Source organism: Meleagris gallopavo, chromosome 2 (assembly GCF_905368555.1).
Source record: "Meleagris gallopavo chromosome 2, MGAL_WU_HG_1.1, whole genome shotgun sequence".
In the NCBI taxonomy this organism is placed as follows: domain Eukaryota; kingdom Metazoa; phylum Chordata; class Aves; order Galliformes; family Phasianidae; genus Meleagris; species Meleagris gallopavo.
Window position 1 is genome coordinate 72769831 of NC_139405.1, and position 72089 is coordinate 72841919.

Below are 72089 nucleotides of genomic sequence, written 5' to 3' on the forward strand. Positions count from 1 at the left end.
AAGAGAGACTTTCATATAATTAGCATTCCTTAGCAAATCTTTTTGGTTAAATGAGTGTTTGAATATCTAATTAATGTTGCTCTTGAGACTCACAGGACTTTACAATTACCTTTTCAAGTGAAAATTGATCAAGGATGAATATCAAAGAAAAAATGGAAAAATATTTTAAAAACATTTATAAAAATGTGTTTATGAGTGATTGAACTTGAAAGTCATTTCCTCTCTTAGTGAAAGCATGCAATATTTCAGAAGCTACTGAAGTAATAATACTACTGTGTTAACACACTAGTGTGGAATTTTTAATTAAATGAAACTTCATTTAAAGTACTATCTAAGAGAAGAATCGTGAGTTTATCTGAGTGTTATGAGTATACTGTGGAGTAAATACACATATTTCCTCACAATGACAAAAGTAGAAAGATGTAAAACTAAGTACCAGTACCCCCAAAGCCTTGTTTCTTTTGGAACTATTAGGCAGTGTTGCTTTATGGTAGGTTGTTCGTTGCATACTTAGTGTTTTAATATTGTTCCTGTCTAAGATTCTGCAGTGTTGGAGTCTGCTGTTGGAAGACAACAAGTGTAATCCAAGGGCAATGATGATGCTCTCAGCCTCATTATCAGCGAGGGTCTTTCAGGTTGGAGAAGAGAATGCTCCAGGAAGACCTTGTTGTGGTCTTTCAGCACCAAAAGAAAGAGGAGAGGGGCTCTTTATCAGGGAGTGTACTGATAGGAAAAGGAGTAATTGTTTCAAACTACAAAACGTACTAAAAAATTTGACTTTTGGTAAACATGCATGGAATATTACTGTTTTCCATATCTTCTACTAATTATATACATATAAAAAGCCAGTCAGATTCCTACTTAATAGTAATGGTTTGGAATGGTTTATCTTCTCCTGTAGGGATTGAGGAATGTTTCCTATATAGAAATCAAATTCAAATTTTGAGATACTTGCTGTTTATTTTCCTTCTTCCATTCATGTCATGTATGTATGCACACATTTAATCAGTGAATTTGCACATACCCAAACAAAGCATACATTCCTACTGCACAATTGAAGACTAAATCTAGAAATCATTAAATTAGACCTAGTAATTTAATTAACTGGGAAGAAGGCCATGGAATCACTAGCATAACTGTACAATTCAAGCCAATGTCCTATCATTTTTCCAATACGTTTATGACATAGTACGTGTAATTATGTTTTCAACATTTTGTTTACTTGCATGTGTAGCTTTACAGCTATACTTTGTTTACATAGGTTGCTACTACAAGTGCAGACACTACAAAAAAAGTGAATAAATGTGTTATCTGGATATTAAAAAATAACCTATGACATTTCCTCACTTCTATACAAAGTAATTTTGTTTCCTTTAGAGCTGTCTAAAAATTCTGGTATTCTCCTCTGATAAAGTTTGCTTTTGTATTGTCAGTCACCTCACTCAGGTAGAAATTCCTGATCTTTAAGAGCAAAAATGTGGACAAGCAGATGTTACATAGGAATAGCAGAGGATCAGAAAATTATTATAATTTTCATAATCAGCTGTAAGATTGGCATGCATGTATGTTCTGTTGTGGACACTAGAACTTGCTAATCAGTATCTGGAAAAGAAAAATCAGTTTCTTTATCTTCTGGAAAGTTTTAAATAGTTTGAAGAATATGTTTTTTTTTCACAGATTATTCTGATCTAATGAAAATTAAAACACAGAAGGAATAGCATGAAGCTGTAACAGGGGAGGGTCAGATAGCACATCAGGGAAAGATTCTAAGGCTCTACTCCAGAAGGTGGTCAGGAACTGGAACAGGCTCCACAGGACAGTGGTCACAGCACCAAGCTTCAGGAGTTCAAGAAGTATCTGGAAGTGCTTGCTGACATTTGGTCTGATTTTCAGGTGGGAATCAATGATCTTTGTGGATCCCTTTCAATTCTGGATATTCTATGGAATAATAATAATAATAAATAAATAAATAAATAAATAGCCACTATTGGGAAAAGAAACACTCTTTTTTTCCTCAAAATTCAGATGAATTACTTTGGCCAATTACTATTATTTGGGTACACTGATTAACTTATTTCTTCAGGCTTTACTCATGTTATTAGAAACATGCAGATCTAGGGTAGCACCCCTTCTGCATGAATCTTGAGCAGGGATTGTAAAAAGAGACTTAAAAGGCACAGAGCAAAACAGAAATTTTGCATGAAAGCTCTGGGGTTTTAAAACTGTCTTTAAAATATGTTCATCAGTGGAAAAGGAGGGATTTATGGTGTTGGTAACTTAATTGCAGCTGTTAATTCACAACATTAAGGTGACTTTTACATGACATGTAGCACCTTAAGAAAGTATTACTGGATGAGTACAAATAACATAGATGTCTCTCATGAGCCAGAAAAGAAAGACTGTTTCCTGAGAGAGTGCCAGGACAGATGGCATTTGCAAACGAAACTGTGGTGATGACAGAATTTGCCCAAGCAGATGTAAGCTACTTCCAGGGAAACAAGATGATGTTGAATGAAGTGGGATCAACATCAACACCTATTAGAATGGCCTATCTGAAAACATTCTTGGATATTCATTATGTTACACGCTGACAGCTTAGAGACAACAGTGTTGTTTATGGGTTAGAAGTCATCTTTGTCCTTGGAGAGATGTCTACAAAGAAGATGTAATGGAAGAAATGTACATAGCTGGAACCAGGCTGGTAGATGTAAACCATCAACCACTACATTGCAGCAGGGGAAATACAGCTCTTACAGTTTCAATTACTACTCTTTTATTATGAGAATAAATATTTGTAGAATGGTTGTGTTACAAATTATTTCCTCTAAAACACGAGGGGAACTTCTCTTTTTCTGATAGTCTTTAGACACATTTCCTTTGGGTATATAGGAGAAACTGAGGAATGTGTGCAACTTACTCTAAGGAACCTGCTTTAGCAGGGGTTAAACAAGATAATCTCTGGAGGTCTCTCCAACCCCTACAATTCTGTGATTAAATATTTTGACTTCAGAATTTGTTTCCATTTCCCCAGTAGGTAAGATATATCAAGCATTAAACCTGACCATACGCGTCATTTACTCAACTTATCATAAAGCAACAAAGGACTGATTTAATAATAATTGACATATTTTCACACATATTTCCTTTTCAATATTGTATCAAAGAACAATACTTTGTTTTGCCTCTGTTTAATTTTTTTTTTTTTTTTTTTGCACTGTATGTGCATACAGATGCATGCTTCATTTGTAACAAAATGAGAGCATTTTTCTGTTCTGCAGATGGACTGGAGCACTTATATTGTATATCACAATTAGGCTTGGTTGTCAAGTGTATGGTAATAATCTTAAGTGCCATACGTTGTGTAACATTTTGTATAGTGCTTAATGATCTCACTATTTGTCAGAGCCTGAGAGTATTGAAGTGGCCACAAAGAGAATCACATACCATCTACACATCTACACCATTTATATGTATATTTTTTCCCCTTACAGTAGAACAAACCTGCAAACAATCCACTGTATATATCAAAACATATTTTACATTCATCCACACGCAGGATAAATGTGATGGCATGCTTCTAAGGTTAAAAGACAGATGTGATGCAAGATAGCTATGAATTTCAAGTATATTAAAAATAATTGCACATATATGAGGGGGATCTTCTGGTTGCTTAACTTGAAGGTTAATGAAGAAAAAATATTTTCCCTCCACTAGTACTCCAAGTTTTTCACAGGTCCTGTTCTACTTGTAAGTCAGTTACATTCAGTTCTTCCCAACATCTGTACTATCATGTTTCCTGTTTTCCTATCACGAACACATATAACACCCCTGAGAAATGACAAGAAACATAGGAACAATGCACAAACTGGTATACTGATATGAGTTTAGTCATACTGTTAAATTCTTAGCATGATCCTTGAAATAATACTGTACTCACCAGCCAGCGCTCTCTGAGACAATGCCCAGGCAGTTTGGTGGTTCGCTTGGCCCAAAAACTCCTACTCACAAGCAAACTGGACGCAGTCCCCATGGTTTGGGACAAAAGAGTACTTATCCATATAAAAATACACCATGACAAGACAGCTGGCAGCAGGGATAAAGAATAGTTTATAGTATATTTTCTTTATTAGTACAGACATGCCATAGATTCTAGACAATGAACATCATGCACTTCCCATGTCACTATGTCTATTTGGATTTTGCACACTTAATCTCAGCTTTGGAAGGTTAGTGTGTTATGTACATCAATCCAAAAGACAGCAAGATTTAAGCGCTACTGCAAAAGACTGTATGTATTTATTTTTAATAAGGTAAGCAGAAGATTAAAATCAAGTCTTTTTTTTTTATTAAGGCAATGCTCTGTGATAAAGTTTCTTTCATAAAAGTGTTCTGTGGGATCATAAATGATTCCATACAAATTATGTCAAACTCTGCCTAATTCCCAGAAATATTTAAGATGAACTGATGCAAGAGGCATGCTCCAGCCTGAGCATTGCATGTCATTTGTTTTGTGACATTCAAGGCTGAAGATAAATCCCTGAATGTCAGCGAGACATTCAGGATTCCGTGCAGTAGTGTCTGCAGAGAGCATTTGACCTTCACAGTAGTATTTGCTGGGGGCATTCTGGTCTCTTGAATGCTCATAGGAAGCCACAAATACCTGTGGCCTGTTTTGGCAGAACATGAAGTCTAGTGTTGAGCAATTTTAGGTTCCAACAGAGCTTGAAATGCAATTGAGCCATTTCGTTTCAGCACAAAATACCAGGTGGTATTTTGGTTTCCAGTTTTTTGCAACATCAAAAGTTGGAGATCTACCTTTACTGACTTAGTGGATTTAGGATTAAGTTTCATAAAAATAATCTGGAGAAGGTATAAACTTCCTCAAAACCCGGTTCTTAATCTGTTAAAACTTTCTAAGCATATCTATGCATGTGTTTTTCTAACAACTCTAAGTTATTATATTTATCATCACTACTTATCTAGAACTGCCAAAGCAGAAAAATTGACAATGATCTTCAGGTGCAGGCTCTTTATGATATGAAGTGAATTAGATATTCTTCTCTGCTTAGTTTTGTTTCCTTTACTTTGCATGCTTTCTGGGACAGTACAAAAAGTTTTTTTTGCTTTTGAGAACAGTGATATCTTCTTAGGCTCTGATTGTATTCTTTTTCCACATGTTGTGATATTATTTTTTCAGTAATTAAATAAATTTGTTTAATTCTTCCTCAGGAAAGTAGTGACTTTGATGAGATCTTTTTGGTTAAACAGATGCAAGGAGCGAGGAGTACGTGTTCTAAAGAGAGAAGTGGCTTGCTATTTACACATCTTGACTATACATACACATGTACATACATACGAAAGAAACTCTATCACAGAATGCCTGTACATACGTATGTATATATAAAAGCTAAAGGCCTCCTTTCTTAACAATTACACATACCTTCTAATGACTTCACTCACATTTCCCTACCATATTTATTTGTATAATAAGAAGTAGTTTGATCAATTTGTAAATTTTCTTATTAATGACATATTTTAAAGCATTCTGAACCCACAGCATAGTTCTACAGTAGAAAAATCGTAGGAGAATGCCTGCTTATACTTTTGTAGTGTTCTGTAGCATCTTATTTAAATATGTCATTAAATAGAATACAAACTGTTTGATCAATTGTTTGCTTTCCTTCTTCACTGTATGAAGAAGGCACTTTTTTTTTTTTGGCTAGAGAATGTGAATATATAACTCTGAAATGCATCATGAGCTCCCAGCAGGAAATTTATAACTCATGCTTCCTTATCTGCAAGAAGCACGCTCCCATTATGGAATAGGTCAAGCATTCTTTTTGCCTGGACCACATTAGACTGCTTTTGAGGGCTGTCCTGGGGCTTAAGAAGCTCTTGCTGAAGGACTAATAGAAGATAGTGGAAAGTTCAGAATATTAAAAAATTCAAAGCCTTGTGGACAAAACCTTCCTGCAGTGTAATCATCAACATACACCTGGAAAAATTTCACTGAATTCAGGTTTTGTTTTTTTTTTTTTAAACACCAGAATAATTATAAGCAAAAGTCAACCAAGTAAGTTAAGAGAAAAGAACAGTACAGAATAAAATGCACTTTAACATAATTGAAAGGAAAAACTTCATAATATAAAATGTCACAACAGTAAAATGGAGCAATTGTGCCACTATTTAGCTAAAATAACAAGCACATCAATCTAATTTTGTCTCAAATATGAATTCAGCCAAATATTTTTTCTGAACTGTGAAAAAAATGAACATTTTGAACCCTTAGATTTGGAAGGGAAATGAGTCAGTTTGCTCACAAAGGCACTATCTAGCACTTTCAGTACAAGTGGAAGTACTAAGAATGCATGATTTAAAGCTTGTAAAAAGATTAGCACCTCTCATTACTGCACAGCTTATAACTTAGAAGTCACAGCAGTCTTCAAAACTTGGAACATGAGATTTAAAGTATGCTGCAGGTATCTTTTCAACAAATCCGCTGATTCCAAATGTACCATTTCCTTTTTCTGCAGGTGGACAGTTTAGGTGTGATCACACATTGAAGCAAGGAATCGCCTCAGCAAAGCAACTGCGGTGCAGCAATTTGCCTTGGCAGGGCAGGCAGGGAGAATGGGCTACTCCTACCCGCTTGGGTGACCGTTAATCTGCTGCCTTCCAAACAACAAAGCTAGCCATGGTCTCCACCAGGCAGAAAGCTCTTGACAAAAAGCATGAGGATACCCAGACTGAGTGTCTGCCCAGAAATGCAGCTGTTCAGGTCTCTGGTGAGTGATCTGCTCAGTATGGTGGTAGAGCTCAAGGAGGAGGTGGAGAGATTAAGGAACATCAGGAAGGGTGTGCAGGAGATAAGCTCAGTACAGGGGAGATGAGGACTAGTTAGAGCGTATCCAGGGGAGAGCCACAAAGATGATCTCAGGGATGGAATGCTTTCCCTATGAGAACAGGCTGAGAGAGCTGAGGCTGTTCAGGTTGAAGAAGGCTCCAAGTAGACCTAGTAGTGGCCTTCCAATATTTAAAGGGGTCTGTAAGAGAGAATGACTATTTAGCAGGATCTCTTCTGATAGGAGAAAGGAAAATGGTTTCAATCCAAAAAAGGGGAAATTTAAATTGGATATGAAGTTTTTTGTCAGGTTGTTCAGAGAGGAGGTGGAAACCCCATCCATGGAGACATTCAAGGTTGGGCTGGATGGGGCCCTGAGCAGCTTGATCTAGTGGCAGGCGTCCCTGTTTATTGCATGGGAGTTGGATTGGATGACTTAAAAGGACCCCTTACAACTCAAGGATTCTATTATTCTATGATATAACTTCTAGCTTGGTTCATTGCATTTAGTAGATGTCATTTGGAGCAAACTTCCCTCCTATAAAGCATTTAACGTAATCTTTAAGGATGTGGACTAGCAAAGTTAATGGCATTTGGCTACATAACTGTTCTAAAAATGTAGAAGTATTAAGATGCTGCGCCCTGTGACAAACTTGTGTGCAAGACTGAATCATCAGCATAATAGCACACATGCCTGAGTGTTTGTTGCTTTTGCCTTGACTTGCCCTTACCTTGCCCTCATAATCAGGACAATATTAAAAATAGTTCTGTATGGAGGTATATAGGTTCAGAGTCAATAAATACAACTGTGCAAGTCCTGATTCCATTGAAAAAAATCAACTAGTTTTAGTAATTTCTGTCAAAAATCACAGTCATGAGGACAAACTGGTGATAAACACAACACACATAACTCCTACTTTATGTTGTTTCAAGGACTGTTTCCTTCAAACAAAGGAAAAAACCTTGCTTGGTTAGGGCCTTAAACAATTTTACACGTAATTCAGACTGAAATTTAAACATTTAACTCTAATTGTCTATAGGTGTGCCAGGTGTCAGAAGTTTTGTTAATGTCAGTAGAGAATTAATCCACAGAAGTAATATAGCCTGGGGAGTTAATAACTTAAATGTAGATACTATTTTACATGCTCTGATGTGTCTTGTCCTACAGTTGCATCTGGCTCAGCCTCCAGTTGCTGCTCCAGAAAGGTACATCTATAGCAGTGCAGTTCAGCCATTCTTATAAGCATATCTTGGATACCCTCTAGCATTTTAAATAGCACTAGAGAGCAATACTTAAGCAAACAAATCTCACCTTAGGTAATTAAGTACAGTTGAGATGAATTGCCCTCTAATCTCTACTAATTGCATTGACAAATCTCCACTGATTGTAATCAAAAACTAGAGTTTTTGAATACATCTGGATATCAACATGCAGATCTTCAGTGACAGTGTCTTAATTCTATAATGAATTTAATTCCTGCTGTCCATAGTGATGTCTAGTTAAAAATATCCTAACAGAGTATCAACAGCTTACTGAGTTTGATGATTAGTTAATATTTAATCTGCTTTTAATTATCTTATGGTGAAAATAATGTATTATTAGAATTGCGATCTGATTAAAAATTAGAATCAGAGCCACCTAAACTTTTCTGTTTTGGCAATACAGAGAGTAAGAAAGGAGAATTCCACCACAACTGAAGGATAACGATGGCAAGAAAGTATTTAGTGATACAGAAAAGAAATTAGGAGAAAATAAAAGAATGAAAGAATACATCATGACTGGGCAAAAATAAGGTCATAAGGTTGACAAGTTCTTTCTGGGAACCTGAAAAAAGTGGAATTGCATCAATTCTTCATGTCCTTCCATACTTTTTCCACTTCATCTTCATGAAGGACAAACTTCCTGAATACAAATTAGGCCCAATCACAATCCCATTAAAGTGAGTAGTAAAACTCCCATTAATTTTAGTGGGTCAATGGACAACCTCAAATATGTGTTATCTAACAGATTGATTTGTGGATATATTGCAGAAAAAAAGAAGGAGGGAGGGGGGGGGATTTCATGAAACCACACTAAATTAGTTTCTGCTCTACTTACGTGTTTTTTTCTTAGAAATTCAATTGTTCCCAAGCAAGGATTATTTTTTTCTTTCCTGTATAATTAATTGAATTGTGAAATTACCTGTTCTTAGAGCAGGCAAACACTGAAGGAAAGAACTCCAAGACCTGTTTTCATTAGTACGAATAACTATTTACATATTTCATTCAAAACAAATTGGACAAGCCACAGTCAGAGAAATAGATCGAGCCCATATTTTGAAGACAACCCACAAAATAAGAGAAGTCATTAAAATACTTAAATTTGAAAGAGCACAAATGTGCGCATGCACACATACACACAAAGCCAACAGCATTCAAATGGTTTAAATACAGTGGATATTTGTGAACAACTTACTGGGAGAGAGGGGAATGAACTGGGTACATTTTATGTTAAATATTATATAATTCTGTTAATGGGACACATATTTTTCCTTGGGTTTGCATAATTGGTAGTGTGCACAATCAACGAACACACAGATCTTATAATTATGAAATTAACAAGAGAGCTTGACTAAGGAGACTATTACACCAAAAAAAGAATAGAGTGCTTACCCTTGTCCCACACTCACTGTAAAACTCCAAAGGAGAAATCTCTGGAAAGAGATCCTTCCTTACTGGTAGTCAGCTCTTAAATGGGCCTAGGAGAGGTTGAGCTGGGCTACAGCACAGGTGAATTGCCTTCACCTGTGCTCCCAGGACTGACTCATTGCTCACCTTAGGTGATCAATCAGAGGTTCAGGCTGTGATTCAGCAGTTCCCATACAATAGCGTTTTGGACTGTCTACTTAAAAATGCCCCTAAAGGGGAGAAGCAGCCTAAATTTGCTAACATAGTATCCTTCTTGTAATAGGAGTCCTGTGTATCTAATATTGTAATAGTTGTCTGAAAGTGAACTGCACTTCAATGTTCTCACCATCTTTATGCAACATTTATTATTTTGCAAAAAGTAAGTTTTTTAAATCTTGTACTGGACACTTTCTAGAACCAAGTTGAATTTGTAAGGAGATGGTATAGAGGAGGGAATTCTTCAGAGTATCTAGAGGATGACAAACCTAGAAATGGGATAAAATATGACTGGAGAGGATCTGTTTCATTTACATTTGGTTATCAAATTTAGGGTAAGGGTCTATTTCTTTTTTTCTAAGAAGGAGCATATGACCTGCTTATTTCCTCAAAGACTATTTTAACTAATAGCAGAAAGATGCATAGATGAATTTGACTTTGACTTCCAACTGGAAGTTTCATACTGTTCTTTTGCAAGACTTATATTTACTAAGTGTTTTGTAGACTTTTTGTCTGTGGATGTCATTAGGTGTTTTGAGGACTCTCTTGAGCAAGCCAAACTTAATGACCCGTGAGGTCTGTTATTCATAACTGAACTTCTTTCATGTTATTTTCCTAATCTTTGGTCACACGTACCAGAATTCACCAATTGAAAATATGAGGAAGTTGCTGGTAATTCACACAGTAATATATGTTTATTTTGTCACACAGTCTGCAAGTCACCGTTTGATCTGCACATAGGATACCTGTCGTTTGAAATTTGTTTTTCCCTTATGTAGTTCAGCAATGGGATAAGACATGATAAACTTACAAAACAGAAGTACATATGTGACTGGACAAAGACCCTAACAGTACAAAAATCACAATATGTTATATAACCTGGATATTTTAATTTTTTGTTGTTGTTGTTCTTTTGTTTAGTTTTTACTTAAAACTGTTTATCAGTGATTGGAATACATACTACAATATCCTCTATTCCTGAATTTTTCAGGCATATATAAGTGCAGTCATTCTACACCCTTTACATATATTCAGACACTACTCTCCCTAGAGATTCCTGGGGGAAATATTCTTTTCTTGCTTTGCTTCAGTCAAAACCGTCGGCTATGGCATATTGATTACAGTATAAAAAAAATAAGTCTCCACAAACCTAACTGAGCAGCAAAATAAGGTAAATAACATAGGAATATTTTGCTGGTATGAGTATTTACTGCTTCATAGGAAGATCTAAGGAGAAGCAGACTAAAACCTTATGGTGAAAGCCTCAAAATTTACTTTAGATTGTTCAGATTCCCCACAGAGAAGTAAGGATAGATGTACAATAAATTAAATATTAAAGAATTTTACATAACTGCCAAAGCATTGTATGTAAACAACTGGAATAATTTAGAAAATATGTATTTTAAAAAAAATAGTATGTAGGTTCTCAGTGCTTTTAAATTTTGACTGATTTTATATACAATACGTAACAGGAATGAATATTAACTTTGTCTTTATAATAAGTGTTAGTAAATAATGTGATTAGCGTGCAAACACTTCTTCAAATGCAGTAGGACTTTTAAGATCTACAGCTAATGTCTAACCATCTTCCCTGGTCAACATAAGAAACATAAAATGCTAACATAGCATAATCTGCTTAATAATTAATAAAGATAGAAAAGAGACTTTGGTTGTGTAAATTTAAAATATTCTTTGGACTTAGCATTTATACTACATACAATCTGATCTTAAGTATCAAAGATAATAGATTAACAGACATTAATTAGCTTCTCCAAAATCCAGAGAATCTGTTAGGGATAGATATGATGTTAATTGTCATGGCAGTGGCAGGAGGAAAGTCAGCAAAGACAAAAAATCTATCTCTCTGTAGGAAAAAATTCTGACACTTGCCTGGCTACTCAGATTTAGGGGTCTTCTCCTTGCTTCATCTGAAATTATAGTTACTAACATTTGTGGAGGTTATGAAAGATTGAAATCCACTGCAAGAAGCATAGCTGAATCCCAAGGGGTTTAAGGATACTATTGTGGCAAAATTGAAAAACAGTAGAAAAGGGAAAGCATAATATCAAAAATAATCTTTAGTTAAGTCTGCAATTCCTCTGTTATTAGATTATATAAGATCTTTTCACTAAATGCTTCTGACAGTCCACCACTTATGTTTTTGGCTTGGACAGTTGCTAGGACACTCACAGTTCAGGTCTTCACTGGTATTACATTTATTTATGAAGTGAGTGGCATGTTTTGTCAGCAAGTTCTTGTGTACACTAAATCCCAGCAACAGGAAGCAGGGAGTGGTTGTAATCTAAAAACTTTCCCATATCTGTCTGTACCTCTGTGCTTAGATACTCTGCTATTGTTCAAACATAACAGAGCCAAAAAATACACTCTTAGATGAATTTCTGCTGTTTAGACAATAACACATATCACTCAAGGGAATTTCACAAGGAAGATACTAAGCAATAAGGTTATAATCTGTGTTACAAATACATAACTTTCCTCCTCTTCTTGCTTTCAGTAGAGAAGTTCAGTTCTTTATTATTGGTAAAAACAACTATTTCCTAAAATGGATTAAGGTACACAATGTATATCTAAGACAAGACTATTTGATTTATACCAACAAGGAAAAGGAAAATTAATAAACTATACATTAGAACTTATAACAAATGACTTTGCTCACTAAAGCTAACAGTTTACCCTTTCCATGAGAAAAAAGTAAAGCTGAATCACGACAGAGACAGAGAAAGTAAATCAAATGATCATCATTCTACGTGGGTTGCGGATGTGACAGATCATGTGCGAAAGCATACCATATCATAAGATTGTAAGCAGTTGATTTGTCTATTTATTTATTTATTTATAACTTCTCATATGTGAACAAAACACCAATAAGTATTTTATTTTTGTTTTTTAGGTACCTTAACTTCAGACTGGACACAAGTTCGTGAAATAGACTTTGGATGGTAGCAAATGTTGGGATAAAAATCTATTATTTCATGCTAAGGTTCAGAAAAAAATTGTAAGGAGATGGTATCCTTTCATAAGAAAATTATCTACTGCCCGGATTTGTACTTATTATGTTTGTTTTAAATTTATAAAGATAGATTATTTTGTAGTGTTTGTGCAAATATAAGGTTAATAATTTTTTTGTACAGTCATGCATATATACTGTATTTTGAGACTTATACTAAAGTCAGGTCATTCCACAAAGTTGTTTGGTATACGTGCATTAAATCCTGACTTTGAATGTTCATGTCTTCAGAAATATCAGGGAAAATATCTGAGTTCTGAACAAGTGATTTTTAAGTAGAAAGGAATGGGTTCCGGGCAGCTCTGATTCCAGAGCTTTCTCTTTCTAGTACATCGCTTTGCAGTATAAGAACAATTGTTGGCTGTGCTAAGGATATGAAGTAAATATTATGGTACATGTAGGAGAATTGGTATGAATTTTCTCAATGGAAGGGATTTTTCTTTATTTGTTTATTCCTGTGGAAATAACCACCAAAAAAAAAAAAAAAAAAAAAAAGAGCCCTGTAGTCATGATTACTTACTAAAATTTTAAAATACTACAAAAAAGATTTGTGGAATTAAAAATAAAGTTACATAGGAATTGTAAAATTTGTATTTAAGAAATTGTGCTGACTATTCTGTGTAGTTCTGCAGGCTGCCAATGTTATCTTGGCATGAAGTAGCCACTAAAATAATAAAATCACATTTCCATGAGTTTAAAGTCATTAAAAGTCTATGTGCCAAAATCAAGATAGTAAATCTTTCAACTAATCACTGATTTGTAAGATTTATAATCCTCTATCTTATAAATGCCACTTTGATTTTGGCCCAGAGGAAAAAATTAAAATAGACTTATAATTCAAGAATATTTGTTTGATAATATATATATATTTTTAAATTTATTTTATCTATTGACTTCACATTTTTTTTCCTTCTCTTTTCAGTTAGCAAGTGCCTTTATGAGTTATAACCTTTCCACTTCTAGCCGTGAGAATTATTTTACATGATTGATTGGTATAATTAGGCTGTCTAGTGGAGCAGTGGCAGTTCCTTGTGCTGCCAAGCAGGAGGGACCTCCGTGCTGAACTCTCACAGTCTGGAATAGCCAACAATGGGCCTGCCATGGAGAAGATGGGTCTGACCTTTGGGAAAGGTGGTGGACATGTCACTCAAAGAGCAGAGCAGCTGACTGTGAGCAGAAAGCAGCTGTTCATGTGCCTCTAATCACTGGACACAAACTTATATTTCATAAGGCTCAATGTAAAGGAAACTGGTGAGACAAGGAGCTTTGTGAATATGAGGGCTGCAGCAGAATGGGCTGGACTTGAGAGTTGAAAACTCATGGCTCCCCTATTATGTCCTTGCACAGAGTATCTGTAAATATGAAAGCATATTTAAAAATAATATAGCCATCCGTTATCTTCTATGCCAATTATGTTACCTTCTCCCTTCATACCCCAACATTGCAAACAGATCCTTCACATTAATTTCTATCATTTCTCTCATGAGAAATCTGGAAAGCAAAAAGTATTCTTTTTAAAAGACAGTGAGATGAGTGCTCTTTAAAAGAGAGAAAATTATAGCCAAAATGGTAATTTAGCACCACCCTCACCAATAAAATATTTGACCATATATTTAGACACATCAATCAAATATACATACAATGATTGACATGCTTTCTTATTTGGACTGCAAAAAAAAATAATTCTAAACCTACGTATAAAAACAAATAATGTTTCCTTGAGAAAAACAAACACAAACAAAATGTACTATAGCCTCTGTCACATGTGGTTTTTTGTTTGTTGTTTTGTTTCAGCAGTTCTTAATTTCACTTGTCTTACTTATTGTAATTTAAAGTTATTAAAAAGGCAAATCAGAAGAGTTTTTGTGGTTCTAAACAGCAGGTAAACACTAGCTGTAGTTCTTGATGCACTAATCCAATTAAAAATGCAATCGAGTTGGAGAATTTGAAGTTAAAACAAGAGGAGGATGAGTGGACAGGAGTCTTGAAAACAAAACTGTCTAGAAGGAAGTAGTTGGAAATATGTGGAGAATCCATATGATCTTGATAAAACTCCTTTTAAAAGTGCATGTGTTCAAAATAGGTCAGAGTTATTAGGGAGCCAGATATTAAATATTTTTGAGTGGTACAATTTTAGACCAAAAGAAAATAATGTTTCTGTGTGTATGTTTATACAGATAACAACAGTAAACTGCCCCCTTAAAAACTGCTAGAAATTTCCATATCACAGCTGCCCAGAGTGCATAACAAGGAGAATATTAGTAATGTCCAGATGCACATAAATCTACAGGGATACCTCTTGCCAAGAGCAAAATGAAAGGGATGACAGTGTCAATCACATCCAATAGACTATGTTAATTCTTTTCAAACAGTTTTTCCGCTCTCAAAAATCGTGCTCATTAATAATGTATGGTCCAATATGAAGGAGAAGGAATGTTGCCTCCAAAACTGATAGAATTCATTGTTCATCTCTATACTCATCTGAACAATAAAGCCCCATTTCTGAAGGACAATTTTTCTTTTGTCTTTAGGACTGTGCTGAAATGATTTCAAACCTATTATACTAATTGGCCCCTTTGGTTTTCAAGCATTTGCTGCAAATGTTGCACTTTAAGGGACTTCTTTCCCTCACTGCCTCCTCCTTTGTCTGAGTGGAATTTCTGGATTGTATGAGTAACTTAGCAAGATTTTCAGAATTGCTGGGTGACTGATGATGTAGAATTTTTTCTCTGTTCCTCAGCTCTGTTGTTCGAACAGCTGTCAGGAAGGTGGGCCTGTGGGTTTGCAGATATATTTTGAGACTAACAGATTGTAAACTCACACATGAGAACAGAAGAAATACTTAGAATCTGGAAAGGTTATCTATCCCTTGGAGACTAATCTCCTAATATATTATTTTTGTCAAAAGCACATCAATTCTCAATCACATTATTTTTGCTTTACAAATCATTCAGAGTCATGTTTATAACTGCTTGCTTGTAAAAGATGTCTTTTTACACCTGGGTGAATTCAAGTTTTATTTATTTTCAGTCAATTCCCTTTGTTCTATCATCTAAAATGACAGCCTGTATTTGAAACAGCGACTTGTAATGTTCCTACCCCAGAGGACAACCAGATCAGCAAGAGAGAGATCAGTGCACTTTCCTCCCTTGCTCTGATAGAAGAAACAGTCAGAACAGAGTTGACTATCAAAATACTGAGTTTTTCAGGTTGCTTGTCACAGGTTGTCCCTTCAGCTTTACACCAAGTGTAAAGGATGGTTCTTCTCAGTTCCTAGACAGATTCATCCTCTCTTTTCCACACATATATACAAACATATATGACACTAAGGATATCTCTCTACACAACAGGAAAAGGAGGAGTTCAAATTTCACGGGATCCTGATCTTTCCAGTCAATCAGTGTTAAGTTTGGACTTAGAATATTCTTTTAATATCTAATTACAGCACTGCTATAGGAAGAAAGGAAAGGAGAAGAAATGTTGGTTAAAGCTGCAGCCTGATAGCTCCCATCCTCAGTCTGCTTTCATTTTATAACACTCAGAATTGTCCTTTCGATACCCTTCTGACATCAGTGCTGTCTCACCATAGCCCATGAGAACTCATAGATCAAAACATGTTTTGACTTGGTTAAAATCTATAGCTATTGTTAAATCAGGAATTAGGTCCTGATATTTAAAGTAATGTTTTACCAATCTGCCCAACTTTTTGGCTTGTTATATACTTTTCTTTTTTTTTTTTTTTTTCCCTGAAATTTTGAAAATATTCCAAGCAGACTTTGTATCTTGAAGAAATGTATGAATTCTCAGGTCAGGAACTGTTTCTCTGTATGTATTAAATTATCCCTCATACAGTCTCTTTTATATCTTTTTAATCTTTGTTTCATTATGTAATATATGATGATTTTTTTTTGTTACATATGCCTCAAGTAACGCATTTGAATATTTGGAGATGTTAAGCCTAGAAAAAGAAATAAGTAAGGTTAAATTAAAATTAATTTTGAAGATCCCAGTTAGAAAGCAAATATAGAGCTCACCAGAAAGCAATTAGTGAAACGGGACTTTCAAACATGAGAAAATTATACAATGTCTGGTAGTTTTGGAAACTATCCAAAAACATGCTCTCCTGGCTTTTAGAACTTATCCTCAGTGCAAACTCAGAAGATGTGAAATGTTAGACAAATTAGTTCCATTATTCATTTTTTATGAATATTTACATTAAAAATCACGATGCTACTTCAAAATTTTCAATTTGAAAATGATTATGGATTGAATTGTCTGAAGCATGGATACCTTCTTTATGAACTTCAATTACATTAAAAAAAAGCACAAACAGCAGGAGGTAGATATAGTACAAGATTTACAGATTGATTAACTCTTATGCGGGGGAAAACAAAAGCACAGGAGTAAATATTTGATTCACTACAGCTATAGTGGACTGAATTAGTCTTTTCAACTGAGAGTGAAAAGAGAGAAGGCAGATCAAGAAAATGCTTGAAACCAGTTCAAGGCCATCTATTAGGGAACAACAAACACCAAGCATGCCTGAAATTTGTCTCCATTCTGGATTCCAGAAGTCTTTTTAAGGCACTGCTAGTAATTTTCTCTCATTGATTATTATTCAAAATATTGCTAACTTTCAGTTAGCACTTCATCCGAGTCTTTGGGGACTTAGAGATAGACTTCTGATATGCTTTTGGGGAATTTTTTTTCACATAGCATGATCACTGTTATGCTTTTCTTTTTGCTTTCTCCTCATAGAGTATACTGGATTTACAGGTTAAAGGTGAAGTTCTTCGTCAGCTTACAGAAGTTTTTTAGAGACAAGTGCATCAGTTCAAGGACTTGGCATAATCATACCCTTACTAAAAGAAGTTCACAACATAAGGTTGCTTCCACATTTGGTTCCTCTCCCTCACAACCTATATATATATACTAGGATAGGACTTCAGGGCCCATGTATCTCCTAGGACATTTTATCCAAATTGTTCTAGGATAATTATATTTACTGTTTTCCCACTTAGGCAAATATCTCACTTCCAAGCTATATTATCTGGCTGCAGTAAGTTCCATAGTTCAAAACTACAGTGAGTTTTGTAGATAGCTACAAAAAACAGAAAATATTTTATTTTGCAGTTCATATAGGAAAGGTAGACTGATGACCACTTCATATTTCACAGAATTTGGGAATGACAGATAGTCCATGTGTCAAGTGTATATCTAGTCCCAGGAATAAAGGAAATCTGGTAATTGCAGGAAAAATAAACAAACAAACAAACAAACAAACAAACAAAAACCAACAACACAAAACTCCAGTATTTTCTGAAAGATTTTAAAAACGATAAAGATGCTGCACATAAAGAACACATGAACATGAAGAAACAGAACTTTGAAAGCAAGTTTAGAGAATGATGGGAAAAAATTCAAGGTCTGAAAATTTCATTAGAATGTTCCTAGATATTTTTATTTTCAAATTAAAAAATATATATATTTATCAGAATGAGAATGTCATTTCAGTGAATCTCTGAAAATTGAAATGAAATAGTTTCTTATTGTCCAGTATATTCTAGTTTATTCTTTATTCTGGAATAATTTAAGCCCTAACTATCAGTGCCTTTGTAGGTATTTCTCTAAATGATCCCTGAATGTGATATTTTTTCTCAGAACAATTCATATTATTTAACCTGATAATGCCAGCTATTTAATCAGAATAGGCTCAGAAGCTTATCTTAGTAGAATCGATTTAAAAGAGATTAACCATCACTGTACCGACCACAGAGAAAGCATCGCTTCAAGTTAAATGCATATGATGGCTTTGTTAGGAAATTCATTACAGAAGATAATAATAAGAGTTTAGTATTACAGAAAACAGTTTGCAGTTTCCATCAGATTCTTGCTTGGAACTGGATATTGTAGTACAGTCAAGTCCAGTTATTTAGCTTTATTGGAAAGTCAGAAAAATGTGGACTTCTATTACAAAAAACATGGATCTTATTGCACTAAAAAATCTGTGCATACACAAAATGGAAATATTTTAGAATAAATAAAAATTAGTTTTGCTCTCAAAAAGAATCCATGTACTTAATTTAAAAGTAATGCAAATTATATTTTAATTTCTGGATCTATTTACTAAGCAGTTGCTTAGCTATCAGTTTAATGGAAGTAAAATGAAAAAGTAAAACACCAGGTAACTGTTGGACAGAAAATCTGACCCAAATGGCATCGTATAAGAAAAGCATACAAGGTTGCTGGATAAAAGTAATTTACTTGATAACATCTGGAGACATTTATGGACTCTTCCTGGGAGTGCTGATGTAAAGACATAAAATAAAGAAAGTCTATAACACTGTAGAATATAATCTCACCTATGGCTGATAAATGGGCTCCTCCTGCAATTTGAGCTGAAAAAGACTATTTTCAAATTATGTTTTCACAAGTATTTATAAAATCTTCACCACTGCTTACAACTATTTGCCACTTCTCTTGTGCTTAGAGGAGAACATTTCATATTATAGAGATGGATGATTCAATGTTTTGGAAATATGCTGGTCATGAGAGCCTATGAAAGAGCATATAATAAATGTACACTGCATTCCAATAGTTGCTTAAGGCCATGCCAAGCTGTATCAAGTGTTTTATTTCCTAAGGCATGTATACCACACCTGCAGCCCTTAGCACCAACAGTGCTATGTGCAAATCCTTCCAACATTCTTTACCAGTGCCTCTCTAGGCAATCTGTAGCTGTGGCAGACTTCCACCCCACATTCTGTGAAATAGCAGGTCATATTTACCTCCATTTGGAGTCTACATTCAAAGAGCTGAGATGGTTCATTTGCTGCAAAGTCAGAGTAGCTCACCTTCAATGAAAGACATCAAAATAAAGACAGCAGCACTCCTTTTTCTTCCCTGGCACATGGTGTGAATTTTCAAAAATCAAAGCATTTCACATAGAGTTGAGCTGCAGCTGCGATCTGTCAGCAAGATTTGTGTTCCCATACAATCTACAGCCAAACAGTAGGTGTATGACTAACTTTTCCATTCAACAACATGCATGCCACATGCCACAAATTAGCTTAGCAATCTCTGACAGTTTGTATAAATGCTTTCCATCTTCTCGAGTAACATCACACATGGCATTCATAATCTGTTAGAAGACAAACTGTGCCGGTTTTTGTCACTCTCTGAATCTCCAAACTTCTAATGAGAAACAAATGCAAGATTTGTTTGTTTGTTTGTTTGTTTGTTTGTTGAGGAGGAAGGTTATTGGAATTTATCCCACTTTGATTATTTGCACAGCAGTATTTAGCTTTATTAACACCATCCAAAATCTAGTTTGAGCTCAGCACAGTGGGAGTAGAAGAAATGTCTAGATGCTATGTGGGTAACTCAGGTATATAGTAAGTCCTTCTTGCTTGTTTTGTTACTATGCTTGCAGTGGGGATGAGAGGGAAGGTGTAGAAGGAAATAACTAAAATCAAGGAAAGTTTACTGTAGTCATAAAATAAAGGCAGAACTTCTACAAAATCTCTTCTGACTCTATTTTCATGTAGGCCTTTTCCTTTTCTACTTAGTGGAGAAGGTACTCCTCCAGAGAGCAGTAGTCATGCCCTATGGCAGACCTGCCCAGGTCCCAGGTGCATCTTCCTGAGCCAGTTAAACAGAAAGACTATGAAGGGAAGAGCTTAAGTCATACCACATCACTATGAATATAATGGGAGAGTAGGGTATATAGAGGTATGTAGAGGATGATGCAATGGATGATGTTTCTGAGAGCTGCAGGACAGCAAAAGATACAAATTTGTTGAATTTCTCTATTATTACTTTTTTTTTTTTAATTCTTATTTTTTTTATAGCAAGTTCTCCTCTTAAAAGAAAACAAATGCAAGATTTCAGGGTGAGGAAGGTATATTTTCCTTACTTTAAATATGTAAAGACTCCCACTAACTAATTCCTCATAGACCAGAAAAGAAGGAAAAATTTAAACCCAACATGTATTTGATAATATTCCTTCTAATTGGTGTCTTTTTTTTTTATTTTTTCAAAATACTTCAGTAAACTTCTGTATGTCAAATGCTTATTTTATTACTGAAAAGATTGGCCATGTGAAAGTGAAAAAAAAATCACAAAGTGACATTAACTAGCATTTGAATTGGCAGTAGTGTGTTACTAGTAAAACAAGGCAAAAAATAAATTGACTTCAGCAACATTCCTACTAGAATTAAAATACTAGAATAAGATAATACTTTGCATGTCAGCTACAGTGTAGCAGAAACTGACACTGGGGCATGCCTAAGAGTACAAAAAATATAGCATATATCACAGTAAAGTTTTGATCTTCAACATCATTGTATGTGAATCATGACAGATAAGAACAGTGCAATGTTTATTTTTCCAAATTTATTTATGCTTAGAGGCCATTATTAATACCGCATTTTTACTTTGGGTTTTTCTGTAAATCCTTTATAGGCTCCATGGCTATCCATAAAAGGAAAAGAGTTAATGCTGGGGCAGTAAATTCTTCTCCTAAGAAGACCTTGTGCCTTCCCTCACAAAGAGATGATTAACTTGAACATGGAATCATAGAGCAGCTTGGGTTGGAAGGGACCTCAAGGACCATCAAGTTCCAGCACCCCTGCCACAGGCAGAATTGCCAGCCAGTTGTCCTATCATTATCTACCCATGTAAAATGTCGATTTTCCTCATGTTTATAAACTACCTTTAGATACTGGAAGGCTGCAATGAAGTTTCCTTACAGTCTTCATTTTTCCAGGCTGAACAAACCCAGTTCCTTCAGCCCATATTCATAGAAGTGTTCCAGCCCCTGGATCATCATCATTAACCTCCTCTAGACCCTCTCCAAAAGCTTCATATCTTTCCTGTGTTGGGATCCCCAGATGTGGATACAGTACTCCAGATAGGTCTTCATGAGGGCAGAATGGAGGGTGACAATCACCTCCCTCAATCTCTTGGCCACATATCTTTCTGATGCAACCCATTGTCCTTCTGAGCTGCAAGTATACACTGCTGACTCATGGTAAGTTTTTCATCAGTTAGGATCCCTGAGTCCTTCTCAACAGGACTACTTTCAAGGACATCTCCCAGACTTCATACATAGCTAGGATTACCTCAATTCAAGTGCAAAACTTTGCATTTGCTTTGTTGAACCTCTTTAGTTTCACAAGGGCCCACCTTTCAAATTTATCAAGATCCCTCCGGATGGCATCCCTTCCTTCTGGCATATCAACTACACTACTCAGCGTGGTGTCATCAGCAAACTTGCTGAGGGTGTACTCAATCCCATCATCTATGTTACTGATGAAGATGTTGAAGAGCACTGGTCCCAAGACTGACCCCAGGCGGACACTGCTCGTTACCAGCCCGCAATTGCACATGGAGCCATTGATCACAACCCAATGTCTGCAACTTTCCAACCAACTCCTTATTCATCTAATAGTCCACCCTTCACATCCATATCTTTTCAATTTAGAGGTAAGGATGTGGTAGGGAAGCATGTTAAAGGTCTAGGAGAAATCCAGGCAGATGATATCAGTTGCCTTCCCTTTGTCCACTGTCATCACTCTATCATAGGAGACCACCAAATTGATCAGGCATTACCTTCCTGTGGTGAAGCCATGCTGGCTGTCTCAGGTCAGCCACTCATCCTTCATGTGCCTTAACATGTCTTCCAGACGGATCTATTCCATGATATTCCCAGGCACAGAGGTGAGGCTCACCGGCCAGTAGTTCCCCAAGTCTTCCTTCCTCCCTTTCTTGTAAATGGGAGTTATGTTTCCCTCTTTTCAGTCCCTAAGGACCTTGCCTGACAGCCATGACTTTTCAAAGACGAAACATTCTTGTATTTAAACAAACTTCAACCAATATTAATTGCTCATGCCTTATATGCATAGGGAAATATTTTTTATATAGCCTCGAATGCTAGCTGGACTCAATATTTGTATACTTTTCACTCTCCATCCAGATACATATTTTGACATTGTGTAAGGAATTATTATTTTTTATCATTTCAGCTTATGTCAGTCAAGAAGAGTACTGAACTAAGCAGTAAAGAAGTAATTTTATTTCTTAGTATGTTTATTACCTCAAGGGACCCATTTTTAAAAACCTCAGAAGTATATTAATTTAAGGAGTTAAACTTCTGTCAACTAAGCCTAATGGAGAAAAAAAAAACAAAAAACAAACAAAAAAAAAACACAGGAATCCCACATTAGAAGTAGAGAATCAGAACAAAGCTTTTCAATATAAAGTGCAGCTGGATTAAAAGAATTTGAGAGCATAATGACAAAACATGGCATTGTTTGTGTCAAGATTCTTTTGGACAATAACTCGTAGAAATGAAAATAGAATTGTGAGAATAGTCATTGAAAGGTGATGTGTCTCTGTATAAAATCAGTTCCTTATTTGAGATATATGCATGGGTCATTTTATGAAGTCCTCGTGGGTGGAAAACATGAGGTATGAGCAACAGCAGCAAGCAGTGGGCAGCTTTGAAACTATTGTAAAAAACAACACCTACGGCATGACAAAACTTCAACCTAGGCATGTAGATTTGGGCAACAGTAATGCATATTTTCAAAGACAAGATGCTTAAGCAGAAAAAAAAGATTGAAAAAGGTCTATCTTCAGTAAGAAAGTCTTGGAGAAGATGTTTGTTGTGTGTAAAATGTGATTTTGGAGATCAAAGTGTTCCCTCCAACACACAATGTTGTTCACCTCTAAAATAAAATGAAGGATGGAAAGCCACAAAGACTGTACAAATGCTTCTACATATAATCCGTTATTGGTTACAGGAAGAATAAAACAACAATATTTCAAAAAGGTGAACCAGTTACCACTTAATTATATAGGAATTATAAAGTTTAAGGATACTGAAGAAAAGAACCACCAAAAAATTCTCATTGGATCAATCATTCTGATGAGGAAATAACATACTATTTATTAGTGGAATCATGTACTTCCATGCAAGTGTTTTTAATAATGTGGGTAGATATTGAACTTCAAGACTGAAGCAATTAATAAATACCAGATAAAAAATTCTAAATGTTTCTTAATAATCTAAATCCAATTTTTATACATGACTTTGGAATTGCTATGATTTCTTTTGCAGGAAGCTGAAATACAATATTATATGAACTATACTATTTTAAGTGGTCAAATGTCATATCTGATTATAAAAAAAGATTAAACAAACCTGAAAATACAGATTGCAAAATGTTCATAGATATAGCATGGGTGAAATTCACCAAATAGTTTCTTTTCAGATATTCATGCATTTATTTGTGTGTGTGTAAGGCGTCTCACTCCCAAAAATCTCTCATCTGTGTACACAGCTAAATATACATAGATGCATATCTTCCCAAACGTTGAGTAGATCTCACATTTTCAAATAGCAAACAGTGTTTGCTTGTGCTGGGCAGTACATTATACACTGAAGAGCAATAAGACACATTGTTCTGTTTGAGTACCCAGTTAGAAGTTTTAGACAAGCACATTACATTTTTTATCTGTGAAAATTACAAAATGAATACATAACAGAAAATCCGTTAAGCAAAGAAAACAGTATCCAAAATTGAGTGGTAATCCAAACTTCATCTTTATTTACACAAAACATTTAATGTTTGGGCAGTTTTCTAAATTTGCAAGTGTTTGCATAAATAGTCTTTTTCAATTACTGACCTGTAATTTACTCCGATTATTTGCCTCTGTCACCCACATTAGACGTGCCTCTTAACAGATTGGTTTATGTTCATATATAATATAGACATTTCAGCTTGAATAAATCCCAGAGGTCTGAACCCTGGATACAGCCAATAAACAAGGTCTCAAAATCTGTTTTAATGCAATAAGTATGGATTTTTGTGTGCTAAACAATCTTAGAGCTTAATCCCTTCAGTGTCTGATTAATCAATAATATAAACATTAGCTGCTACCTTCTGTTCCATAACATTAAAGCAAGAGCAGTTTTCCAGTTTTAAGATCAAGACCTAGTTCTCTGAAAATCTTTAAGTAATGTAAGCTCATATACAAGAAATTATGAATGCTATTGGAAATATATATATAGAAATATATGTATATGCATATATTTAATCAGTGAGTCATGAAGAGGCAATGATTAGTTTGGAAAAACTGTAAAAAAAAAAGGACATTTTTTACAGGATAATCAGCATGTTGAAAGGTGTTTTGAAATTATCCATATCCACCCCGTGAATTCATAAAATTTCTTATTTTGCAATCAGATATCTGTGGGTGGAAAATGAAGATAGATTGTGGTTCTTGTAAGTATGCATGACAGAATTTCAATAATAAATAAGGCGCCAAAACTTAGGAGTTTTGGCTCCTGTCCATGTGCCTATTATTACAGTGTCAGTGGAACAAGGTTGGACCCTTCTTGACACAAGAGAAAATTTGTTTCCACTGTGAATGAAGTGTATTGTGGGTGAAGGATAAATCACAAAGCTTGGTTCATGTGCATTTGACTACATTCCTTTTTCATCTTAAGGAAGCACGGCCTTACTCACCCACACTTCTTATATCTGCTCTGGTAATGTATTAACTCTGTACCATGTCTGAGTGCTACCTGATAAGAGCATGCTGGTTGGTGACAAAACTACGTCAGGAACAATGCTAACAGTGCCAGGCCTTGAGCAATGCTGATATCTCATTTTGCTCATGAGTGCTGATAAGTTGGGGAAACTAAATCACAGCTCATCTCACTGAAGAGTTTTGTTTATCTGAACATATGTGGCATTTTGGTACCTAGTACTGTTTACCAAAAAGATGTCCTCATGAGTCAGCAGTCCCCATGGCACGTGGCTGAGACTTCTTTGGCTTACTGATTACATTAGACTATGATCTTTTACAGTTTCTTTAGTTTTCTAACTCTCTCTCATGTAAATAATAGCTTAAGTAAATAGCTTAAACATTATTTTGACATTCTGTGCAAAGGCTTTTTCCTTGTAGCTATCTGCCTGACAGTCTATTGAAGATGGCTGAAATTTGCTGTTATATGATTAGCAATAGATGTCTAATTACGAGTCTCAAGTAATACAAACAAATTCAATCCTTTGTTTCAGATGCAAACATGCTGAAGCAAAACATTTCATTTCATCATTCTATTTACTTTTTGTTTTTCCTACAAGAAGATATCAGGGGCAAAGATAATCATATATAACCAATTAAGCCTAAGGATGTATATTTTTAAAAATATCCAATTATTTCTACTTTAAGATGCTCTATAATGCCTTTTTTTTCTCTTGATTATGTGAATAACTTTGCATAGTCTGATGTGATCCCTAAACAATAAAGCTCATTCTATTATAAATATTCAACAGAAATAAGCACCTAAGTTAAAGGGATTTGATTGTTTACAGATAATTCTCATCTGGATGACTTAATGTTTTCTTTACCATGGTGAACAGCTATTTAGACTTAAGTTGTGGCTAGCCTGTGACGGGTGTGTGTGCATGGAGAAGGGAGAGTAGCTTCACTGTTGGAGATAATTGCGTTATTTCTACCAAAAAGCAGCTGGACATTTTAATGGAGTGAACTGAAGAGAGGAAAATATAAGCTGTCAAGTTCAACTTACAATTCCGCCAGCGGCTAAGTCCAAGTTCAGTCGTCTATGTGAGCTACGTTGGATCCTACAGAAGCACAGACTTTTCTTCACAATATAGAAGCCAGGCTATATTATAGGCCAGTCTGTCGCATGAATATAATGGTACTGCTTTAACCATGGCAACTGCAGTACTCCCAAATTCATTTTGGAACATTTTGTTCATAGTTTCTGACCCACCTTGACTTCCCTCCACAGGTGTCTTCTATCTCAGTGTCTCCATACTTTGCTCTTCTGTAAAACACTGAACATTTCTTTGGATTTACAAATTCAAAGACTATTTCTTAAGTCTGTCAAATAAGCCAAGAGATCATTCTACTTCTAGCAAAACAGACTGAGTTACAAGCTTCTCCCAACTGAAAATCACAAAATACCTATATATCCCTGATAAGATAAAGCAGTGTGATCATAATGGCATGATATTTTTTATTACTCAAGTACTAAACTATGTGAAAAGTGACAAAATATTGAATTATTTCTGTCCCACTTATAAATGGTAGCAGAATTGATTTTGATGATAGAAGTTAATTTAAAAAAATAGAATTGTATATTTTCTAATAGAATGCTCAAATTCCATTGTGTTCATGAAGATAGAACTTACCAAGTGGTATGACTAACATTTTGACTGAAGTTACTAAGCTATTTCAAAACAATATCCTTCCTGCACACTCTACTGACACTGTATGTTTTCTCTAATTTTTGCTTCATTTTGGTTTGGAAAGCAGAAATAAAATGATATTTTTCCCAGAAAAAGACTTAGATATTTTTATTTTGTTTTGTTTTGTTTTCCATTTACATGACTTCATGAACTAATGAAAACTCTGTGCTAAAGCAGTCTAATCTGTTAGTTGCCACTACTCACAGTTGTGTTCAGCAATAACGAGAGTAGAAGATTGTGTTGAATATCTCCTGCTGTTGTTTCCATACAGGAGCGTTAGCTTTGCTGCTGCAGCGTGGATGTTTCTTGTTACAAGGCAAAATGAATTTAACAGTTTGACTTCTTTTGAGGAAATAGATTCTGACAAATATCTGGAAATATTCTAGGGAAAGAATGCCTCATGTCAAACACTCTGATCTGCTGCACTGTCACACACTGTGCTGTTGAATTCAAGATAGAATTCCTCCTTACCAAATTACCCAAAACTTCAATGTATTAATGTCAAAATATTTTGCAGTTAAAATCTGAAAATTAAACTAAAGTGCAATTATTTTTGGCGGTCCAGATGTATATATAGGGAAATATTCCCTATTATTTACATGACATTTTCTAGTTCACATTATCTAGTAGTTTATTGGCTATGAGTTACTCATGCTGGTCATGACTGCTAGAAAACCCAATGCAACAATAAGTATGTACATGTTCAAATTCAGATAGCATGTTTTCCTTAAGACTGAATGTGGCCACTGAATTAGATAGACAATCTTTGAGTCTCTTCTAACCCAAGTCATTCTATGATTCTGTGACGTTTTTATGACGGTGTTTTCAATTTATTTTTTATTTTATTTAAGTTACCGGAAAAGTCTGTACTAACTGTAACCTACTATAAATGCTTAAAAATTATTATTAGCATTTTTCTGTGTGTGAGATATAACATATTAGTCAACTGATGAACAAGGTGCAATAATTACTTTTCAAATATTTTATGTTAGAGAACCTGTAGAGTCATCACATTTTATACCATTACCAGCCAGTAAATCCCCTCCTGTACCTGTCTTCAGGTAAAACATTTAAATATTTTATATTGTGACTAAGTATATATAATGGAGAAGAGATATCTAAATACACTATTTGTCTTGTTAAAACAGTAAGAATCACAGAATCACAGAATTGTAGAGACTGGAAGGGACCTCTAGAGAACATTGAGGCCAATCCCCCTGCAAAGCAGGCCCCCTGCATCAGGCTGCACAGGTAGGCGTCCAGGAGGGTCTTGAACATCTGTATAGAAGGAGACTCCACAACATCTCTGGGCAGCCTGTTCCAGTGCTTTGTCACCCTTACTGTGGGTTCTTATGCACATTTGTGTGGAACTTCCTAAGCTTCAATTTGTGGCCATTTCCTCTTGTTCTGTTGCCATGCAGCACTAACAGTAATCATGAAAGTGTACGCTTTCCAAACAATACTGATGCTTCAGAAACTGTGGTCACTCAGGGCTCTTTAAACTTCATGTCTTATAGGTAGAACTAAACCCTTAGGCAGTAGAAGATACTAAGATGCATAACACAAATGACTGGGGAAATACTAATGATTTTTCCCACAGTTATAAATCACTGGAAAGGCACTTGATTTCAGGATAAAATACTAACTTAACCCAGATGAAAATTTATTCCTGATTTAATACTGGAAGTTATAATCATCTTGAACACTTGAGTTTGATGCAGCTAATCAAAAGGTAGCTCTACCTTGGGAATATGACTGCTTTTTGTTGTCTGCAGGAACTAAAGTATTGTGACGGTTTGAACTGTAGAGTTTGAAATTGTTAATCATTTATAGGAAGAGGATAAACCAGGATTTCTCACTTCATTTCCAGGCACTGGGAGTTCTCCTTTCAAGATTTACCAGAGTTGACCAATGATGTTGAAACTGGTTCCCAACATGTAGATATCACAGAAGACAGTGAATTAGTCATGATTTATATCACCTGATGTTCTGTCTTATGAGAATTTCTTCTATTCGCCTTTTGTTTGTTTGTTTTTCTACTAGAGAAGATTTTTAATGTATTCAAAACAATACTGAAAGAAAAACTTTTCTATATATTTTTCTGTTTCTACTCCTGAATTTATGTAGGTAGCTCCAGAAGTAATGCCTCTTATTTTTTTCCATGAAAATGACAACAGATACAAAGAGCAAAATAACACTGCCTGATAGAGCAGATTCTAAGCTACTGAATAAATAAATAAATAAATAAATAAATAGGAGAGAAGGTATATATAAAATATATATATATATTTCAACATAGCCACCATTAGCTACCCATTTTCAATTATGATGAACAAGAGCATGCATGCATCACTTGTAAAAATCTGCACCAGTAGAAATGACCCACTGTCACATTGGCCACTACTGAAACACACCACCTACCAACATGCTGAGCTCACACTCACTGTTTGTTCTCCATAAATGTTCAGCAAGCATCAGTGAATATCAATAGGTGCAGTGTTTTCTGCATGGAGGAATTCAAAGACACGCCTTTGTTTCATACACACTTCCATGCCAGATACCACTGTGTCAGACTGCCCCTCTGCTGCAGTCGGGCATGCAGCAGCAAAATTTAATGGAATGTTGGTGAGGAGGTTCAACCTCTCCTGCCATGCCTTAACCTCCGCCTCTGAAGATGTGGGCCAGCACAATAATACGGTAGGTGTTAGTTTTGGAGAAGCCTTCATCATTCCAATTGTTCTGCTGTGGGCAAGGTTGCCAGTCACTAGAACAGGCTAGCCAGGCTCCTGTCCATCTTGACCTTGAAGGCTTCCGGGGATTGGACATCTACAGCTTCTCTGGGCAGCCTGTGCCAGAACCTCTCCACCCTCTGAGTGAAAATTTTCCTCCTAATATCTAATATCTAAAGCTCCTCTCTTTTTCTTTAAAATCATTTCCCCTTGTCCTATCAGTATGAGACCATGTAAAAAGTCCCTCTCACTGGTGTTTATCAGCTCTTTTCAAGTACTGGAAGGCCACAATGATGTCACTCCAGAGCCTTCTCCAGACTGAAAAACACAGTCTTAGTAGGAGAGGTGATCCAACTCTCTGATAATCTTCATGGCCCTCATGGGGACCTTCTCCAACAGCTCCACATTTTTCTTTTGCTTGGGGTCCCAGACATGGATGCAGTACTCTAGATGGGCCAGACTAGAGAGTGATAGTCACCTCCCTTGCCTTGCTGGCCACCCATCTTTTGATGCAGTCTGTTTTACTGTTGGCCATCCAGGCTGCAAGCACACACTGTTCCTGGGGGACTCTACGTATGACTGGTCTCCATTCAGACCACAACCCTCCTGCTGCAACCTTCCAATCATTTTTTTGTCCATCAAGCAGTCCACTCTTGATGAGTGGGAGATCTGTCCCTCCCCAATTTAGAGATAAGTAGGTGGTGTGGAACCTTGTCAAAGGCCTTGCACAAGTCCGGCTGAACACCATTAGTTGCTCTTCATTTGTCCACTGATGCAGTCACTCCATCACAGAAGTCATTTCTCATTCTTCACACATTTCTAATCTCTCAGTTTGATCACCATGTCCTTACTCAGCCATGTTGGCTTCCTGTCTCCTCTGCTTGATTTCTTACACTGGGGAATGGAGAACTCCTATGCTTTCAGTAAGGCATCTTTAAAGAGTACAAGAGAGACATGGATATTCTGGAAGGAGTCCAACATTGGGCCACTCAGATGATGAAGGGTGTGTTGCATCTCTACTGTGAGAAGAGGCATAGACTGCTGGGACTCTTCTACCTGAAGAAGAGTAGGCTCAGAGGAGGTATTATCAATGTCTATAAAAATCCAGTGAGGGGGAATGAAGAAGAGAGACAGACTCTTCAGTGGTGTCCACTGACAGGGTAAGAGGCAATGAGTACAAATTTTTCAAAAGATAAGAGAGAAATGCAGATGTGGTCTCTGCTTTCAGGAATGAGAGTGCATTCAGTAAAAGATGAGGGAAAAAAAAGAATCCTGCAGTTGTATTTTTCTTGAGCATGAACACATGTTCTAACCACTAATTTACCACCAGAATCCCATTTACCTGGTTCTGTGACTTCTACATTGCTCAAGGGATAGCTGCTCAGAAGCCTGTGTCATTGCCAATACTTAGGCAGAGCTCAGACCTCTTCTCCCCACATCCAGATACTCACCACAAAGTAATGACCTCTGTCTTTGCAGGTAAGAAACTGTAATATAAGGTAAAAGGAAACATGCAATATTTTCAATTTATTTCTTACTTTCTGAAAATGAGAGATAACTATTTTTAGCAAGCTAGATCATGCTCTGAGGGTCTCTTCAGAGAAACTGAAGAGAGGAGTATCTGCTTTGCAGGGGATGGATGCAGAGGTTTTCAGAGATGATGACCTCTATTCATGGAATGAGTGCACTGTGTGCTGGTCCACTGACTTCGCTGCAGCCATGTATGAAACTTTGATTTGAAAATAATCACCTAAGTTAGACTTGGTAAAATTCATTTCCTGCTAGTGTAATTCATTTTTCCAAGACAAACACAGTAAACCCTTCCTTGGAAAACCACACTTAAATTTTTTTTTTCCATTGTGCATCTTAATAAAACTTTTGGCATAGCAATGTTTTAAAAGATTTGTATTTTACTTTTTTTTTTTTAATTCCACACTTTTTTTTTTTTTTTGTCTGTAGATTTAAAATCATTTGTCGCGTTTAATTAGTGGATATAGTAATCCTACAGTATTCTTCTTGTCATTATTCTCATGCATTTATTTCCCAAGAACTAGATTATCTGGAAACTACGCTTCTATTTCATATTGAGCTGAAGTGCTTAGAAAATAGTTCTTTACTCATGAGCTGTAAAGGAAACAGCTTCAATGAGAGATTAAGCCTAATAAAACTTTACACAGTGCAATAGCTCTGTTACTTTCAATATGACTGCTTACACTGCTAGTATCTAAAACAAACATTTCCTGACCCATTTTTGGCTCCTTTTCAGCATTGTGTTATATGTAATGTAATGCTTACAGGCCAAGTCAGTTAGGCAAAGCTGCATTTCCTCTAAACGTGTTGATTGTCAGGGAGCTGCTTTTCAGGCCAGTAGTTTTGTAAAAACCACTCTGAAAGGGTAGGTATGGCAGAGTGTGGACATACTAATTCCTAAAACTGCTTCTTGTTTAAACTGTACAAGTGCAACATCGTAGTAACAGTAACTTTCCAGGATGTGTCATAGTAGATTTGAGTATTACATAGCAAAAGACTTGTTCTGCTCTGTTTTGTTGTTTAACAACTCCAGAAGTAAGTAAGACCCACAGACACCAGGAAGATTTATTTTCCTGCTGCTTAGCCCCTGGCCAGAACTTAGATAATGGCCTCACCACTAGCCTGCAGCCCTAACCATCATACCTAAACATCATTAGGCTGATGGCAGATGCAGATTTGTTGTGTACATGAACCTGACAGAGCTAGAAGGGCACCTCCTGTGTTCTACTACTGTTAATATTTACGATTTTCCTAAGTAGGGTATAAATATATACCACTACTAAACTACTTCCCCCAAACATCATTCAGAACTAATACTATTGAGAATAATTCCTATGTCTATGACATCTTATACTCTTCTTCTGCATACCTCTGCCTTCATCCTCATTTTTACTCTCTTTTCCAACTCTATTTGCTCCTTTGCTGAGATTGTGATGTAAGCTAATTCAAGTTGCAGGCTTATTCCTTGTGTTTCTGAATCATCTGAAACTCTAATAGTCTCTCATCCTTAAAACAAATAACTCCCACACCTATCACTGACCTCGCTCCTAAGCTTGATTGTGTTGCTTAGATAGCAACATTTTTTTGCATTTACTGTTGCTCCAGGGTTTCCAGAAGACTCAGGTATTTCTTACTTTTTTCCATGCTTCAGGCTTTTCCTTTACTCTTACTGTAAAGGTCAGGCATATTCAGTACAATTAGCCTTGAGTTGTGTTACATCCCATCAAAACTTTCCTTATTTCACTTTATCTTCACACTACCATCAAGCTCAGCAGTGGTGAGGCCACACATGCAGTACAGTATCTGTTCTAGGCTCCCCAGTACAGCAATGACGTACTACATCCAACTAAGGGACAGCAAGATGGTCAAGAGACTAGTTGATGAGAAGTTGGGAGAACTGGGACATTTCAGCCTGGAAAAGGGAAAGCTCAGAGGGAGATCACATCAATGTCTATACATACCAGGAGGGAGGGTGCAAAGGAGACAGAGCCAGGCTCTTTTCAGTGGTGCCCACTGCCAGAGCAAGATGCAATGGGTACAGATGGAAACATAGGAGGCTTTTGTGCCAGATGGCCCAGGTTACTCAGAGAGGCTGTGGGTCTCCTCCTTGGAGATCTCCTTGGACCTGGGCACCCTGCTCTGATGTCCCTGCTTGAGCAGGGGTTGGGCCAGATGGACCTGGAAGTCCCTTCAAACCTCAGTCATTCTTTGATTCTGCAAAGCTTCACTTTGCATGGTATCATACACTTATAGTGATAGGCTACTCTGCTTAAAAAGTTAATACTACTTACAGTAGAGGAAAAAAAATGTTTTAACTGAGGTTATATTTTAAATTTATCAAAGCAAATGCTTACATATGTGACAAATACTTTGTTTTGTTTTCCAAAATGTTTTAAAAATCCTTAAGAAGAATGTTTCATCTCTGTGGAAACTCAAAAACATCAAATTTACTCAAATAGCTAACAGAAATATTAAAATAACTAGTATTTAGTGCACATCAAAGTAAAAGCAGATTGGAAAGTATGATGTAGAGAGTTATAAGTGTATATTTTTCTACAGGATTCTCTACTCAGATAAAAGTGAATTTCTATGTTGTATTTCAATTGTCATGTATCTGAGAAACACTGAATCTTTTTTTGGGAGGGGGGGCTAGAGACAGGACAGACAGGGTAGACACAGAGAAAAAATGCATCCTATTGGAGGCCTTTACAGAGGAAAATATACATTTTAAATTAATTATACATAAGTATTATCTAGTGTCAAAGTTATATATGTTTACAGTACATCTTTTACAGCAATTCTTCATATTGATGCTGGAAGTGTAATTTGCATCTTAACAAGAGTATTAATCTTCCTTTGAACTTGAGGAAATGTGCCCCTTTCGGTATGATATATTCCTACATATGGAGCAGTTTATCCTTTTGCATTTACGATGTTAATTTGAAAAATAAAAAATAGTACTTAATTTAAATTTCTCATTCCATAAGCAAAGCAATAGATAATGTAAAATTAAATACATTCTAGCAAGCAAGTAAATTGTACTTACAGAAGACTTTAGATACTGTTTCAAGTATTTCAGTAAAGTGGTTTGAAACTCAGAAATAGTATATGAATTACATTCATTATAGTAAGAGGAAAATAAGAGTTAAATGATCTGTTTAAAAACTTATATAAATTATATCTTTTCTTTTTTGGCCTAAGCCTACAGTCTGCAGTAGATACAATATCTCTACTGAACTTTGCATTTTATTTTATTTTTCCTCAGTTTTCTCCCTTGACACTTTACTTCTGTTTCAGTGTAATTCTGTTATTATGTGAGAGGGAACACAGAGTATTTCATAAAAAATCCTGTTCTTATGGCAGTCAAAAATCTTCAGAGCTTCAAGCAATTTAGAGGAATTTGGATAAGAACTTAAACCTTCAGCATATTTGTCTTAAAAAATCTGAAGTCCAGCTCTCCCTTTAATTATTTTGTCTGTAGACAAAGTCTCTTCACTTTCTTTTTTAACAGCTTAAGATCAGCTATACAACTTTCTCTGGAAATATTCAAAAGATACTTTTTATAGTTTATGGCATAAAAAAAACGGAGTGCAATCGGTGGAAAACATGCTTGACTCTCATTAGACCAGACAATTTGAAAATTCAGAAATGTACACTTTTGCAAGGTATACACAGAAGTAAATTACAGAACATTTGTAATCTGCCATCTGCACGTACTTATCACTATACATGCATAATAACTGATTTCACAGGAGACACAGAAGGACGTATGTATGCATCCAGAATTAAGCCATCAGACAGGAGACAGTAATACATTCACACAAATAATAATTTTCTGATAATTGCTTTATAAAACTATCATCAATTGTTTTAAATCTTTCACAATAAATGTCTAAATCTCAGCATGTTAAGGAACACAGATTAAATTGTCTGGGCTGATGAAGTGCAAAGGGACAAATAATTACAGGACTAGTATTTAAAAACACATGTAGTGCTAGACAGAACAATGACAAATAATACATTATTCATAAAAGTTGCAGGGTTTATAGAGGAGACAGGCCTGGGGTGCTGCCTAAAGGAGCTGTCATAGTGCCTGATCCACCTTTTTTTCAGTCTCAGTAAACTTCAGGCATCTCAGATGATACAGAATTCTGCTGAATTTTAATTTCAAACCACAGGGCCTGTATTACTTCTTCAACTGTCTGTGGAACATCATTTAAGACTGTGTCTTTCTGCAGGGAATTTTAGCATTGGCTGTCACTCATGATGATACTGTCATTCTCCCTTTGCGCATGTGAGGCATAATTAGCAGTGCTTAGTAATCTGTATGCTCTGGTTTGGCACCATCCTGCTTTGTACTGCACCATTTTCTTTTGTTGCTGATTGAAAAAGCAGATGAATTATCTTTGTGCTTTGGATATACACTTTCCTATCTTCCTGGAATTTAGGCAGTGACTGTATCTCCTCCCTTAGTAAAGAATCTATAGTGTCAGTTAGTGAGATCACCAAAAACAATCATAGTTAGTGTCTGGTCGATTGGCAAGTTAATTCCTTCCCAGAATAATATGCAAAGGCAGTTACCAGTCAGAGCTAGCCACACATCTCACAAAATTATGTTAAAGAGGTCAAGCTTGCACTAACTTAAAAAGTCCTTCTGTACATCATAGAGTTAAACTAAATCATGATCAGTTAGATTATTTCATCAAAATTGGAATTGAATTTAGTTAAGTTTTTCTTTATTGGCTTTTTATTAAACATGTTCCTTTAATATATTTTTTGTTTAATAAACTTTGTTTAAAGAACTAAATAAGCCCACTAAAAAAAAACAATTTTCTGACCACATTTTTTTTAAGTAAAAATTTACTTATAATGTAAAGTTATTCTATATTAACATTTTATATTGACTAATTCACATTTCAATTTAAAACCAATTCTTTGAAAATAAATCATAATTCAATTTGTAGCTCACAAAATACAGTATGCCTAAATCATATTCATATTATTTCTACCTCAGTAACACTTTTTGATCAAATCAAAATTAATTACTTTCTAATACAAAATCTTAACCTTTCAATTTCTTCTTACAGTTGGAATTAAAAAAAAAAAACACAACTATTACATAAATAGCAATTTTCAGAAAGATTTACTGTTTCTATTCATATGGAAAATTAATGTTTTACTAGTGGCAAATTAATTGATTTTATGAGTTATTTTCATCATCTAATTGCATAGTTTTCAGTTGTGTACTCAGAAGACTTTTACTATGCAGTTATACAGAAATACAGAATAGCTTGTACCAAATTGTAGAAAATATAAAAGTTGCATTTTCATCACCATAGAATAATAAAATAATTTGAGTTGGAGGAGACCTCCTTAAAAGTCATCTAGTCCAACACTTCTGCAATGAACTGGGTCATCTGCAGCCAGATCACATTGCTCAGAACCTGATCCAACCTGACTTGATCCAGCCTTCTCCAGGCTAAAAAGCACACTCTCCACTTGTCCTCATGGGAAAGGTGTTTCATCCTTTGGGTCATTTCTGTGGCCCTTCTCTGGACACACGCCAACAGGTCCATGTCTCTCTTATACTGAGTACTCCACATCTTGACACAGTACTCCAGGTGAGGTCTCACCAGCATAGAGGGGCAGGATCACCTCGCTTGACCTGCTGGCTACGCTTCTTTTGATGCATCCCAGGATACAGCTGGCTTTCTGGGCTGCATATTGCTGTCTCATGTCCACCTTGCCATCCACTAATATCCCCATGTCATTTTCAGCAGGGCTGTGCTCTGTTTTTACATCTCCAACCTTGTACTGATAGCAGAGGTTGCCATGACCCAGGTGCAAGACCTTGCATTTGGCTTTGTTCAACCACTTGAATTTCACTTTGGCCTATTGCTCAAGACTGTCTAGGTTCTTCTGGAAGGCATCCCATCTCTCAAGCATGTTGACCACACCACACGGCTTGATGTCATCCATAAACTTGCTGAGAGGGTATTTGGATCCCTCTGTCAATGTAATTGATGTTAAGGATGTTAAAGAACAGCAGTCCCAGTACTGACCCCTGAGGGACACCATTCGTCACTGATCTCCATCTCCATTGAGCCACTGACCATCACTCTCTGAGTACAATCTCATAACAAGTCCCTCATCCAGTTTGATTTTAAAGTCTTATTTATTGTGACTTGCAGGTAAATTTATATATAGGAAACAAGGAGGCTTTGTCTGCCGCATTTTCCAACTGGATGCTTAAAAGAGCCTGACTACCTCAAATGTGTCAGAGGGGTACATCTTCTGCTAGGGAATCACATAGCCTGTTTCTGGTAGGAAGTGAACAAACATATATGCCCATGATCACGTGTATTCTACACATGAGAGCTTAGATGTTTAAATGAAACTTGTTTGGTGGAATTCTAGCATTTTTGTAGCCAATAGAGATACATCTGTAAGCATGAGTACAGAATGCTCCTGTCAAGCTTCATTTTAAAACATACATGGTGCTGATATTTTGGAAAGAATTTTTCCAAAGCTTCACATATTTGTGTTTTGTTCTGCACGTTCAGAGACATCTATTCATGAAGTGGAAATGAAAACTATTGAAATAATCCAATGGTCTGTACAATGAGGATGAATTGCAAAGAGCTGCAATAAAAAGTAAAATATATAGGTCATTCTGAAAGTAATTCTTTCTCTTATTTCCATACAAACTACAGTAGATACAAAGAGCATAATAGCACTGTCCGATAGAGCAAATTCTCAGCTACAAAAAAAAAAAAAAAAAGAAAAAAAATTTAAAATAGTCAACATTAGCTACCCATTTTCAATTATGATGAACAAGAGCATGCATGCATCACTTGTAAGAATCTGCACCAGTAGAAATGACCCACTGTCACATTGGCCACTACTGAAACACACCACCTATCACCTTGCTGAGCACACATTCACTGTTTGTTCTCCATAAATGTTCAGCAAGCATCAGTGAATATCAATAGGTGCAGTGTTTTCTGCATGGAGGAATTCAAAGACACGCCTTTGTTTCATACACACTTCCATGCCAGATACCACTGTGTCAGACTGCCCCTCTGCTGCAGTCGGGCATGCAGCAGCAAAATTTAATGGAATGTTGGTGAGGAGGTTCAACCTCTCCTGCCATGCCTTAACCTCCGCCTCTGAAGATGTGGCCAGCACAATAATATGGTAGGTGTTAGTTTTGGAGAAGCCTTCATCATTCCAATTGTTCTGCTGTGGGCAAGGTTGCCAGTCACTAGATCAGGCTGCCCAGGCTCCTGTCCATCTTGACCTTGAAGGCTTCCGGGGATTGGACATCTACAGCTTCTCTGGGCAGCCTGTGCCAGAACCTCTCCACCCTCTGAGTGAAAATTTTCCTCCTAATATCTAATATCTGAAGCTCCCCTCTTTTTCTTTAAAATCATTTCCCCTTGTCCTATCAGTATGAGACCATGTAAAAAGTCCCTCTCACTGGTGTTTATCAGCTCTTTTCAAGTACTGGAAGGCCACAATGATGTCACTCCAGAGCCTTCTCTGTAATGGAATATCGACAGGGAGGTTCATCCTCTACTTTCATACCACCAATGTCTGCCTCTGATGTTGTGGGACAACATAATAATATAAGAGTCATACTTTTGGAGCAGTCCTCATGTAAACATATTGCACAAAACATCCCCCAGTTGATTCAGATTATACTTTTTGTTTTGTTGGTGTTTATTTTTTCAAAATATTTTATAATGAAATTTCTTGAAAATTTTTAAAAAGTAGATACATAATAATATGATATCAGTTTGAAAATAAGATCCTATTTTATAAACAGATCACAGTCATGGTGGGAAGTAAAATTCAGTCATCATTTCCTGATCTGTTCTTTCTCCTCCAAGTTTTCTTCTTACTGCACTTATTTATTAAATATTATTAAAAACAAAGCAAAACACATTTTCGTTTAGTAATCCTGGCATTTAACATTCTCTCTGAAATTAATCAGATTGTGTCCCCCATGATACACATTGAACTCTTTAAGGAGCTTGTTTTCTGTTGTTTTTATGTGGTTTTTTCAGACTTCTTCCTGGAGAAAATCCCCCGTCCAATATATTTTTTAATCTCTTTGAAAATATGTTTCATTTTGGTTTGTTTGAGATGTGTTTGCTTTTATTCTTTCTTTCTTTCCTTCTTTTTTTTTTTTTTTTTTTTCCTTGAAAAGGTGTTTGAAGTCCTTGAATTTACCCCTGGGCCCAACAGCCATCCTAATTCTCAGTTCTAATCCCTGAACACCCTTAATCAAGACTTCAGTAGTTTTAATTATTATTCAACACCTTATTTAGGATTAAAATTTTTCTACGATTGTACAATGAATACAGATCATGAAATACTCATTGTATAACCAAAATTAAAAGAATAATCCTTCCTACAAAGTTTTGAGTTTAAACTACCCAGGATTTAAGAGAACTAAGTGATTGGAAAGGAGATCTGTTGCTTGGTCAAATGTCCTCAAAGTTAAAACAGATTTTTAAGTATTCTTGGGAAAAAGGAAATTACAATGATGTACCAAATGTGAAATCTGTCAGATTTGATAGCCTGTCTCTTATCATGGCCAGTTCAAAGAGTTTCAGAAAAAAAAGGTCTAAGAACTTCACAGCAGGAGATTGTAGAAAAATCTACAGTTACAGTTATATGTCATCCTGATCTTTGATATCAGAGAAAACTTAAACCCCAAAGCCTGAAGCTGAAGATCTCTTCAATAAAATTGGCATTAATTATAAAAATCCCTTATACTCTTGATATCAATCTGTAAGTCCAGCTTTTTTTTAGTTAAGTTTATGAACTCAGAAATGACAGTTTCCAGAGGACTAACAGATTTACAAAAGGAGCAGCATAACTGTGTATGAATTAAATATTTAAGCAGATGCATATTCTTCCTTATAAAACCAGCAATGAGGACTAAAGGCATACAAATGCACAAAAGGTGTACAAAAATGCAATGTAAATCTAAATTTTTTTTCCTCTATGACTAAAATGTACCTTTTTGAGGCTTATTAGGTATATTATCATTAGACTTACAGAAAATAGGTATCTGACTTGCATTTAAAATACGTATTTCAATCCTACAGAGGTACAGAATTAGTTGAACTCAAAGTTATATGCAAGGATGAGATAGATAGAGGCGGCACTGGTCCCTTTATGCTGCTCTCCAGCATCCTCTTTCCTAGCTGAGCGTATTATATTCACAGTCCTGTAGAGGCTCCCATGGGCCCAATGTAGCAGACATTGCCCTTCAATGGGCTGCTCAGGAATAAAAAATTTTTTGGCCTAGATGAAATATTTGAGATTACAACATTTCAAAGGCTTTCACCTGCAATAGACTTTTCATCTCTACTTTTTTCTAGCTCTTCTATTCCTACTCTGAGCAGCAGTGTGTATTTGGACTTGCTGTACTATTCTATCCTTTTGCCTCTCCACATCTCTTTGAATAGAAAGCATTGTGTGATTTCCCATTCAAAACTCCTTTTCAGTGTTTTCCCCATTTTGAATTCATTGTACATATTAAACTGCATACATGAAACCCCACAAAGTAACTTGAGAGGGAAGTATTACTATTTTGCAAAAGCAATCCTCCAATGTGAACAATTGAGAGCCTTAAGAAAGTTTATTAGGAAAAAATGGTCACAGATTTTCAGACCACTCTTGAAAAATCTTGTCTTTAAAAGGAAGACTTGGAGAAGGAGTGAAAGAAAGAAATTAAAGCATTCAGAAGATAATTTCTTAGCAGGTGCCTATTTATGCCACAAATAGAGAAAAACAAATAAACAAGCAAAAATTTAAAATAGGACTCAAGGTGATTTATTAAGTTATGCATTCACTAATGCATGAAGATGTTATTAAAACACTAAAGTATTGAGAAATTTTCCATGAGTGAGATGTTAACCATTGCATCACACTGGGAGATCGCCTAACGCTCACAGCCCTGTATCATACTGAGAAATTCCTTAAAACCATGGTACATTGTCTACCATCAGTTTTCACTGCGGGATTTTCTGTAAGTTTTCAAAGACAGTAATGAAACCTGGAGATTGTATGTTTTTGAGCAAGTGAGTCACCAAAACATCACAATGTTCATAATCATATGAATTTATGACAGTTTCTAAAGCCCCAGTTCACTGTTATCTCTGAATTTACCCTCTGTACTGGGTGGAAGAAAAACATTATTTTATTTATCTGAAGACTGAATTTGGATAAGCAAAGTGCTGGAAATAATTCCTTGTAGCATAAAGACTTTCCAGCAAGGAAAAGTAATTTTGCTTTGAGGTTGAGGATGTAGTAGTTTTTAGTATAACAATTTATTATTAATTATTATTTCATTCTATCATAGAAAAATAATCAAGTTTTATATGAGCAAATAGAGAAAATGTGAGATATCATATATGTCTGGTTTTATACTCTGCTTGTATTCTATCTGTGAGGAAACCAAAGGTGATATGCACACAGTCTTCTGAAGGCATGTGTCCGATCACCCACAGAGTACCTTGAGGAGATTAGCTCCAACCTTAAACTACATGGGTGAGAGAGGGACTTGTTAGAGATGGTGCAGAGCTATACTAGCAGTTGCAGCACAGGCTTGAAAATCAGACAAAAACCACTATTCAGTTGAAGGAACCTTGTTTGCAAAGGCCATATATGTATGTTCTTAGAAACTTTCATTCATCTATAGCCTCAGATTCTTAGTATTGGTTCTTGAGCAGCTTTGGCTGAAGGCAACCAACACTCTTCCATATATTTCCAGTGGTTAGCATGGGCCAAAGTAGTTCCCATAAAGTACTAGTTATGTCTGAAACTCCACATTGAGATTTTGAGGAACAAATACACTTCTGATTTGAATTGAGTTTAATATTTCTCCAAGACCTGGTTTAATACAATAGTTAGATTCATTACGTTCATTAAATTGAAGAAATGAATGAAGAAGAAAAATGAAATGAAGAATTGAAAAAATGAAATTTATGGCTACGGCTCTCTTTGATTTTCTGCAGCCATATTTTCTATTCTAATAAATAAATTCAATAGACAAACTTTTTTCAATCACATTGTAGTGTCAAGAAGTTGAAGGAAATAATGCAAAATGCAAAACTATCTCATATAAATATTGGAGGTAGGGAGCATGGTATTGTTGAATTTGTTTAAAACCTGTTCAAGTCTCTAGTAAATTAGAAGGCTTTTGGTGTTGTAGGGACCAGTGGTATAGACTGTGCTCTGTACTCCCAGGGAATAATTTGACATTTCCAAATAAACTCTTTCACCAGTACCTAAGTAAAATAGTTAGCACTGATTCAGATAATATTCTGTAACTTACAGCCTGATGCCTAAAGAAGCTATGAGGCTTCTTAATTATGTCACAGCACTAATAAGGGAGATTGAAACATATGGCACAAAGTAATCAACTTGGTAACAATAATAACTGAGTAATTTATCTCATTAGGCTCTAATATGATCATATTGGTTTTACCTTCATTCATAAGTAATTAGTTGATTTGAAATAGAAACTGAAACTTTCAGTGGCCGAGTTAGTTCAGCCAGACATCAGCTCTCCAAGACACCTTGGAGTAAATAGGAATCACAGATGTTATAGCTCCCTTACTGCCATCCTGTAAGTACAACCCTTACATGCTTTATTGATGTTTGAAACATTTGTTTTGATAAAATAACATTATTGCTGATTTTTCATTATATGGTATACTTAGTAGGAGCTGATCTGATTGATGGCTCACTTCACATGTCTATTACTCGAGTATTTCCAGTGTTACCACATTATTTCAGTCCTCAGGGACAACAGTTGACCAGTAACGTCAAGTATTTCAGCCCTACCCTTTCTCTACCTGCTCAAAGATACTTCTGTAAGCTATTTCCATTTCAAAGTTATAGTTTTTGTACTCCAGAAAGTACCAAGTTAAATCCTAACCAGCTGAATCCGTCCCAGTTGCTTATTCTGTGTTAATTACTGCCTAGCACCCCTGCTGAGGCAAAAGGCCTTGCCAGTGCCTCCTGCAGTGGTCTATGTCTTAAAGGCATACATTAATCATTAATTAACAAATTATAATTTAAAAAATAAACTCCAAACAGCTTATTATGGTGACATTTAAATTGCTCTGTTCAGTTAAATAGGATGACAGTTTATTTAATAATGATCATGTTTTTCTTTCTGTGTTTTTTTTTGCCTTTTAACAGCATTCTGTTTTTTAAAAAAAGTTACTGTCGGCAAATGCAATTCAGATGGCCTCCTTATGAAAAAAAATTGCAAAGTTGATTTGACTCAGACTTACATTGCTTCTTGAAGGATGGGAGGATCTAGAAGAACAATCTGTTTCTTTAAGGAGCCAACTGCATGCCTTACTGTGTAAAATAACTGAAAATAATATCCGTTTGGTTAAATGAGGATTGTCGGATTCAGCTGACTTCACAGTTTTAATGGTATTTTTTTCTTTTTAAGAATGATTGGGCCTTGTGAAATGCAAGGAGCAAACAACACTGCAGGATTTTTATGGATAGAAGCACCCTTCAGTATGATTCTCCAGATGAAAAGCTGTCATGCATCTTCTGAATAGGTTTTATCCTCCTCCCCTTCGATGGCTAGTTTTTTGAAACTGCAGAAGACTCCAAGCAATTCTTTACAGTTCCCTAAATAAAGACATCACAGCATTGGCAGAAACAGTACATGAACAGAAATGGGCAACTGTTTCAAAAAGCAGGAAAAAAAAAAAGAAGAAAAAAAAAAGGCACCAGCTTATAAAAAGCTTTAAAAAAAGCTGTGAAATGTTATTATAATGTTATTACTGAGTGCATGTCAACATGACGTGTCCTTCCAGTTTAAAATAGTGCTTCAAACAGAAGATTTCTCACTTAAGATATGTTAGCCTAAGTATATGAGCTGTTTTGTGGAAGGAGTCTTGCCAGTCCATCAAAGATAATTAGAGGCATAGAGAAAACTTCAAAGACAAAATGTGAATAGAATTGGAAAAAAAAAAAAAAAAAAAGAGGAAGAAAAAAGAAAGGAAGGTAAAAGAAATCTTTTCATTTGAGAATATTACAAAAAGCATCTATTAATATCATCTTAGAGAGAAGGATTTAAGAATGGAAATATAGAAATATAAACTATCCCCTTATTTTTTATTCCATTTTATATAACTGATGTAAAATATAGATAATGCTGCATCACTTAGTTTTAATTGAACTTTCTTTATAGTATCTTATTATTAGTTAAATAACATATTCTACTAATAACTTAAATATTTGCTGCTGAAATTGTCACCCCCCACCTCCCAGTGCTTAGTTTTTTTCTTGGATCAGTTCTATTGCTTGTCAAATAATCCATTCCTTATGTGTAATAGTGTTTCCTAAATAGTTGTGCCAAGTATTCAGTTTGTTCTGTGAAACACAAAACTTTAACATTGTCTTGTCTCTGCTTGTGTTCATTATTGTACTCTTTAATTAAAGGATCAGACAATATATCTCAAATAGCACAGTATGATTTTATTTTTTTTTTTAATTTTTTAATTTTTTTTTTTCTGGGAAGACTCAAAGACATGTACCTGCAAAATTAATTTTTTAATGTTATTGTTTGAAGCACTAAAACTGTTAAAAACTTAACAAACAAACATTCTTTAATTCAATAAAACGCATTCTTTCTCTCCTCTTGTCTTGGCTGCTTTCAAAACTGGCCAAATATCTTGCATACACCATCTTACATAGAAGACTGTAACAAGTAACAAAGATAATGACAATATCAGTAAATATCATAGAGAGATTAAACAGGAAATATTTCAACCTGAAAGCTGAAACTTTCAGAAAATCTATGAGAGACTACAACAAGCTACAATAAAAAGTGCTACCTGAGACAACACGGATTTGTACAGCTGCCATTTTCTATCTCTGTTCTGTGGAATAATGGCAAATTGTTTAAATATACCATGGGATAATTTAATGAAAATTTATTTACCTATTGAATAATCTTTCACTGTATTCACATTTACAAAATCATAATGCATGAAACTGTGCTTTAAATATTAATATTTTTAACATATTGTGCTCCAAAAATTACTTCCAACGAAGAATCTGATTGTATCATGTCAGGTTAGGGTTAAAGGTCTAAATAATGATATTGCTCTTTATTTATGATTCAGCAGTGGGTGAAAATGTTCCTTTTCCCCCAAAGGGAAATAGCCAATTGAAAGTACCTGTTTCTTTTGATCTTAGTCCAAAATTCATCAAAATCAATATTTGTGTTTCCATTGACCTCGAGTATGACTAGTACCAGCTATTTTGAAGGATAAGTGGAGTGGATTTCTGTGTGACATGAATATAGCTTTCCAGAAAACCATCAGTAACTTTGCTTCCCAGCTGCTTGTTCGTAGTTTTCAGCTCTTTACATAGAGCAAGATGAGCACTTAAACTACAGGAAAGGAATTAAAGAAAATGGATAACAGTAAAATTTGAGTGTTTTTGTTTATGTTTTTGTTCTATTTTGAACTAATTTAAAATCAATAGGCAACATATAGAATATATTTCTGAAGATAGTACAGATTCTTGTAGAAAAATAAAACTCCTAAAAGCAATGTTGAACTAGCCAGGTTTTAAAACACCCAATCAATTCAACGTCTGTAAAACAATTATTTCATAAAAATTTAAATCAGTAGAGATTTAATATATATTAAACATATATATTTAGTTTTCATATATATGCATATATATAAATAGTAAGTATTGTAAATATAGGAAGTCTTTAGTTATTAAGAAGTAGAACATATCAATAAGCAAAGAATAAAAAGAAAGCAGAGACCAGAAAGAGTAAATTGATAGAAATTGGAACAAAAAAAATTGATCATTATTTTTTTTTTAATTTTAACCAGAATAATCAAGGAACAGATTGACTAATTTGTATAAACTGATTTATACTTACCTTAATTTTCTTCTCTACACTGCTATATTTCCATATTGTGTTAATTTAAATTAGAGGTAACTTTTCTTAGTGTGTATGTTTTATACAAGACTTCGGTCAAGCTACTCGTATACATGAAATTAAGAACATTTATTTGCGAATGTTTGCTCTTTTATTCTTTCCTGTAAAATTTTCAGATGAAAGTTATTCTCCTTATGTAGAAAGTTGGAGGTTTTGTTTGTCTGTTTGTTTGCTTTGGTATTATTATTATTATGTTTGTTTGTTTAAAAAAAAAAAAAAAAAAAAGAGGGAAGAAAGCATTTTAAGTCAGGATCTTGATTCATCTCAATAGACTTCTGTTTCCATGACAAAGTTTTACTTTTCAGCTTGGCCAATGGTTATACACCAAGAAAAGTGTTTTCTCCTTCTGAATGTTATTTCTGCAGATATGTAATAACTGTATGTGTCCTGGACTCGGTTCTGAATTTCTCTTCTTAAGGACAAAATGAGAACTGGATGCATGAAATTTTTTTTCTCAATCTGTAAGTTGATTATTACAAATCTGTTATATACATACATCTATATATATGCACATACATATATGTATTTATTTATATTTTCATATATATGCATATATGTATATATGTGTGTGCACATATATAAATATATATACATACGTGCAAATGTGGATACATAATTCTTATAGGGAAGGTGCCAGTAGATGGCACTCAAGAATGTGTATAACTGATGGGTGTGTTGGCTGCCTTTTCATGAAGAAATCAGTAAGACATCTTATCAGATTTTTGAAACAATGATGGTTCCCGCCCTAGACAAAACACAAAGTCTCTATGTGAAACTAATTAAATGATTCCCTAGCCTCCAAAAAGGCTTTCTTTGCTTTGTCGAGGGAGGATTTGCACGTACCAGTGCTTGGGTGGGACAATTTTTACTCCCACCAAATGCTTAATTAATGGATCCATTTGTTTGGTTCTTTGGTTTGTCTCTGATCAGCACCTGCCCTGTTATGATGTTTCACTATCAAGTTAAACTTTTTTATCATCCAGATAAAGCAGCTGCATTCCATCTGATGCAGCTGCATCCAAACTGCCTGGTAGAAACTTACTCAGCCATGCCAACTACTGCCTGATATACCTGACATACTCTGGGAGAAGAATAACTCACTTGAGATAAAATTGTGAGGAGAGAAAGTTGCTAATTGTTTACATAGATAATCCCATCCTTGAGACTCCTTAGTTTTATGAAACAGATTTCTTACTTTGCTTTTGTAAGTGACATTATTTCTACAACAGAAATAATAAAAACCATCAGCAAAATAACACTGATATCAGGACAAACTGAAGCCAAGCTAAAACAGATTTGAGAGAAATCTGTAACACCAGTAAAAGGGATTACTTCTTTATTAATCTTTCTAGTCTAGAAAAAGCAACTTAGTCTACATGCAGGATAGGCATACTACACGATACCTAGACTACATTCCTGGAAACCCAATCAGAATGTCTTCATGTCAGAATGAGACACAAGTAAAATTGGGAACAACACACCCCCACAGCAGGTCTAGACAAGTGGGAGATAAGAAACTCTCTTGATATAGACAGAGCTAAAACATTAAAAAAAAAAAAAAAAAAGGTAGAAGAAAAAAAGAAATGAGATTGAGATCTCAATGAAAAATTACAAGCAGACTGTGAAAGCATAAGGTCCACGGCTTTGAAAAGATACCATGTCAAACCATTCATGGCATAAAAGTAGTTTGAAGTTGCAAGTAAATAAACGTGAATGTTTTTTGTTTGATTGTTTATTTTTAATTTTATTATTTTTATTTTTATTTCTCTTGTGCTCAGGAAAACACTCTTTTGTTCTACAAAAACAAATGGCTTTCGTGAATCTTATTTCACTACTGATATTCCCCTCTTACGAGATATTTCTTTTCAGGTCTGAAAGCTCAATATGATTACTCAGATCGAGAGAGTTATCAGTAGCATAGAGCATGGGTTTGGAAGACCAAGGAATCTATTTTACAATTTCTATTTTACAAGTTGTTTGCTTTCTGAACGTCTGCAGCTTTAGAATGTTCCCATTCAACCTTAAAGGAAAATAAAAAAGAAAGAAAGAAAAAAAAAAAAGCAAAAAAACCCACCAATCCTACTGGCTCCTAATTTGGTAGCATAGGCTTTCAAAATTCTTGCAGAGAAACAAACATATTATTTATTCTTTCATATATTTCTGACTTGAACTTGCTCCTTGTCAAGTTTATGTTCACTTTATTCTCCATCACCAGTTAGCTTCATTTTTCTTAGAAAACCTTTTTTTTGTTATCTAAAAGTTAACGTTTCATCAAATGAATCATCAGATGAATTTTTCTAACTTACATTAATAACTTCATTAATAAACACACCATGAATACATAAAAAAAAAAAAAAAAGAAAAAAAAAAAAAAGAGAAGAATCTGTGTATTTATTCCATAATATAAAACATTTGGATCAGCTACAAGTTTTCCATAAGGAATGTTTTCACTTGTCAAACATTTAAAAAAAAAAAAAAAAAACAGAAAAAAAGCCTCCATTTTGAATAAAACTTTGTCTGAAATTCTGCAGAGAAGTCAGAAAACAGGTAATGCTCATTTCTTGTCAATTAAAATGCCTCCTTTTTTTAACACCTACAAGGTGTGCTATACTTGGAAGCAACTATGATTCCAGATCTAATTTTCACACATTATTTTTTGTATTTTCTCAGCTATAATAGAAATGCCAACAGAATAAACTGAGAGAAAAGGAGAGGTTAACCAATTGAGAGTCTCTCTAATGACTACTTATTGCATCATTTTGCATAATGACTTAATTAATTAGTTATAGTGCATATATGCTATCCGTAGTGAGTATTTATTTAAACTTTAATCTGTATTCACACAAGCAACTTTGAACATAGCTTAAAATATAAATGAATTTTGTTGTTTTTTCTGTGTTTTTTCCTAATGCTTTTTTTCCAATTCTCTTAGCAATCAGCTAACCCTAATTATATTTAGCCTACAAAAGGCTGCTGTATGTAATACATCACCTGAGAGAAATCTCCTTGAACCTTGATAGAGTTTAATGAAAAACTAGTTAGTAAAGGCTAAATCCCAGAAAGAACTAATGCCACAAAGTCTCTTCTGTTACAGGGGAGTTCTCCTTTGTGGCACAGTCACGTGCTACTCCTAAAAGCTCTAAGTGGTTCAATAGATTCCTGTTTCTTGCTACATTTCCTGTTCAATCACACTTCTTTAAGAAAATCTACTTTAGATTTGTAGGAGTTGTACAACCATTAGATAAATTACTTAGATACCTTTATGTAAAACAGAAGAGTTTATTTTCCTACTTATCTGAAACTAAAAGAATTTAAGTCTGCTCCCTAAACCCAAGTTGGAAATTGCTGAAATTCTTTAAGAAAAGAGAATTATTTCATAATAAAAAAGTACGCTGAGACACTTTTCAAAAACTACATAATGACTCTGAGGCCCAGCTGACCTAAGAAGCTGAGTAAAGAGACTTGAGACATACATATCTTTTTGCACATGTTGAGTACTGAGAAAGCAATTTGTGAACAATTTTTCTGACCATAATTAGTATTGACTTATTCTTGATGAATCACTCTCTAGAGCAGTCCTAATACTCTTAAATAAAAAATAAAGCAAATTAGCTTGTGAAAATGCAGTTATGTTAGTTCCAATTTGAGTTGTTTTACTTAAAAAATCTTTGTATCTTGTGTGTTTTACTACAAAGGTAGTTCATACTTGAGGGAGGAAATTTACAAGGAACACTTTTTTCTTCTTTTTTTTTTTTCCTGTGTTGTAGACACATTACTGACAATCAACCTGTGAAAAGAATGTTGTGTTCTTATTAAAGGCAGAGCTGCAACCCAAAGTAGGTCAAAAGAAAGAGGCACCTAACACTGAACGCAGAGATCATAGCTAAGAAAAAGAAACACGCATCTGTAGTACTGTTGCTAATGACGTGCTGAACTTAGCCAAAAAGGTTCCTTTGAGGAAAGAACTAGGAGGAGGGTCAGTGAAATACAGTGGCCAGTGGCACATGCTTGCCTGAAGAGATTCCTCCTGTTCAGCCCTGATACCCCTCCATCAATCACAGCTGATGACTGCATTACATTCTAATTCCTAAGACACATCTCCTGTCATCTGAAAAGATCAAAGTGGAAGCTTGCTTAGGGACAAGGGAACATGTTAATCGCAATCCCAACCCTTTGTTTGTAAATCCTTTGCAAGGTTCCAATTGCAGTGAATTAATTAAACTGGTTCTTACACAATGACGTTGATTCTACTTATGTTTCTGTCCTCTTTTTTTTTCCTGTCTCTCTTTTTTAATTCCTTAAAAGAAATACACATTGTAGTATCTCTGGCAAACAACATTTCAAGGATATGAAATGATCTTGTAACATTACGATTGCAGAGCAATCTACATGTATTTTTTCTCACACGAGAACTGCATTAACATTTCACTTACTTAATCTCCCAATAGAATTGTGAAGGCATGATTTATAAGAATTGTATAGGTAGTATAGGAAGAAGAGAGGATTGATTGATTCACAGGGGAAAATCATATTTCTTTCAGGCATATTCCTAAATTGCTTGACACACATTTGCTTATATGTGAAGGCTATACTTGAAAGAAAGCTGACAGCTGAGCTTGAATAAAATATATTTCAAGGTAGAACTGGCAGAATTGCTAAGGGGTGAAAACTGAGATTTAGACTACACAGATATTGTATAAGCAAGCAAAATATCGCAACAAATTAGCACCAAACTTAATTTTTTGACCCAATACTATCTCATTAAACACATTTATTTCAATTTCAGACTGATTTCCTGAATATTAATTTATGCCTGTTCTTCTAAATGTGTTCCCAATATGACTTACATTATGTCTATCTTATAGACTTTCTTCAAATAGCCAACATATGGAGAGTGAATTTAAACATACATCTAAGCTGGTGTAAACGCCTGCTATAGATTCTTCAGTACCAGCAAAAATGTTCTTTAATTTACTTTGAGACAAGGAATTTATTGTGTGGATACCAAGGTTAATTGTAACAATGATTCCATTAGGAACATTTTGCTGGTCTACTCTATTGGTGTTTCCATAATGGTAAAGTGTTTGTAATACAGATGCTTCTTAACATTAAATCGAACTAAACCCAGAATAAGAGCAACATCTCACTTGTATAAATACATCTAAATAATAAATAAATAAATAAACTCTGTTTAAATAAATAAATTAATTACGATTTTAAAAACCTCTATGCCATTCTGAAATAAAAGGAGTTTCTATATCCTAATGTATATTATCTTACAAAGGTAAAAAGCTATTTTCCTTTGTATGTTTTTTCTTCTTTTAGAGATACTATGTATTTTTTTACAGATATATTTACTTTAAAATAGGAATCTCATGAAGAAATACATTTACTTAGTGATTTAATTAGACAACAAAATTGAACTTGTAAAAGTTCATTTTTATGGCTTTTTCCAAGCAAAGATGTGGAAAGAGACAAAAATGGACTTGAAGGAAACATAGATTAGTTGGAGATTTAAAGTTCTTTAAAAGGGGGAAAAAAAAAATAATGAATTAGATTTTAAAATAACATCACCTCACCTTGCTACTGTGCTACTCATAGTGGTATTACATTTAGGTCAAAGGAAAATTAAAATTGTCTTCATATTTAGATTCTTATGTGAAAACTATGTTTTACTTTATACCATGAGTTTTCAGAGTGAATTTTTCTAAGAATTTTTAAGAATCAATGCTAGAGCTCTTTAAAGCTCCCTTGTAAATTCATCAAGGCGAATTGTCCTGGTAGTTTGACACCAAACTTCTTCATATTAAAATATTACGGCATATATTTATATATTCAAATAATTTTGCCTGATTTTAATGAAATGGTTTGTCCATTCCTGCCTGCAGCAATTTAAAATAATGATGTTATTTTCACTTTTTTCTTCTTAAGTTAAATTATTGTAGTCTGTGAATAAACTTTTACCTCTTTTATTTGAGTGCAAAAAGTCCTGTTCTGTGGAAATTGCTCATGTCTACATAATTGTTTAGCACACAGGAGGCTACTGCAAGAGGGAAACTACCTTCAATCCACAGTGGTCAGGACAGGTAGCAGCAGATTTCAACAGCAGCAAAGGGGTTTCAGGCTAGGAGGAGAGAAAAACTTTGTAAGGTAACATTAACAGATCTCTGAACTATATTACAGGCTGCATCCAGTGCTAGAGAACTTTCAGAACAGTGTAGAAATACATCATATAAGCAAAGCTGACTATGACTTGGCCAGGGGATATGTTATGTGGCAGTCTGAGAACTATTTTAGATCTGTTGTTCTCTGATTTTATTATTCATAACTTCCTTTAATCTGAGCTTTTATTGGGCAGACTTCTGGCATCTCCCTTTAGAGCTTATCTCTTTATTTGTGCTTTATACAGCCTATAATGTAAATAATTTAATATGACACCTATCTAGCTTTGTATAAGTGCCTTTAATTAATCCACATTTTTATGTAATTATTCATTAAAAATTTTCTGTTACTTTTTTTCCTTTTTTTTCCTCCATGAGACATTTGCCTAACTGTACATCAAAATAAAGAAGATTTTCTATGTTAGTACAGTCAGAATATTTTAACTACATATTACTACTAGTACTACTACTACTAACATATGAGAAAGTCTCATTTTGGATGAGTTAACATACTAAGCATCTTTTACCACAGTAGCTAGAGGAAGTAATAACTTAGATATTGATATATCAAACATAGTTTTGTCAATATTTCTACCACTACTGCATTAAACTCAAGAGAATTGATCATAGAATCCTAGAATCATAGAATGGTTTGAGTTGGAAGGGATCTTTAAGATCATCTAATTTCAATAATGGATATTGTATCTGATTATTTATAAAAGGTGGTATGCATACTTTTGTAATGCAAATGATAACTGTGGAGCTCCTTACAGTGGGCACAAAAATTTGGAGTCACAATAAAACTGGAGGTGTAATTTTTCAATGCAAATGAAATTGAGCATAATAATCCTGAACAGGCTCTTCATTTGTTTTTCTGCTTAGGTAGTGTTTTTCACAGAACTACTGTAAAGCAAAACTCAGTTTATTTTCCATTTCTTTACAAAGAGGTGAAATCAAACATGCTTTCTGAGTGGAACATGTACATTCTTGATTTATCTGTTTCATTTTCCACAAAGTGACTTTGGAATTAATGAAAGAGACTACAGAATTTTTTTTTAAATTAACACGAGTAGCAAACAAGAATGTTTATCTCTAACTGATTCAAAAATCATCACAACCTCTTTTCTGAAGTTCTGAAAATGAACTATCCCAAAAAGTCTTCTGAAAAGACATATCCCATACATGTTCTTTGTATTTCAACACCAGACTTTTAAGGATCTTTGGTCATCAACTAACTCCGGGCACTAGTAGAATAGAGATGTACATTCAAGCTATATATTTTGTTCTGCCTTTCTTCCAATCAGCAGTCACTCCTTGTAGGAATTAATTTATCTGGTTCATACTAGGTGTCTAATATAGGACGACATGAACTATTTTCAATGAGTACCTAACTGTTTCTGATGATGAAAAAAATGAATCTTCGCAATTAACTCAAAAATGGGTGCATAAACATTTATAATGCTTGAATTGATTACATGAAACCTACTCCTTATTTTGTTGTATACTGTGATTTTAATAATATGGATTTATATAGGGCCTGAATAAACCATCAGCAGATTACTTTAAAGTTCTAGGTGTGTAGTTCTGTGCACTATGAAAAACATAAAATGGAGCTTGGTATGGCTATGCGTGTTTATCATTTGGGCCTTTATTGCTTAGAATATAGCACCATTTAATAAATTTGCCTTGCCAGTGAGCCACATCATCTGCACAGCTGTATTTGAAATGCATATTTGAATTTCATTAGCGAAGCATTGGTAGGAAATACATGCTTAATCTTCCACTAAATGGCTTTTCTTTAAACTTTGAATTACATGTCTAATTCAGAATTTGAGGTTCACAAGCCTAAATGGACATTTCCTCCATAAAAACCAAGCCACATCTCAAATTGAGTGGTGCTATCTGAAATGAAAATAGAAAAAAAGGAGAATCCACTTACTGAATAATAATGCTGTATTGTTCTCAAATCATTAGATCACTGGATGACATACAGCCCTAAACCTAAATCCAGTGATGAGATTTAAGAAACAGATGTATCAGCTCTTTCCCTTCACAGTCTCTAAAACCTCACCTGTTTATTCACTAATTATAAAATGAAATGAACTGTTTGTCTTGAAGTACTATTATTTTCCTATTAGCTATGCAGGGTACCTAAAGAATCAGTTTAGATTTTGTGCCTTTTAAGGAGCTGTAGAAAGGATGGATGAATCCCTTTATAGGCAATCATTTCACTCTCTAGATTAAGCCTGGGTTCTACAGGACCACATAGGCAGCAAGTTATTTTCTGAGAATCTGACAGACAAACAGAAACACCCATAGTGACTCCTTTTGTTCCCAAACCCGATCAGAGAATTAAGCTGTGCAAAAATAGAGTTTCATCCCCTACGGTAATAATGCAAAGCAGTCCCAGGTTATTCTGTGCTATATCTAATATTTCACTGAAACAACATGAAAAGGTTTACATTCATATCTAGAAAGCCTTTAACAATTTTCCTACCTCCATGAACTCCTCTAAAAATGCCATATAGCAGCTCTAGAAAGCTCCATTTCAAGGGATCATGACAATTAAGAAAAGGTAGTGTGATTGCTTAAGCTGTTTTGAAATATTGGCCTGCTGCCTACACAAAGCTAAACAAAGGCTTACTCAGCTTTTAGGTCAGACCAGTATAGGCCAAGCTTGAGCTCTGATTTACCCCATACAAGGAAATATAATGGAGTGGAAGCAGCAGCTACTTAATATAGGAGTTAAAATTACCCGTGACTGAAGTGAGCACATCAATCAAAAGTTTTGGCATGTAATGAGCTAGAAAAACTGGTGTGGTAGGTTTGGGGGCAGGAAAAAGCTTCACTCTGTATTCAGCAGTTTCCAAATTACCATGACATCCCTTTTGCATAAACCACCCGACTTCCAGCAGGTGGATTTTAAGGCATTGTGCTGCCAGCACAAAGATGGATCAAGTGGGAGCATTCAAAACAGCTTCCTGTTTTGTGTTCTTCAAATCAGAATTCCATGAAATCTAACAAATTTTTTAACATTTTTAGAAGCTATGAAATAATAAAGTGACCAGAAAATCAAGGATGAAACATATGTCAACCTTAATACTTTACATAAGCAAAAGTACTCGCCTTTTCTACCCAGGGGGCAAAAAAATAAATAAATTACAAATATAAAGAGATACATTAAAATGTATCAGAAAGAAATGCTAATCTTTCAAAGGTATCTTCTTAATGCATGAATGTCATTCACAATTCATTGCAAGAACAAATAGCATTTCCTCTCTTACCACCTGAATAATTTTGGATTTATTCTTCCTATTTTGATCTTTTAGAGAAAGATATTGACACGTTTACTTGCCTAAAATTATTAGCTAAAAAACCCCTCCTAAGTATACAATGATTGCAAAAGTGCATTTGTGAGGAGATCAGATGCACACTAAGACACTATTCTATAAATGCCTTCCAGGCATCTATATATAGGGGATCAAAATCTTTTTTCAGATTCCCATATGGCAGTGAGAGTTGTGTAAGAAATCCTTACAGTCATCCTAGAGAAGATCACAGGCAGTGAAGGGCTTCAGGGTGTGCTTCGATGTTCGCACATTGGAAGCCCTCTGTTCTGAGAGATTTTCCTTTTTTATTTTTTTTAACAAGACATTCTAAGGTTTAAAAGCTGTCTCTTCATTTACTGTTTCTATCCTCTTTGTTTTAAAAAATATGTAATTTAGTTGAATGTTGCTAGCACTGTTAAGACACTGTATCGAATGAATGTTATGTTAGACCCTACTTAGTTCTGCAGGACCGCTATCGTATTCAACTCAGTGTTCACTCTATATCACTACAAAAGGCATAAAACAAGTGCTCTCATAACTGTTTTGTATTAGAAAAATAATTCTACAATTTCCAGCTGCTTAGAACAGTGGTCTGATTTCAAGATATACTAGGCTGTAATATAAAGCATAACAGAATAGAAACAGCTTATTTGGAAGTGTTTTCCCTTTCTTCTTATTTGTGTCCACTGCAGGATACTGATTTAAAACAAAACAGAGCTAGAAAGAGTGAAGGAGAAAGATTATTTGAAAGAAGAGGAAAAGGAAAATTACAGATCTAAAAGAACTACAGGAAAAGACTCTTTGCAATTCAATAGTGTTGTCCAGAAGCTGAAGAGAAGACGATTAGTAAATAAAATGTTTTAAACTAGAATCAGAATGTAACTTCAAAAATGCTTTAATATCTAGAGCCTTAAACTGGACACATAATTGTTATCTTGGAAAAAAATGCATGAAATCTAGGCTCCTTTGCAATCAATAGATGTTTGCCATTGATTTCTGTGAAGGTAGGATTTTTCCCCAGCTCCTCATCAACATATTACTGGAAAATTTCCCTCTGTTGTTCCTTTGTAACCTGTGAATGCAAACTTGAGTGGAAGAGACAACTGTCTCCATACAATTTCAGCTGACTCGCCACACTCCTGTTCTTCTGCTCTCATGTCATCTGTTTCTCCTCTTCCCACAAACAAATTGCTTATGAACCATTTTCTCTTCATAAAAAATGCATTTAGTAACAAGCTTGAAAGAAATGGTCCTCATCAGCCATTTAATTTGTTATACTATGCAGGAAAGAAGAAGCTAAGAACAGTATTTTTGAAGTGCAGAATATTACAGGATTAGCAACATTAAAAAGCAGGTAATCTTTTTTGTCTTATTGGTTCGCTTTCATAATTACCACTTCTGTTTGGTCAGAGAAGAATTATAAAATATATATATAGTCAATTAAGAGCATGTGTTTGAAGTCTGGCACTCAAATGATATGCACTGGCTCTAGATCAAGAGAATTCTTCTAATGTCTTTTCTTTCCTGACTCACTAAACCTACAACCTCTACCCAAGCCCCCATCTATCTCTTTCCCTACCTTTAATTGAATAAAGTGCTCTGAATTAAAGCCAAAAACATTTTGAATTTAATCAGTGGTATTGACTGTTGATGTTTCCTTTTAATACTTGACATCAATTTGTTGGTCCACATATTTTATACAACTTAAAATTAAATCCAAATATCCAAAAATGATTAAGTTATTACTTAATAAAGATAAATAAATAAAGACCCTATTTATAAAGACCCTATCTAAATAATAAAGGCCCTATATAATAAAAAAGACCCTATCTAAATAAATGATTTCCAGGGACTTTTATGGGAGCTGTGTCAAATTCTGTGTTCCTTGCATTCAATTTTGTCTTTTCCATTTTTGAGAATGTGAGCAAATAAAATAAAAAAATCAGAAAATAATTTTCAAATTTCTGAAAAAGTTCAGAATGTATTAAAATTACTTAATCATTACTCAAAGATTTAGATTCCTCAACCTCTATATCCACTATGCTACTTTTGATATTGTTTTCATAGTTCAATGGCTTTTCTGAGGGAGGGAAGCAGAGGAAGGAGGGAATAGAGAGGCCATGCCTAGGCACAGGTAATGGATGAGCTCTTTGGAACAGGGTGCAAACAGATGCCTACATTAAGCATTAAAGTCAAAGAAAAAAACAAACTCATATGATTAATGAAAATATAGTTAAAGAAGGGTGAGAACTCCACAATTAAGATTTTAAAAGAAAACATCTCAGAGAAGTTGGTTAAATCAGTACCTGTTTTTCTTTTTTTCTGTAAATGAAAACAAGATGGAATACTTATTTTTCCTACTAGCTAGGGATAATGCCTCTTTAAGCTAAGGGAATTAAACATCTGCTTTTATCCGTCTTTTTCCCCTGCAGTACATAATCACTGTCTGTCACACTTTGATGTCATAATCATCCACTGAAGCTTCAGTGTTAAAGAGAAAATCTGCTTAACTGGGGAAAAAAAAAAAAAAAAAAAAAAAAAGCACCAAAACACTTGCTTTTTATTGCCTCAGTGGCAATAGTATTGAATTACAGGCTCACTAACATCACAAATGTCACTCTGGCCTTACTGAAAGCAAAATCACATTTTTAAAGCTGTATCTTAACCAGTTCAAGTAATAATAGTAAATGTTTGCTGCTAAGTAAGCATAAAGACTTCTTTCTTGTGAGTAATGCATGTGAGCAGCATGACCTCAGTATCAAATTGTAGTTTACAATATCTTTTTGCAACCATTTTTCCATATAAGAATGACACTGAAACCTTGTATAGATTTCATCTGTGAATGAAATGTTTTTTATGTATTCAGCGTTTCTGAAAGGTTGGTTTACATTTGGAACAACAAGCCCAAAATGAAGACAGTATTTGGTTCACTTCTGGAATGATATAGAAACTTACCATCCATTTGACGTTGTATTATATTTAGAATTCCAGTGGGAAGTTTTAGCTCTAGTTTAAAATTTTCTTTTACTTATATGCACCAGTCTGTTTTTTCTATTATTTTACTTCTTTTTGATACCTCTCCAGTTTTTATCTTACCTACAGAACATACAATTCCCTACATCCCTCTATTAAGATTAATTAAAATAATCAATGAAGATAAAGGATTTCCTCATTTCCAGTAATTGTTTGCATTCTCCTGCTGGATACAATTCTATTTGGTCAGCTATTACAAGGAGAAAAAAAAAAAAATCAAAGAGAAGGAGGAAAGAAGAATAAAACAATTGTGCTCATTATCAGTAGACCACATTCTTTGTTTTGCAGCTTTTATAATTGTAGGGTTTGCATAAGACAATTCCAATTTCCCTAGAGGAACTAGCTTCGCAATGTAAAAGTGCAGCTGAATATTAGCACCAAAACTTAGGAAGGTGCCTTTGTGCTGTTTGATTTTATCCTTGATATATAAAAGATATAAATATATATAAAAGATTTTTTTTCTTTTTCTTTTTTTTTTCCTAACAATATTATTATTATTATTAACAACAATAGGAATAAGACAAACAATGCATTTCTAACATTATTCTAACACAATGTTGTTGGCAAGAATTCCTGTACTGGTACTTATTTCATAATAGTGAGTTTGCAGAGCAGCTGTATTGGCATGCCAAAAATACTCTTTGCTCCATAGAATACATAGTGTTCTTTTTCTTATATTAAGAAGTTGGTCATTTCAGTATAATTATCCTTTTGCAAGATAATACTTACAGTTCAAACTGCTTTCCCTAGTACATTTGTCTGGTGTTTTTCCTGCCTACTGTGCTTCCAAATGATATTTCTCTTTACAGTATGGGGGGAGAAACTATGGCTCCTATGTATTTATGCTCAATACAGACAGTTGGTATCAAGTCAGTTGCTTCACTCAACAGAGTAAGTAGGAAAGTTTGTTGCATTTTCTTACCCTCATTACAGAGCAATTTTAACATAGTTTAGGCTTTAACTACTTCAGTAATAGCCAGAATAATCTAGGAACAATAAGCTTATTTGTGCAGAATCTCTACATTAGATCAACTGCACTATAAAAGACAAGGGAAAACAGATAAACAAACAAAATCCCCAAAATACTGGTCAAGGACTGGAGGTACTTGTACCAATGTCAAATAAATCTGGTTCTGAAAACTTCATCTCAAACTTGCCAGAGTGAACCTAAAATGTTTCTGATTTTGTATCTTAGTTACAAAGCATTAAAGAGAATATAGATAAAAGGAAGCTCTTGTAAACACAATAAAGTTATAATTTTAATGAAATGAAGAAAGAATTGGAACCATAAGGCAGCCTATTTTGGATTAATGAAAGACACACTCTCTGGCTGTTTTCAGCACAACCACCTGTCAGCTTGAATATGATGATTTAATTTTCTCTCCTATTATTCCAAATACACAAGTTTCATAACATTATGGACACTATAATACATAACAGTCTACAAAAGTAGGAAGGAAATAAATTATATGTGGGTTTCTTCTAAGATCCAGCAACTATTGTTTGAGTTTCTATGCATGTTCTTTCATTATTCCAAAATGAGTTCCTTTTCAGAGCCAGCAGAATGGTCTGACACAACAAAACAAATAGCTCTCCTCCCTGTCCCTATTAGACTCACAAGCCACGTGCAGGTCTGCAATGCTGCACTAAGCACAATGTATTTTATAAGTCAGTCAATTCGTTCTCTACAACAGCAGACTCAGCTTAATGGTGCATTCCACTTTTAAATGTAGAACTTTAAAATTATTTCCTCCACCCCCCCCAGTCCCCAGCACTTGTGAGGAGCCAGTAACATTAGCTGAACACACAAGCCTTCCGCAAGGGAGTGTGTCTGAGTCAAGCTCTGTCACTGCAAAGAAAACATTGTCTTGAATCATGAAATGTCTTCTGTCTTTAGGAGAAGTGAGGCCATGCTAAAGAAGACTGCTACATAAAGGATTGTCTGGTGCCTACTGAGTTATAAACCTGCTTCAATAGTAGCCAGAGCATGGGAATTACACAGTGAAATGAAGATATTAATTAACGCATTTTTAAAACAGTATCAAAGAAGAGAGGTAGTATCCACATCACAGGGCTGTTGTTGGTTTTCTGTTTTGCAGTCTGATACAATTCAGGCCACAGTTCAGTAAGGTGATTAGAGTAGAGGGGATTAGATCAATTGTAAACATGTAAATAGCTTTACTGACTCCAACAGAATTGTTGATGTCTCAAAGCCGTAATTTAAACTAGTATTACAACATAGACTAATGTTTTCTGATAAACCTAGTGATTTATTTAGAGAGAAAAAGACAAACTTTTAGGCACAAAATCATTTTTCACTATTGAATTACCAGTTAGTTTAGCAAAGAACTACTTCCCATAAGCCTTTCTTCCTTTTGTAATCTTTGGTCTTTGCAGCTTCTACTCCCTTTTATTCCTAATTTTAGACACTTACTTAAGAACCTGCTGTATCAGAGACTGGGTGAAATATGAGATATTTTCCAGTAACTCAAACGACAACCAGAATATCAAATTTCTAATGTCAGTACTGATTTGGCTGTATTCTAAGTATAATGCTTCATTACATGTAAGCATTCACCACGTGATTCCTGGCCGAACTAGAGCAACAGAATGACTTGGACTACTGTTATTGCCAGTAAAATAGAAATAAGTATACAGAAAAAGAGTGCCATCTATATTCTGTTTTCCTCATGATGTCAAAATCTTTATCTCCAAATATAATCCCTCCATATCTGTAGCACCTTGTATTATCTCGTGTAGCTTTATTTGCTTTACTGGTTAAAAACTGACTTTTTTTTTTCTTTTTTCTTTTTTCTTCCTTTCTTTTTTTTTTTTTTTTTTTTTTTTTCCTAAAGGAAATCTTTCAGATTATCAACATTTTTTATTGCCAAAAATATTTTTCTCTGAATTCACTCAACCAGTTCTGAAAAGATCCCAGGCAATTAGGAAAGAGGTGTAGAAAGGTAACAAAGATTGTTGCAGACATAAAAAGTGTTTCTGCATGAAGACTATAGTTAGGAAAAAAGGCAACAAAAAGACACAGGACACAGTTCTATAAAAATATGAATTCTAAAATAAAGTTTAGCGGGAAACCTGTTTCTTCCACTGCAAGTTCTGCATAATATCTAATGGAATGATCAGGCAACAGGTTTAAAACAAAAAGAATCACAACTATTGAACTAATCTATTGCCTTTGAATTGTATGACTGGGATCTTGTAAAAAAACGATAAAAAATAACACAACTATGTAATGTTATCATTTCTAAAAATTTTCAAAAATATACATTATAAATAGAGGTAACATAGTGAGTATTTTACTATTTTAATCAATTAATCTATAATTATTTTTCTATTTCTGTAACTTTTTTTGCATGTGTGCATGTTTCTGGACATCATCACAGTGATAGGTCACAAGGTAGAACCTACACCCTTGAAAGCAAAGTCTGGAAAAAATAAATGTAAGACATTATTTATTTTTAGCTTTTTAGAGATAGTTACTTCACCCTGACTAGTACTTCTGAGATTTCTTTCCTGTTTGTAACACTGCTTATTCGTCATTTTAGATTTTGATGTTCTGTATGCATAAAATAATGCAGTTTGAGTGCAGAGAGCAAATAAAACTAAACTCTTAATAATCCCCATACAAAAAATCATGGAATTTGAGCAACTTTTTGTTTGTTTGTTTGTTTGTTTTTAATAGGCATTGCTACTTTTTTTTTTTTCTTTACTGGCACAATTTCCAATATTTACATTGAAGTGCACTGTTGCATCCCATACAATTTTCTAAGAACTCAGAACACACCGCTTCTATGAAATTGCTACAGAGATTGCTGAGGCATCATTTTATCATACATTCAACTCTGAAACATACAACCGTGTATCTCTCCGTACAAAGAAGTTTTCTCAAGTGGCTTATTCAACTGAGAGGCCTAAGGATAAGCTTCTTCTCATAATTCAGTGTATCTTGAAGTCTTTGAATAGCTCTGCTATTTTTGCTGTACACGTTCCATAATACTTGGGTGCAACATCAGTGTGTTATATGAAAAGAGTTATCTTCTAAACTAATTTCAGGTAAACTGATATTTGATTTTTCTCACAACAAATTTCTTTCTTCTATTCACAGTCATTCATGATTTTGAATGGTAGTACTGTTCCATGCTTACTGTACTGATAACAGATACCTCCTTGCCTGTGAGATATCTTAGTGGCTAATCCATTTTGCAAGGAAATGCTTCATGTGTTTAAATAGTCACATTATGAAAGCTAGTGAAATTTGAGCTTTTTCCATTTCTCCATGTAAGAGAACCAGCAAATAAACATTTAAATAAATAAATATGTCACTTAACTATAAGTCCATCCAATCTGCTGAGTAAAGATACCTCTTCACTGGCAGAGAATATTTCATATCTCAGAAAATTTGCAATGTTCACATTTTATATTACTTATTTTTCCTGTGGTGGCCATGCAAAATTTAATCCCACTCCATATGTTCTTTATAATTAGCAAGAATCTTGCTATATTTATAACTGTTTAATTAACCAAAGAGATACCAATTTCTTCAATGCCTTAGGGATTTATTTCACAGATAATATCTACAATATATGATCACTGACTATTTTTCTTTGTTTAATTCACTGCTAGTAGCATGACTTGTGTTTCAGATCCAACACAACACTATTCTACAATACATGTCTTATGTACAGAATGGTGTTGGAGACTATTGCCATGAATTCTAGTATCAGAACTATATCAGGACCAAGCCAATAGAACTTTTATTCAATTTTCTTGATCCCTGATCTTACTAAGCCCAGCAATGCTAGCATTATTCTTGTTCCTGGTGTATGCTTGTTAAGTACAATTTTCATGTCACTCTTTGAAGAAAAACAATTTCTCAATGTATGTTCATCTTTAAGACCCATCATAATTCTCACATGCATTAAAGTGAACGCACACAATCTTTGCAAAAGTCTCGCATAAAACAAATATATATAGATGCTGTCTACAGCACAGGAGTTAGAAGTAGGTTATTTATAAGGTTCTTCTGACCCAAGCCATTCTATGATTCTGTGATTCTGTTTCATTGATGCTGTGCTTCTGAAGAACTGTGATTCAGTGTAGTGGCCTTGAACTGGAAGAAATGTCTCATGGCTTTTTCCTGATGTTACCTCTTCATACCTATGAAAATTTTCTCTACAGAAATGATAGAGTATTAGAGTTAAAAGTGTTTGTTAGAATGAATTCAGTAATGACATCAAGTGTTTTAATCATATGTACAGTTCTCTATGAAAAATTGAAAGATCTTCAGTTGAAAATGTGGCACTCAGTTTAAAAGTATATGTCAGATGTCAGTAAGATTATGAGTAGTACTGGAATAACAGTAATAAGGATAATAAATCATCCTTATACATACATATTATTAAAGAATCACAGAATCACAGAATGGCCAGGGTTGGAAGGGACCTCAAGGATCATGAATCTCCAACCCCCCTGCCACATGCAGGGCCACTAACCTCCCCATTCAACGTTTGACCAGGCTGCCCAGGGCCACATCCAATCTGGCCTTGAACACCTCCAGGGATGGATGGGGCATCCACATGTGTGTTGTCACCAGAGGTCTCTTCTAAGTCCTGTGACTCTGTAATTCTCTGATTTTGGAAAAATCTTACTTTATTTTTAAAATTGAAAAAGGCTAGATCCATAAAGACAATAAGTTAAACCACTTACTTGTTCAACTGTTACATATCTTCCGTGTTCTGTAGTTGAATGACACTTTTGCATCAGAACAGCATTTCATTCTGTTGGATGAATCTTAAAAAAAAAAAAAAAAAGCAAATCATAAAGCTTCTCAAACATACTTTTCTATAAATGGAAGTATGAAAATGTCCTCACATTCTCTAATACAAATTATTAAATTTCACTATAAAGAACTTCAAATGAAATATGATGGTCTTTCCTTCTTTGTGAAGTTTTTCATGACATTTTAATATTGCTTTTCATAAACCTAACTCTTTTTTTTTTTTTTGAACAATATATACTACTCAATTCAGTTAGTTTATTTTGATGAGTGGTTATTGGTATCTTTTCTTGATATTCCTGTAAAAGCTCTTCTTGGCCATAAATTCCAGGAATATACATTTACATATTTTATTCATTGCTTTGCATTCTCTCTAGTAAGAGAGAATTTTCCAAATGCAAATACTGGAAATCCTTATTAATTGCTGTTTAAGTGTGAAACAATTAAATGCATAGTCCTGGCACTGACATACAGAAATGATTGTTGTATCAATCATTAATTGTTAATCATGCTTCTTCCTGTGTTTTATCAGCTAGGACTTTTATTATCTTAAGGACATTAATTCTTTGAGCCATGCTCTGTCTTTTTCAATAGTATATGTATATTGCCAAGTAGAGCCAAATCTCATTCTGTTGTATAGCAGTAAAAATAAAAACAGAAATAATAATAAAAAATATTGGTCTTTATGATTTAATGGATAAACAAAGCATGTTTCCTGTTTAAACAAAACAAACTAAGAGTGAATTGTCACTCTTCCATGTGCAAAATTTCACACACAAAACTTCTCCCCACTCGTATAGGAACAGAAGAATTTATTCAAGATAACATAACGATGTCACAATCTACTACAATCAATTATCAGTTGATACAGCAAAACTTGCACAATATTCCTGTGATGTCAAAGAATAAAGATCTACAGGAGAACTGAGTCAAAAAGAAAAGTGAATTCTGTAGTGATTTGATAAATTACAACCCTGCAATTTGCACAAGCTATGAAACTAAATACAAGTCAGAGTCTATATAAATGTTTAAGGTCATTCTGATTTGTTATATAATTAATAAAAAGTGTAGAGATTGCAGGACTGTGACATGATTTGTTTAATAGACTTATTATACTGAAAATAATGTGAGATAAATTGTTTGGCCATTGGCTATGCAGTGCTTAAGAGATTCAGTTTGTTAAGCAGAGTGCTATAGATGAGGGAATTCATTTATCGTACATGTTTACACTGGGTTAGTAGGAAAAAGATACATGTTTTTTGAAGAGGTAACTAGAGAATTCCAGGTAGGTAGAATGATGATCTTTATGCTTTTGAACAGAAGAACCTCCCTCCACCAATCCTGCTGTGTGGGTGCAGAATAAAACTAGTTCCTATTCATGCAGCTTTTTGCTGACATGTTGTCTGTCCTGCTTGGTGTCCACACAAGCCAGGAAAAGCTTGTGTTCCAAAGACTCAGAGCTACAAGATCCTGGTGAGGGTGGACACCTCACTGCCCATGAAAGATCTGCCATCCTGGGGGCCAGATGTCCCAATGGGAAAAGCTAAAGTCCCTTTGAAAATAGCAATGCAGAGGTATGCTTACACGTATAAATTTGAACAAATAAGTATTTAAGCACCTTTTCAGTTTATACCTAGTGAATCAAAGCATGTTATGCAGTAAAGAACCCCTAATGCAAATTTGCACTTGTATGTATTTATATGTGTAGACAAAAATAATATAAAAAACTAGACAAAAAAATCCACGACAGAACAAAACATAAAATGGACTCAGCAATTTTATGTATGATATCATCTTTTTCTGCAGTTTTAGACTGACAGAAAGACTAGGCTTAGCACAAACTATAGCAACAACTGTTCATCTGATATTCCTAGAACGACTTCAGAATGAAACAAAGCCGAATAACTAAGTTACAGGTAATCTTTAGATAAGAATCAATATATCTAAAAAAAACCACTATTCCTATAAAGGGATGCTTATCACTAATATAAACACGATAAATGTTCTTGTAAATTCCCCAGTGGAATATATTACTTTTGATATAAATGGAAGAAATATTAACTTATGAAATGAGTAAACAGATATTTCTTCTAGTTAATAAATCCTGGAAAAAAAAAAAGAAAATATCAAAAGAATATTTTTTTAATATAATATTTTCTGTGGTTATAATTTAAGTAATTTAGAAACATAAAAATAGCTGTTTTTAAAACAAAATCTAAATGCAAATCTATTAAAAATAGATTTGTACATATGTACATTTGTACATATGTGTCTTGTATGCTAATACTTGTATATTAAAATTATATTTAATACAAAATATATATAACAATATAAATATGTATATATGTCAAATTTATTATGTTTATGCAACAATATTATCAAGTATCTTTTGATTTGGGGGCTATCTATTTGACTTCCCTGGTATGTGCATTCTCTTGATGCATTAGTATAAATAAGCATCAATGAAAATTGCACTTTATGTGAAGTTTAGAATTTAAAATACGCTTTCAAAAACAATCAAAAACCCCCTAACAAATTCCAGTTAGAAATATTCTTAAATAAAGTAGAAAACTTATAAGACAGGAATAAGATTTTTTGTGTGTATTCTAGCTGCAATTCAGGTCAAGCCCTGAATTAGCACTTTGAGAGGAAAAAGCTCTGGACTAACTACATGTGATTTCACTACAAAAAATAGAAGGTATTTTATTTTGATTCATATATTCAGTGGAGAAGTTTGAAATCTTGAAGAAATGAAACATAAACAATGTGGATGTTTTGATTATCAAGGCAATTAGCTCTTGTTTACAAATTAATGATTGCTACCTGTTTGCAATGCTTTCATAATGTAAACATTTTTTTTCTTTCAACTTCTTTCCTGTCCTCCGAAACAATCAGTTCATGAGCTTTCTGGCACTCTGACTGCAGAGAATTGGTTGTGTTGGCAAGCTATAGATCAGAATCATATACCCACAACATTTTATTTAATCTCAGATCTCTCACTAATTTAATTCCATAGACAATGGACAGGATTGACAAAAAATGATGCCATATTTTAATTTTTTGTTTCATGCTTCATTTTTCATGCAATGTGTGAGAGAGATGTTTAATTTCTGCTGCTGTAGCTGCAGTCGTTCATGGATTATGTGCAATTATGCAGAAGAGCACAAGATTATTATGAAATGATGAATTTCATAATTTAAAATAAAGATTTTATGAACAACCTAACAACGAGTAGTCAGTGGATTCTTTTTTTCAGATAGCCCACAAAGCCATTACAATTACAGTGCAAAAATATTACTTTATATACACAGATATTTGCTGATCATTATAGACACTCAAAGCTTATGTTTATTAATTCTTCACCAATAATGTAACCTTCTCTCCTTTCCAAACAAAAATCTCTCTGTAAGATGGAAAGCTATTTTGTATATTTGCTGCTACTTTAAGCACTATCATTTTTCAAGATTTGGAAAAAAAAAAAAAAAAAAAGCAACTGAAAAACTCACTAAGAAAAGAAATAGTGTCCATTTGCTAAAAAGAAATCAGAAACTGATAGTTGTGCGGCATAAATGAATGCAAATTCTGATCTAAATTAAGAATTATATATTTACCATGTCAAAAACTTAAATTCAATCTAAGATTTTATGGTTGTTTTCTTTCCTCTGTCTATTCCATTTCATCCGTGCCAGAGTAGTTCTTATGCAGATCACATTAGTAGGCTAATTATCTACTCAAGAAAATTAATTAGGATTTCCCCTGTAACCTTTTCTCTGAAGATACTGGAATTTACTCAGAGGCCACAATTTACTATAAAATTAGTAGATCAGGGTCCAAAATTTTCATTGGCATAGAACACACACCTTGCTTTGTAGGTTAAAATTCTACCAGTGGCCTCGAAGTAAATGGTTTTATATGAATATGGGCATTACCCTGGTGATTAAATTGCCTCCAGGATTATATTTGTTCTTTCTGAAGGACCAGAAATATCTGAGACTAAATTAGAAAAGTCTCACATCTGAGTCATCAGAAGGACATCAATGAGTGCATAGGCTGCTTAGTTGTTAATAATTTAATTTTAATGGAATGATGTGTTTTTTCTCCTGTATTTATTCTCTTCCATTGTGGCTATTTCCAAGTTCCACTAAAGGTTTATCTACTCTACTGCTCAAACTGAAGGAGAATATTCTCCTAGGCTTGCTTCTTTCAGCCAGTGTGTTATTTTGCACAGAAGAGTTGTGCACTATTGTCATTTTCATTATGGAATTGTTTCCACAAATTTAATAAAATAATTTTCTCTTTTGAACATGGTCAATCTCTCTCCCAAAAGGACTCACCTTTTCAATTATTTTTGTATCAGTAGCACCTTATTTATATTATCTATGCTGGGTCAAGAGAATCAATTCAGCACTTGATCTGTGGCTTGTGGTTTAGAGAAATGCAGTGTATTGAAAGTTTAAACTAGATTCTTTGCTACAGTTCATAAGATTAACTTATCCCATCTTCTATGTACAATCTCTGAGACATAATTAATAGACATGTTATTATCAACAAAGAGAGAGGATTTCAAAGTAGGAATAGTATCTTTTTGTTAAACAAATAGAAAATAGTAGATAGTTCACTAGTAGATAGTGAAAAGACAAGTTTGCAGAAAACAATCTCTTCAAGAGATTGCCTATTTGATGTATTCTGTCTGCAATCTCAGTTGCATTTCCTTAAGGTTGATTTTCTTTCCTTAAAAAAGGAAATATCAAAGGAATAAAGTAATCTCACAGAAGAATATCTATTTTTAGCAGTATTTCTGCCTGCTTTTACTAAAAGATGACTACTTTTAATATCTACATTAACTTCATGGCGACTATAGGATCTGGATCAGAGCTGAAGATGACCATGCATTAATCAACAGAATTCTATACAGAGAAATATCAGAAATTAAATAAGATCAGGTTTTGTATTCCTTATTCTTGATACAGCTGAATTTTTAAAAGCATTTTGTCCTCATTATGAAACAAAAATTTCTTGATTAGGGTTACTACCTAAGGTTAGATTATTTAATTAGCATTGATGAATATTTTGCAGGGTTGTTCCCAGTCAAACATGTGAAGCCAAGCTTAAGAGAATACTTAGCTCAGTGAGAAAAATTGGAAAGAACTGAAGAATCCATTAGAGCTGAAGGGATCATGGCTTAGTCAATAACCTAAACTACCTGGATTAATCTGATCATTCTTACACCTAATTCATATCTTGAGGTGAAAATGCAGAATATAGATATCTTAAAGACAAAGGCCTGACCTGTGACCGGAGATCTGAAAGGCCTACACTGACAGTCTAAAAAAATCTCTGTAACCAGGGCAAGCGTATTATCCATGAAACACTGTAAAATATTTGCCATCATATCCCAAAAATATGAGTCTCTGCCTAGTAGTAGACAGGATGCCAATGATTTGCTTGGATGTCCCAAGATCAGTATATTCAGGATACATGTTACAAAAGTGGTTTCTGAAAGAAATGATTGATGCCTTTTATTGCAGCAAGAATACGATCCAATATTGGAGACATAGATGATTTAGAGCCAGGGTGTATGAATCAGTATTACTCATAAATTTAGTTTTCAATACTCAGAACGATGTATTAGCAAACAACAAAATGTGGCTATATGAGAATAGTTTTAATGAAGAATTTTATTCAAGTTTATTTCATTGCTTTTTTCCTTGATAGTGTGAACTGTGAATTAAGTTGAATACAAAGGGTTTTCACCACACTGAATTACCTGTTTCACCTTGAAAAGCCACACAAAATGAAGCTCTTAAAGCCTTTTGAAAATGACCTTTTTCCTCAGCAATGATTTATCTTTCCCTTAGAAAATCCCTTTTACAAAAGGGAGTGTGATTAAAGGAAGCCAAGCAGCACAAACACTCGGTGAAGATCCTGCTTATCTGGAACTCACTTGACAATGTATGTTTTTGGGGTCGGGAATGCTGCAGGTTCAAGGGATAATTCTGCCTTTCAAACACTTCAATTTATTTCATGCCTGAGCACTGTCATTGTACACAGACAAGATGAAACGCATCGTTGTGTAAAGAAATTGAAATGAAATCCTACTTGACCCAGCAGGATGGGGCATTATGTTTGACTCAGTAGTGATTCCTGGAATAATATCTAATTCCAGGAGGAAAATTTCTTGATATGGCCACCTGCTGTGAGTGTCTTTGTCCAGGGATCACAAGTTGTTCTGGGTGACTGGACTCAGGACATGCCTAGAAGAAAACAGCCAGCCTCCTGCTGGCATTTAGATCTCTTCATTTTCTGTGTGCTGCTATTCAGTGGGAATGAGTGAATGAAGAACACTGGAAAGCTGAAGCATTTCCACAGGAAGACAAATGCTCCATCAGAAATGCGAGCTAAAAACCGTTTGACCCAGGTTTCATATGCAGGTTTCCTGAGGGGTGGAAACCTGAAATTAAGAGTCAGTGTTTTTTTCTTGACAAGCAAGTTTTTAATTTTTTTGTTCACGTAGGCTGGTCACTGAGATGTCATCCAACATTTGGTCCCTGTGAAGTGTTTACTTTGAAAAGTCTCCACAATACTAGATTAAATAAAATGGGAGCACTCCATGTCGCACAAGAGGGAATTGAGCAGACAGCTTTATTACTTCTGTCAGAGAACAAAGGTTTTCCCAGCATGAAGGGGATTATTAGACCAGCAGCAAATAAACCGAATGTGCAATGTCAAAACTTCAAATATGACTAACAGATAGAAGGGGGGTGGGGAGGGGGAGAGAGAATCCATAATTGATTTCTCTACTGCTAAAACATGAAGAATTAAATTGTTCAAGTGGTATCATCTGGTCCACTTCACTATTGTGAAAGAATCCAATTTTGGTGCAAATTTCCATAATTTCCACTGATATAATTACTAAAGAAGATGAAAATTGCCATTTTTCCACCCACAGGAGAGATCGTCTGTTCAGTATCAAAATATCAGTATGCATATTAGAAATAATTTTTATTCCTTTGAGGAATAAAAAGACTAGTCTTGCTGGTTTAAAACTATTGGGAAGTTCATGAGAAAATTTAGCTTTTATTTATTGAATCAATAAAATAATTCTTCCTTTTCAGGATACATGTTATTCTTTTTTTTTTCTTCTTTTCTTACTTATTTTTATTTTATTTACAGTTCTTAAACAGGAAAATCTTTTTTTTTTTTTTTTTTTTTTTTTTTTTTTTACATTGTCTCCATTCTTAAAAGTTTCCTATAATTGCTGATTGGAGCTATAGTCAACAAATTTTTTATATGGTCATTTAGTGTGAGCTGGGATTTTCTTGTATTGGCAGCTTTACATGGTATAGATAAGAGTACTGATGATATAAACACTATCTACACCATGGCATTATTGAATTTCTGAATATTTTAGGAATTATAGAAGTGTACACCTACACAGTAAATGCACTTAGCAAAAAATAAGC